This window comes from Molossus molossus, unplaced genomic scaffold, assembly GCF_014108415.1.
Source record: "Molossus molossus isolate mMolMol1 unplaced genomic scaffold, mMolMol1.p scaffold_m16_p_9, whole genome shotgun sequence".
NCBI lineage: Eukaryota > Metazoa > Chordata > Mammalia > Chiroptera > Molossidae > Molossus > Molossus molossus.
This window is the reverse complement of record NW_023425403.1, coordinates 99,100,889-99,172,977: the sequence shown is the minus strand read 5'-3', so window position 1 is coordinate 99,172,977 and position 72,089 is coordinate 99,100,889. Positions and strand designations below refer to the sequence as shown.

The 72,089-nt window shown below is 38.9% G+C and overlaps 1 pseudogene; it reads left to right on the top strand.

Moving 5' to 3' along the window:
• The first annotated feature begins 21,909 nt into the window (after nucleotides 1-21,909).
• Nucleotides 21,910-29,553, top strand: LOC118622468 (annotated as a pseudogene).
• Nucleotides 29,554-72,089: the final 42,536 nt, after the last annotated feature.

Below are 72,089 nucleotides of genomic sequence, written 5' to 3'. Positions count from 1 at the left end.
CAAGGATATACTTATTGATTTTAGAGAGATAGGAAGGGAGGGAGGGAGGGAGGGAGAGAGAGAGAGAGAGAGAGAGAGAGAGAGAGAGAGGAGCATCAATGTGAGAGAGAAATATAAATCTGTTGACTCCTGTATGCTCCCCAACCCAGGAGCATCTAGGTATGTGCCCTGATTGGGACTCATACTCACTACACTTTGGCCCACAGGATGATGCTCCACCAATGAAACCACCCAGCTGGGACTGTATTATTATTTATGAATTATTGTATTATTTATTTGTATTATAACCGTAAGCCTACTTTTGCCCACCTCTGTGAACCTTTTTTTTCCCAAGCCCTCTCAAAGATGCCTTCAAAGAGATAAAGAAAATCAGCTGTCATATGAAAATTTCAGAGGTCTTGGAAAAGGATAGGAGGTTTTAAAAGTTTAGAAACTTTAGTGCCGGGAAAAACTAGTTGCTGAACCCTTACTTCCAATTCCACTCAGCATTAAGCTGGTTTTTATCATGGTAAACAGTCAGGCAAGATTTGTGGCCAAGAAATAAAACCAATAAACCTCTTTGTCTATGCAAAAAAATTATTCGATGATCACTTTATTTAGGGAAAACAACAAATACTGTTGCTAACAGAGTGGATGTGTATTTAGAACAGGTTATAAAAGTTTGGCCGGGGTGGCTCAATAGCTGAGTGTTGATCCATGCACCAAGAGGTTGCTGGTTCGATTCCTGGTCAGGACACATGCCCATGTTGTGGACCTGATCTCTAGTGGAGGGCATGCAGGAGTTGGCCAATCAGTGTTCTCTCTCATCAATGTTTCTATCTCTCTCTCCTTCTCACTTCCTCTCTCTCTAAAATCAGTAAAGAAAAAAAATTTAAAAAACAGCTTACAAAAAATTTCTGTTGAAAATCTTTCTCACATCAAGAATCCAGTGTAGATGTAAAGTAATATAAAAAATTCAGCCCTGGCTTGTTTGGCTCAGCAGATAGAGTGTCAGCCCAAGGACCAAAGGGTCTCAGGTTTGATTCTGGTCAAGGGCATGTACCTCAGTTGCAGTTCAATCCCCAGCCCTGGTTGTGGTCGTGTGGGAGACAACCAATTGATGTGTGTCTCTCACATCAATGTCTCTTTCTCTCTCCCTCCCTCCCACTCTATCTGAAAATCAATGGAAAAGTCTCCTCAGGTAAGGATTAAAGAAAAAAAATTCAATCTCAAGGCTGAGAGCTAAGATGGACCATGCCAGTCTGCCTCTTCTTACAGCACCTCTCCACTTGTAAGTTGGCAGGAAATAGCAGTATCCACTGAGCAGTGAGTGCACTCAGGATCTCAAGGCCTAGGTCCATGACCACCTCATCACCTGACATTGCTGTCTACATTGGCAAAGTGAAGTGAAGAGGGTAGAAACCAACTGCTTAATGCTGGCTCCCTCAAATCTGCTCTCAAGAAATGAGCATTCTCTCACCCCACTCACCCTCCTTACGTATGTTCACTGAGTTGGCTGATTTTTGTGTTTAAGTACTCAGCATAAAAAAATTGTCTAGTTGTCAGTGTTTTTTTCCTTTTCAAACAACTCAAGTGATGTCATTTTGTGCAGCTGTGTGTGAACAACATGGGCATTGCTGAATCTTCATAAAAGTCTGAAGTGGTGGACTGCCTCATTTAAACCAGTAAGATCGCAAACCACTTGTAGGCAGAGACTGCTTTTAAACTTCTTTGTATTCTTCACCACACCATGAATATAGGGACTAAGTAAACATGGGTTGAGAAATACAGTTTGATTTGTGGTTTTCCCATTGCATAAGGGCTGTGGCTCTCAAAACAGGCTCCCACACAGTCACTTCTCAGAATGGCTTTTGGTATTCGTTAGGCCTGCTCAGGACAGTAAAACGGCTTCCAAAAAATTGAAGCTTTTTGAATCTAACCTTAATACTAATTTCAGACGAATTCCTTGCAATGACTTGCAGCTGTGATTGTCATTTTGCCATAGGGAAAGTGTCAGCAAGACCAAGAATAGTAACAGTCTGCCAGCTCCCTGTTTTTGACATTCTCATCTGAAATGTTAATTAAGAAGTTGCTGTGCAGAGAAAGAAAATGAAAGTCAAGAGAAGTAGCAAAGGCAAAGGTCCAATTATGGTAGTATTAAAACACAAAATGTGTTCTCTTGCGTGGCACATGAGCTCCATTCTATTCATTTCAGCTGTAAACATATAAATAGCAAACAAATAAATAGTGATGCCTACCAAGTGACAGAAAAATGCAGTGCATGATTTTTGTTTCTGTTTAAAATCTATTAACAAAGTTAGTTAAATTGATTCTGCTTTGATTAATTCATTAGTAACTGAAACTGCTTTTATATCACACATTTGTTTGAGTTTCCTATGTTTTGCATTTCACAGTAGAGAGGCCAACTCAACAATACTTCCATAAGTCAGTATCTAGGTGAATCCACAAGATCTTAATTTTTTAAAATTAACTTTTTGAATGAAATTGTGATTAGGTGACTCTAACTCTTAATTAGTGTGGTTGGACACATAGAAATACTTTTATAATAATGTCAGGATTTAAAATCTGAAGACTATTATTCCTAAGCCTAGTTTAATACAAATTTATGTTTATTTGAGGGTTTGTATGGTGTTTATAGTTTATGTTTTAGGTTAATTCTTTCCAGAATAATGAAGCTCCCAGAAAGTATTCAAAAATGTACATATTTATTAAACAAACAATGGTCTCATTTATTGTCAGAGATTTCTCTGCCTGGAAAGAAGATCATGTCACAAACAGCAAAGTCTGAATAGAATTGAAGTTTGCCCTTTAACCTTTGCTGAAATGATGAAATTTCAATTATCTTAGGAATGTGTCAGATAACGGAAGTGAGTATAACATAATAGAGATAGAAAGGAAATTATACTGAACCAGAGAAACCAATGAGTCAACGGTATTTGTTGATCAACTATTATATACATAGGTGCTAATAACATAAAAAATAAAGATTAAGAAAATAAACATTAAAAAATGGCTGCTTATTCTCAAAATCTAGTTGGAGATCTAGGAATAATACAGTGAACTAACAGCAACCAATTCAAGAGAATCTTAGATTATATCTTACATATTTTAAGCATTATAGAAATCCAGAAAAGACAATGGTTGATAAAGGCTTGAATAGATAGAGAAATGAAATACGAAGTGGACATATTGAAGGATTTGGGTAGAAAAAAAGAAATAGCAGGTTTTGTTTGTTTTGCACAGAAATGACCTCTGAGAAGAGCAGTGAGGACCTTGTGTTTGGAATGTCGAAGTGGGCTGGTCTCATTTGACGACTGGGTTGTTACTGATTAGTCAGGAAATGAAGCCAGAAGAGGTGGAGTCATATGGGACAAGGCCTTAGCAGTCATTTTATAAGTTGTATAAATGTCTAACCACCATGCTGTACACCTGAAACTAATATAACATTGAATGTCTACTGTAATTAAAAATCTTTATAATTTTTTTATTCAGTCTGATTCTATATGTAGAATAAGGGAATAGCATTGAGGAAAGATCCATCTGCTGATGGTCCCCAGGATGCATGGATGCTCTAGGGCTTTCGGGGCACACCGAGCAGCTGTATCAGAGACACCAGGAGCAAACTGCTGCAGAAATCCACATGTGCCATAATATGGGCCTGGATGAGGGTAGAGGGGCTTGCCCATTTGGTGGAATTATCTGTTAACTCCACTCAGGTCAGATGGTGAGTTGCATACATTTTCTTGGCAAATTTAGTCTAGAAAAGCAATGATAAACACTCTTGTAAATGTTCTCTTCTTATCCTCCACCTTTAAACAACCATTAAGTACTGACTATCCTCTTCTCTGCTGCACCTCTAAGAATTTAAATCTATACTGGAATAAATTTCTCATCTGTACCTGAGCGCAACTCATGGCAACATGATAATGACTGTGGCCTGAGGCCTACTCAACTCCCCCAGGTTTGTATGGGCATCTAAGGCTCCCTCACTCCAGGTATCTGTGTGTCCATAAAGACCAGTGTGAGGACAGAAAAAACTACTTTTATTAATATCAATATTAGTTGTTTTGAAGAGGCTACAGTAGGTTTTCTAAGCATGTTGATTATAAATTTATTGGGTATCACTATTGTTTAAATATATGGTACTAAAACTTTTTCATTTTACATTCTACCAATAAAATACTTTAGCATCCTCCTTGATATAGGCATGTTTATTTATAATTATGTATTTTCATATGTTAATAGTCACATTTTATTGAGAATAAAAAGGATAAATACGCTTTATAATTCATAAAACCTTGGTTTTCATCCTGTAATACAACAATATGAAGTTAAAGATATAAATTAGATGTTTTACATAAGTGATTTAAATCTGTCATAGCTGGCAAAGATACTCCAAAGTGTGAGTGTCCTAGGTGGAGGGCATGCATCTTAAGTGGCTTCTACTAAATTACAACATGCTTTCTGTCCATCCTCTCCAGTAATTATATAAAAGTTTGAATGTGGCTAGTAATTTTCCATGTTCCCTGAAGTCAAATAGATGTTCTTTCAACTAATCAGAACCTGTTACCTTTTAACATTTTTAATAAATGGGTTTATAAACTACTGAAACTCTTCTTTTGGAGGATTTTTAAACATGCTAGAAAAAGTTTCCAAGTTTCTTAAATGTATAAGTTACAAGTTTTTAAGGCAAAACACATGGCTTCTGGCCTTAAAATAATAAAACAATAGAAACATTTCCAGATATTTGTTTTCACAGTGTTCTCTCTATAGACAGCATTTATTTTCTTCTAATTGTCTAATTACAGCTTGCATTCAATATTATTCTGTATTAGTTTCTGATGTACAAAAGTGGTTTGAAAATCATGAACTTCACAGAGTGATCCTCCCGATGCTTCAAATACCCACCTAGCCCCATACATAGATGTGATATTATTGACGATTTCCCCATGCCATAATCTACATCTCAGTGACTGTTCTGTAATTACCAATTTATACTGGTTACTCCCTTCACTTTTCTCACCCAGCCCCCCTAGCTCCCTCCCCTTTGACAACTGTCAGTCTGTTCTCTGTATCTAAGAGTCTGTTTCTATGTTTGTTTATTTTGTTCTTTAGATTCCACATATAAGTTAAATCATATGGTACTTGTCTTTCTCTGTCTGACTTATTTCACTTAGGATAATACCCTCTAGGTCCATCCATGCTGTTGTAAAAGGTAAGACTTCATTCTTTTTACAGCCAAGTAGTATTCCATTGTGTAAATGTTCCACAGCTTTTTTATCCACTCATCTACTGGTGAGCACCTGGGTTGCTTCCATGTCTTGGCTATTGAAAATAGCACTACAATAAATATAGTGTTGCATATATCCTTTTGAATTAGTGTTTTGGATTTCTTTGTATATAGTTCCAAAGTGGAATTGCTAGATCATAAAGCAGTTCTGTTTTTAATTTTTTTAGAAATCTCCATACTGTTTTCCACAGTGGTTGCACTAATCTAAAGCATGGTGGTTTTTTTTTTCTTTTTTTTTCTTTTAAAGTCATTGTTGTAATGTCATCTTTACATAAAGGGAATGTTTACATTTATGTCTAATAAAATTTTTTATTAGAAAGAGAAGCTCTACAATTTTCTTACTGATAATTTCCTCTTCATTGTTAGAACTACATTAAATGTTATCGATATTTAATTTGTAAAATCTTTAAAAAAACTTCTTGTATATTTGGGTATATTAATTTAGTTAGAATTAAATGGTACAATCCACTTAACTATAGCACATATCACCTGCAACACATTGCAATTCACAGAACTCAGACAGGTTAGTGACTTACTCCTCACCTGCCATTGGTGAGCTGGGACCCCCAGATATATAGACTGAGTGAAGAAGTTGGTATTAAACCTTATATTATATATTGGTATCTTTCATTTCATTTATATTTCTATATATAATAATAAATAAAAATATAAGTTTAAATATTTTTTCAATATTCCAGTAGATTATCCTTTGTTATATAGACTTTATATTTTAGAGTTGTTTTAAGTTTATCTTATCATCTTTGTATCTATCTTGACAACCACTATAGTAAATGAATGGTAGGATGATAGCACAAATATAATAATGACTTCTTATAGTTGTATATTGGAATTAACTATATACAACAAATAAGGAGAGACCTTAAAAGAAAGACCATTAACAGTGACATTTTAAGTTTCATTAATTTTGAATTTGCCTGTATATTGCAAGACATCCAATTTCCCCTAAAGCACCATTAAGTAATTGATGGCTCTTCTGGAAGGATCTTACATGTATTTATAAATCACCTTTTCAAGCTCTCCTCTATACCCTCCTGTTGGGCTTGCTACCCAGGCAGTCACTCAAAGGAGACACTTTGCCATTGTCTCATAGCTACTGTCCTTAGTGAAGATGTTGATTCTTGCCCAGACCTCTACATCCTGGGGCTCCCTTAAGAAGCAACATTTGAAAAGTGTTTTGGAGGAAAACAAGTAACTTAAGACAATAATTTGGTTGAAATGATAACAGATCCAAATGAAATATTATCAATTGTTATTTATGTCTCTTAAGATTTTTTTCTACTTTTATAATTATTAATTCCAAAATTGTTTCAGACAAATGTTCTTGCTCAGTACTATTTGTAATATTGAAGAGTTGGAAACATTTAAATTACTGCCACATTTATTTTTTTATTATGAACTCCACAGAGTAAAATAATTTTATTGGCAGAAAATATATTGGAAGGAAGAAAACCAGGAAAAAAGAGAAATATATGTATTCACTAATAAATTCTTTTAAAAAACAAAATAATTAACATTTGCATAAATAGTTATAAAACTGGCTGATGATGAAACCAAATTATCAATCAGGAAAAATACAGAATTTTATAAATATTTATTTTGTTTTTAAGAAATCATCTACTCGAACCAAATGGTCACCCTAAGGCAAGTTGCTAATTTTCATCATTACCATCTTGTTTTGAATTAAATTGCTCATGATCAAATTATTTTTAGCTAAATTAACTGGAAGAAACATCCTTTTCTCTAGTCCTGAGTCACTTTCTGTCACTCAAGTTGTGAAGGTACACTCTTTGGGTCCTTACAGAGCATTCTATGGAACCAGTCTTTACTTCAGGATGCCAGGAAGTATTGACCAACCACTGCAACCTATTGGATGCTGTTAGCCTTTCCTTCAGGAAGTTCTTCACAACTATTCTTCCTCCTCCCTCAAGACAACTCAGAGGACCTGGCAGTTCGACTGAGTTGTATACTAGGTCAGCATTGGAAACCTCTTGGTTTAATGGCATTTTGTAATTTGAGAAACTACAATTTAAGATGCCTATTATAAAATAGCATTTTATAATTAAAAAAAACACATTTATATCAATTATTGGTTATTTAATTCTGTCAACATGCCTTAAGGTAGTCAGAGAAAAATTAGTTTCACCATTTTACAGATGAGAAAAATGAGTGTTAGAGCTGAAAGAAAATTTCAATGTAATTTAAAAATCAAATTCTCCCATTTTTATGGTACATAAGGTAGTTCAGACAATTTAGTACATTTAAAACACAAACACACACACACACACATACACACACACACAGATATTTTATCCTCTCACTTTGACCCAACAAACTCTTCCCTGAAAGCACAATATGTACATACGTATAAAGAGATATTTTATAAATATGAATCTATTGGTATCTATTGGTATATACTGAAATATATTATTAATTGAGCCAATGAAAACAAAGGAGCTAGCCTACTGAATACAAAAACTTTAAATTAGGAATGATAATAACTCTTACCCTCAGCATCAAGTCATTTCTCAATCTTGTTTTGTTTTCACAATGTTTGAAATATACTGGTCCACCAGGTGTGGTCAGCTGATGTCTAAGATAGTCCCCAAAGATCCTTCCTTCCTGGTATCTCTGTCTTTGTGTAATTTCCTTCTTAAATATAAGCTGGTCCTAGTGACTTGCTTCTAATGAATAGAACATGGCAAAGGCAAGAAGATGTTTCTTCTCAGATAAGGTTATAAAAAGTCTGCCTTCTTTCATTTTCTCATGTTCTTCTTACTTGCTTGCTCTGGGGAAGCCAGCTGCCATGCTGTGAGTTTCCCATTGGAGAGATTCACATGGCAAGAAACTCAGAGAGGCATCCAGTCAATAGTCTGAGAAAATGAGTCCTGCCAACAGTAAGGTGAGTGAACTTGGAAGCTTTAGATGACTACGGCCCTGGCCAGCCCCTTGCTTGCAGCCTGGGAAAGATCCAGAGAACCAGTTAAGCTGTGCAGGGATTCATGACCTATTGAAACTGTGAGATAACAACTGTTGTTATTTTAAGCTATTAAATTTTGGGAACCTGTTATGAAGCAACTAGTTACTAATACACCGGGCAAGCAGCTATAAAGGACAATGGTTTTCTAACACCTCCCATTGAAATCTCTGCATTCTTCTGAATTAGACAGAGAAGGCAAGGCAGGCAGGGGAAGTATTAGTGCATTTTCCCCATCAGTCAAGAAACCCAACAGCATAAAGTGATGATTATAATGTCTTTAGTGTTGTAGCCTGTGTAATCAAACACATTTGAACATGCTTCTTGCATTTGTTACAATATAAACAATAAAGACGAACTTTCCAAAGGAGAATGATATGTAAATTGTTCATGGACATCGTGGAAGGTGACACCTGTAGAAAAAAGAGCCCAGGTTCTACAATTGGACTGACTTGTGACTCCTTGGCTTAGTGGAGTCTGTAATGCACTAGGAACAAAGGCTTACAAAGATAGATGGAAGAAGGGTGCTATTTTCTTTAGATGAATCCACATTTAAAATACCATCTTCCCAAACAAAGTCTTTCTTCCACCCTCTAGCTTTGATTTTGACATTGATGGAGAAGCTTTCAAGAGAGCAGCATAGCTCATTTAGATAAAGCAACTAATTTAAAGGAACAGTACATAATGAATGGCACTGACATGTGGTGAATGTAACAGCAAATGTCTACTGCCATTTTTCTCATGAAAGATTTTCTCTTTTTTGTCCCTCCTCCCCCTTATGTATTGCAAGTGTGTGTGAGAGTGAAAGAAAGTGGAATGAAGAAAGAGGGTGAAAAAAATAAAGGGAGTAGAAGAACATTCCTAGAAGTATAAAGGTACAGAAAAAGATGAACCTGATGATGGTGTATATGGAGGAAGTAGGAGCACCCAGAGGGCACTCGGTCTTTCCCCCATGTACTCAAGTCTAGGTGTCCTGGTCCACAGGGGAAAGGACACTGCCCTTCAAACTTCCTGGAGTGCTTTGAATTAGCACAGGAAACTGCCTTGCTTCTTCTGCTCCTTTACTTCTCATTCTGTGAAGTCCGGTGCAGGGACTGGCAAGGTCACCAACCCAACCTTCTGTCCTCTGTTCAGCACATAGCTGACATCCTTTTGGGCAATAAAAAAAGAAATATTTGAGCTGACTAATAACTTATTGCAAATTCTTATATAACAAAGCATCTGGGCAAATATGTTTCAAATAAAAACTATGAATAAATAAATGATAAGAAGGAAAATACAAAACTGAACATATTTACTTTTTCCTCTCCTCATTTTACTTGTAATATCCATTGTCACCAATGTGTTGTAATTCTTGACAGCATTTCAAATCAAAGGCATTTGAGAGCAAAAATGAATTTACCTAAACTCCATAGATCTTTTTAATTTTCAGAATTTGTATTAAATAGTGGAAAAAGTAATGGCATGAACTGAGAAGATCTGGTTTCTAGTTTTGGCTCTGGCAATAGTTAGCCAGCTGGGTCATAAACATCAGTGTGATTTTTGCAAGGCTCTCTCCTTCCTACCATGTCTAGGGCAAACTCTGCAACTTCTCACCATCTCCATAGCCATTATCTTGTATGAGTCCTGTTCACCACTCACCTGTACCACCGAAATAGCCACCTGACTAGTCTGAGTGCTCATCCTCACCCCTTCCAATCCTTCTTTCAACACAGCTGTCAGAATGTACTCACAGAAATAAATTAAGACATGTCACTCCCCCCTTAAATCTCCCATAGTTTCCACTGCTCACCTTTCCCACTTCATCTCTCACTATTCCATATCTGTCTACCACGTGCTTGACAGTCTGGACTTTTATCAGTTCTAAGGCCAAGTTGTTCTTACCTCAGGACATTTCCTTTCTTCTTCTCTCTGCCTAGAATGTGCTTCACTCAGTCCCTCTCCCAAGTCACTCCAAAGTTGGAATGTAATAAATATTAGTTGAATTCAATCAATAAACCCATATTCTAAATCAATAAACTCACACTCTAAATCACTCCTTGTCATACTTTAACTGAAATATCAGGTCCTAAGAGAAGCTTTCCCAATCATTTTAACTAAATGGGCAACTCTCACATGATTCTCACATAGATATCTTTATTTTCTGTTTTAGCTCTTACCACAGTTATGATGATTTTTTCTTTTGTTCTTGTTTTCTTGTTGATTGTGTCTCTTCCATCAGAATTTAAGCTTCCCAAGAACAGGTACCATTTCTGTTTTCTTCAGTATTATATTTTCAAGGCTCAGCATGACACAGTGCCTAGGACATAGTTGGTTTATAAAAAATATTTGTTGAAGAAAATGAATAAAGAATAAACCAAATCCTACTATATTTATCTCTTTCAAAGGTTGTCATTGCCTATTAGAGAAATACTAGACTCTGCATATTATCTTAATGTGGCTCTTCTTTTCTTTTCCAGCATGAAAAAATTACTTGCATTTCAAATTAAATCATATTCATCTTAGATTCTATTTCTTGCACACAAGGTGTTTGCCTAGAATGTAAAGCACTACCTCTACAATCCTCTTGACAAATTTCTATTTCTTCATCAAATAGAAATTCCTCTGGGAAGTCCTCTTTGATTACTTTCTCCTCTCTGCCTATCCTCTGCACCAGTTGGTATGCCATGTTTCCTTCTGTTGTAGCACATATCACACTCAGGTGGGATGTTTCCCGTACCAGCAGGTTTGTTTCTTGAGGGCCAAGAATCACTCTATTTTGTTGCCTATTGTGCAGTACATGTTCAATAAAAGCCTGTGAATAAATATTAGTGAATGGCTGATGCACTCTTTCTGATGGTATAGGAGTATAAGGGGTACCATTGCTAAGGGCACAGACTATAGAACTCACTCACACTTAGGTAATCACTAAAGTGCCATTTAGTATTAAACTAAAAAATCCTGTTACCATGGCTTAAATTAATATTTTAACCTGCCAAAACTTTTGGCTTTGTAAACCAGTGTCACTTGAGGTCATCCTCTCTAAAACTATTCTATATACCTTTGGTCCTGGTTCTTACAAAAAAAAAAAAAAAAAAAAAATGTAAACCATGACTTGTCTTTAGAGATCTGATTAAGAAATCTTTAGTGTTGAGAGTATTATAGAGGTCCCTCCCCTTTTTTCTCCATTGCCCCTCTCCACCTTGTACCAGCCTAGAGATCTGATTTTTACAATACAATTGGCCACTTAAAATGCATAAGTGTTTGATGTGGTCAAGCTGGAGGCTGGGTATCATGTGATGTCTTAAGTAAAAGAGCCTGGGACCTTTAGAACTGCCAGGCATTGTTTGTCAGGTGGAGCTAATGTCCCATTTGCATCAGAACTACCAGGGCCTCAAGAGACACTGCATGACTGAGCATGCCTCTGGAGTGGGGACTGTGGAGCTACAGTTTACCTCAAGCCCAAAGTAACCTTGCCTGAAATATCTCCCTGTCTTTGCAAAAGTCTTGGAGTTCCCTTCCTTTCTTTTTTTTATTTAAATTTAATTAATTAATTTATTTTTGTTACAGATGTTTCTCCTTTTGCCCCCACTGATTCCCCCATCCACCTCCCTCTCTGCCCTGTCCCCAGTCTTGTTGTCCATGTCCATTGTTCATGCACACATGCATATAAGTTCTGTGGTTTATCTCTACCCACCACCCACTCTTGTGGGGATTGTCAGTCTGTACCCCACTTCCACGTCTCTATTCCTCAGACTGTTATGTTCATTATATTCCACAAATAAGTAAGATCATATAATACTATCTTTCTCTGTTTGGCTTGTTTTGCTTGAGATGATACTTTCCAGGTCCCTCCATGTCGACTCAAAGGATAAGAGTTCTTTCTCTCTTACAGCTGCATAGTACTCCATTGTGTATATGTACCACTGCTTTTTTATCCATTCGTCTACTGATGGGCATTTGGGCTGATTCCAGATCTTACCTATTGTGAATAGTGCTGTTACAAACATGGGGGGTACATATATTTTTTTCTGATTGGTGTTTCAGGCTTCTTAGGGTATATTCCTAGAAGTGGGGTCACTGGGTCAAATGGCAATTCAATTTTTAATTTTTTGAGGTAACATAATATTGTTTTCAATAGTGGCTTTACCACTCTGCATTCCCACCTGCAGTGTACTAGAGTCCCCATTTCTCCACACCCTCACCAATACTTGTTGTTTGATGATTTGTTGATGGCGGCCATTCTGACAGGTGTGAGGTGATACCTCACTGTTGTTTTAATTTGCATCTCTCTGATAATGATGTTGAGCATTTCTTCATATGTTTCTTAGCCATTTGTATGTCCTGTTTGGAGAGGTGTCTATTTAGTTCCTCTGCCCATTTTATAATTTGGTTCTTGCCTTCCTTTTGTTGAGTTGTATGAGCACTCTATATATATTGGAAATTAACCCCTTATCTGATATATCATTGGCAATTAGGCTCTCCCATACAGTGGGTAGCCTTTCTATTTGGATGATTGTATCTTTTGCTGCGCAAAAGCTTTTGAGTTTCATGTAGTTCCATAGGTTCATTTTTTCCTTTGTTTCTGTTGCCTTAGGTATTGTATCAGTGAAAATTCTGCTGTGTATGATGTTTGAAATTTTGTTGCCTACATTTTATTCTAGGAATTTTATGGATTCATGAGTCACATTTAAGTGTTTTATTCATTTTGAGTTTATTCTTGTGCATGGGGTAAGTTCATGGTCTAGTTTCATTGTTTTGCATGTAGCTGTCCAATTTTTCCAACACTATTTATTAGAGAAGCTGTCTTTACTACACTGTATGCTCTTGCAAACTTTGTCAAATATTAATTGAGCATATTGTCTTGGGTTCATTTCTGGGTTTTCTATTATGTTCCACTGGTGTATATGCCTGTTCTTGTCCTGGTACCAGGCTGTTTTGATTACAGTGGCTTTGTAGTATAACCTGAAATCTAGTAATGTGATCCCTCCTACATTGTTCTTCTATTTCAAGATTGCTATGGCTATTCAAGGTATTTTTTGGTTCCATATGAACTTTTGAAGTATTTGTTCTTGTTCTGTGAGGTATGTCGTTGGTATTTTGATGGGGATTGCATTGAATCTATGGATTACTTGGGGTAGTATGGACATTTTAATGATGTTAATTCTTCCAATCCATGAACGAGGTATGTGCTTCCACTTTTTTATATCTTCCTCTTTTTCTTTTTTCAATGACCTGTAGTTTTCTGCGAATAGGTCTTTATTTCTTTGGTTAAGTTCATTTCTAGGTATCTTAATTTTTTTTGCCGCAATGGTAAGTGGGATTGTTTTCTTAGTTTCCCTTTCTGTGAGTTCATCATTGATGTATAAGAATGCCATTGATTTCTTGATGTTAATTTTGTATCCTGCTACTTTGAAAATTCATTTTTTAAGTATAGTTAATTTTTGATGGAGTCTTTGGGGTTTTCTGCTTATAGTATCATGTCATCAGCAAATATTGACAGTTTTACAACCTTCTTTCCAATATGGATCCCTTTTATTTTTCTTCCTGTCTGATTGCTGTGGCTAAGACTTCCAATAACATGTTAAATAAGAGTGGCAAAAGTGGGCATCCTTGTCTTGTTCCTGTCCTTAAGGGAAATGCTTTTAGTTTTTTTCCATTGAATATGATGTTGGCTGTATGTCTTTCATATATGGCCTGTATTATGTTGAGATATGATCCCTCTATTCCCACATTGCTGAGAGTTTTTATCAGAAATGGATGCTGGATTTTGTCGAAGTCTTTTTTGGCATCTATTGATATGATCACGTGGTTTTTATTCTTCATTTTATTTATGTGGTTTATCACATTTATTGATTTGTGAATATTGTACCAGCCTTGCATCCCTGGGATGAATTTCACTTGGTCTTGGTAAATAATTTTTTTGATGTATTGCTGGATCCGATTTGCTAGTATTTTGTTCAGGATTTGCCATCTATGTTCATCATGGATATTGGCCTGTAGTTTTCTTTCTTGATAGTGTCTTTTTCTGGTTTTGGAATTAGAATTATGCTGGCTTCATAGAACGAGTTTGGAAGACTTACTTCTTCTTGAATTTTTTTTTATATAGTTTGAGGAGAATGGGTGTTAGCTCTTTTTTGAATGTTCAGTAAAACTCCCCTGTGAAGCCATCCGGGTTGGGCTTTTGTTTGCTGGGAGACTCTTGATTACATCTTCAATTTCTGTGTTGTTATTGGTCTGTTCAAGTTTTCTATCTCTTCCTGGTCCAGTTTCGGGAGACTATGTGTCTCTAGAAATTTCTTCATTTCGCTTAGATTGTCAATTTTGTTGCCATATAATTGTTCACAGTAGTTGGTAATGATCTTTTGTATTTCTGTGGTTTCAGTTGTTACTTCTCTTCCATTTCTCATTTTGTGTATTTGGGTTCTTTCTCTTTGTTTCTTGGTGAGTTTAGCTAAGGGTCCCTCAATCTTTAAAAAAAAACAAAACAAAACAGCTTTTTGTTTTATTGATCCTTTGAATTGTTTTTTTTTTTTTTTGGACTCTATGCCATTTATTACTGCTCTGATCTTTACTATTTTCATCCTTCTACTTGCTCTGGGGTTTTCTTTTTATTTGCTTTTCAGTTAAGTTGTGAGTTTAGATAGTCTATTAGAGATTTTTCTTGTTTCTTGAGGTAGGCGTGTAGTGCTATGAACTTCCCTCTCAGAACTGCTTTCGCTGCATCCCATAGATTTTGTGGTGTTGTGTCTTCATTTTCATTGGTTTCCAGGAAGTTTTTAATTTCTTCCTTGATCTCCTTGGTAACCTATTTGTTGTTTAATAACATGCTATTTAGCCTCCATGTGTTCAAATGTCTTTACATGTTCTTGTTGCAATTAATTTCTAGTTGCATACCATTGTGATCTGAGAAGATGCTTAATATGATTTCAATCTTCTTGAACTTGTAGAGACTTAGTTTGTGCCCTAGCATGTGGTCTATCTTTAAGAATGTCCCCTGTGCACTTGAGAAGAATGTGATTTTGTAGTTTTGGGGTGTAATTCTCTGTAGATATCTATTAAATCTATTTGGTCTAGTGCTTCATTTAGAGTCTGTGTTTCCTTGCTAATTATTTGTCTAGAGGATCTATCCAGTGATGTTACCGTGGTGTTGAATTCTCCTGCTATGATTGTATTGCTATCGATTTTTCCTTTGAAGTCCTCCAGAAGATTTTAAATATATTTTGGTGTTCCTATATTGGGTGCATATATGTTTACCAAGGTTATATCTTCCTGAGAGAAACTCCCTCAGGTGTTCAGCATAAGAGGATTTCCTGAGGGTTGGGCAGATGCCTATTGTTAATGGGCCTCAATTTGCATTTCAATGGCCGCTGGGTGGGTTTGAATCTCTGAGGGAGGGGCCACCACCTTTCCCCAGATCCCTGGGAAAGAGTAAGATGACCACTGTCCTTCATGGGCGCAACTCAGCAAAAGCTCTGAGTGCCCTCCAAATCCCGAGTGTCCCCACACAGTTCCAGTGCAATCTGCCCTCCCTCTGTCCCTTCCTCTCTTCTTAAAGCAAGAAAAGAATCAGGTTGCTTTGAGGTGGAGCCACATTTATCTTAGAAAAGTATTAAAAATAATACCTCATATTTGTTTACTGTCCGATAGCCTGGGAACTGGCGCCAGGCAAACTACTCAGTCATCACCTCACTTACCCAACCTAGACTCCCACCTGTTTCAGGAACTGTTTGCCCCGAACTCACAGATCAACTCCTGGCCCATTCTCCTGTCCTAGTCCAGGAACTGTTTGCCCCGGTACAATAGACTCATATTTCAGGGGCTCCCATGCGTAGCCCCTCAGGACCTAACCCTAACAACAAGTTCCCACTGCCATAGGTGCAGATATAAAAATCACAAACCCCAGCATCAGGCGCGGCTTCTAGGACTCGACCCCCAGAGTCTGTGAACCTGCCCGGAGTGTACCCAAAAAAGCCTGATTTCTGCTTATTCAGCTGTTTGGCTCTTCGGTTTCCTCCCACCTCCCACTGGCGGCACCTGGCTACCTTACATCTGGTGCCGAAACCCGGGAGAGGGGTTTTATGACCCGCCTCGGTCTCTGCAGGCTGGGGCGAGAGTCCCCCCCCCCTCCCTGCCTCGTGCCCCCCTCCACCGCTTTGAATTCGGAGCTCCCTGCAGATACGGCTTGCAACCGTAAGTAATTCGATCCCTTTCCCTTCGTGCCAGATCCCTGTGTCCCCACCGGGGTCTCTCGTCCTAGACGAGAGCCCTCCCCTCATGACTCCTGGAGTCTATATAGGGGGACTGATTGAAAGGGACGCCTTTCACTCACCCCTCTATCACTGTCCGGAGACGGGTATCTGGAAGGGACGCCTCCCTCATACCCTTTCTCCTCCGACACTTAGGGGTCTGGAAGGCCACTAAATTATGGGGAACTCTGAATCCAAAATATACCCTAAGACTCCTTTGGGATGTCTTCTTATAAATTTCTCCAAATTGGGATACTCTCAGACCCTCCACAAGAAGAAACTCATCTTCTTGTCCCAGGTCGCTTGGCCTCAATACACCCCAGACAACCAGTCTCACTGGCCGCCTATGGGTACTTTGGACTTCAACGTCCTCCGGGACCTGGCCAATTTTTGCCGGTGGACCGCAAAGGACTCTGAGATCCCATACATTCAGGCTTTTTGGGACCTTCACTCCCGCCCTGACCTTTGCTCACACTGCTCCACTCTCCAGATTCTCCTAGCCCAGACTTCCCCTCCTCCAAAGGCAACTCCTATAGACCCCCCTCCTTACTCTCTGCCTGATGACCTCCCTGATCACCTATTGCCTCCCTCAACCCTCCTCAGAGAAGACCCCCCCAGTCCTGACCCGGCTCCGGCTGCCCCACCTCCCGCTGACCCCCTCGACTCTTCGGTAGCAGCCCATACCCGATCTCGCACTCCCCAACCCCCGCCTGCTGTCCTGGCCCCTGTCCGCGAGGTGGCTGGGGCAGAAGGACTGGTGCGGGTACATGTCCCCTTCTCCCTCCAGGACCTCTCTCAGATCGAAAAGCGGTTAGGATCCTTCTCAGCTGACCCTTCAACCTACATCAGAGAGTTCTGATACCTGTCGTCCCAGACTTATGACCTGACCTGGCATGACATCACAGTAATCTGCACCTCCACTCTCACCCCTGAGGAACATGAGCGTATCCTCGCTGCCACCAGGCAGCAGGCAGACAGAGCCCACCTGGTAGACAATACTGTCCCCCTCGGCAATGAAGCAGCTCCCCAGGACGATCCTGCATGGAACTATCAGGCCGGCCCTGGATCTAATATTCCGTGCTGGAACCTCATGCTCCGATACCTCCTTTGGGGTATGGACGCAGTCTCCAATAAGGTAGTTAACTATGACAAATTGAGAGAAATTACCCAGCTCCCTGAAGAGAACCCGGCCCTTTTTCTCAACTGCCTGCAGGAGGCCCTAGTTTGCTATACCCGCCTAGTCCCAGGGTCCTGCAATGGGGCCACAATCCTAGCATCTCACTTTATCTCTCAGTCCGCCCCGATATCAGAAAAAAACTAAAAAAGGCTGAAGAGGGCCCTGAGACTCCCATCCAAGACCTGGTAAAAATGGCTTTTAACGCCTGAGAGGAGATGGTTGAAGCGGCCTGGCAGACACGGATGCAACAGAAGGTTAGTCTCCAGACCCAAGCCTTGGTAGCGGCCCTCTGGCCTGCAGGGGAACCGGCAAAAAGACTGACCGCCAAAGGAGGACAGTGCACACCCCCGGGCGCCTGTTTCAAATGTGGAAAAGAAGGCCACTGGGCGAAGGCCTGTCCGCAGCCTCGGCCCCCCACCAAGCCTCGCCCTCAATGCAAACAAATGGGCCAATGGAAGTCAGACTGCCCGACCCTGGCTCAGCCCTCGGCACCTCAATGCAGGGGGACTGAGAACCAGACGTTCCCGGCCCTAGAACTGCTGGGGCTAATGGACGACTGAGGGGGCCCTGGCTCTTCGACTCCGGTTACCTTCGCTGAGCCCAGGGTCACGCTCCACGTAGCGGGTAAGTCTGTCTCCTTTTTGGTAGACACGGGGACTACCTACTCTGTCCTTCCCTCTCATTCGGGCCTTACGGTTCCTTCCCAGGTCTCGGTCATGGGAATTGACGGACCACCCTCGACTCCACGGCGGATGACCCTCCTTAACTGCCTATTTGAGGGTCATCCGTTCTCCCACTCCTTCCTAGTCATGCCCTCATGTCCAGTCCCCCTCCTAGGGAGAGACATTCTGTCCAAACTCCAGGCAAGCATCTCATTCTCCCCGAAACAGACCTTCTTGCTGGCACTGCTGCCAGGTCCTGACCTTGAGCCTGACCCAGACCCCAACGTCCAGCTCCTACCTGGAGTCCACCCCGAGGTCTGGGACACGGATACCCCCACCATTGCTTCCCACCACACTCCTGTTTTAATTAAACTCAAAGACCCATCTTCTTTTCCTAACTGCCCGCAATTCCCCATCTCACACGCTCGTAGGATGGGACTCCTGCCCATCATCGCCAGGCTTAGGATACAAGGCCTCCTGATCCCCACCAATTCACCTTGTAATACTCCCATTCCCCCCGTTAAAAAGGCCTCAGGACAGTACCGCCTTGTTCAGGATCTCCGCATCATCAACTCGGCGGTTGTCCCCATTTCCCCAGTAGTCCTTAATCCCTGCACCCTTCTCTCTCACATTCCCCCTACCACCACCCATTTTTTAGTCCTTGACCTCAAGGATGCCTTCTTCACTATACCCCTCCACCCGGATTCCCACTTCCTATTTGCCTTTACCTGGGAGGACCCTGTTTCCAATGCCGCTCAACAACTGATCTGGACAGTCCTCCCCCAAGGATTCCGAGACAGCCCTCAACTATTTGGGCAAGCATTAGCTGCAGACCTACTCGCTTGCAATTTAACTCCCTCCACCCTTTTACAATATGTAGACGATCTTCTGATCTGCTCGCCAACCAAGGCCGATTGCCTCACGGCCACCACCCTCCTACTGAATTTCCTTTGCAGCAAGGAATATCGGGTATCCGCCAAGAAGGCACAAATAGCCACCTCGTCTGTCAATTGCCTTGGCCTCCTAGTCACCCCGACCCATCGAGCCATTACCACCGACAGGCTACAGGCTCTTCGGGGCCTGCAGCCCCCTAACTCAGTGGGTGAAATCCAGTCATTTCTGGGACTGGTAGGCTTCTTTCGCCACTGGGTCCCAGGCTTTGCCCTTCTAGCTAAACCCCTCTATCTGGTGGCCAAAGAAACACCTGGGGAGCCCTTGACATCCCCCGAAGGTGTTCGCCAGGCCTTCTTGGCCCTCCTGAAGGCCCTCTGCTCAGCCTCGGCCCTGGCCTTACCTAATCCCTCAGCAACTCTGGTCCCGGTAGCCTATCTCTCCAGACAGTTGGACCCCACGGTTTGCAGATGGCAGCCCATCTTGGGCCCTCCCGACTCCAGCTGTACCACCTCCTCTTTATAGAAAACCCCTCTATCACCCTCTCCAACTGTAGCCCTCTCAATCCAGCTACCCTCCTTCCCGTCTCTGACCTGCCCATCTCTACACACTCCTGCCTCGAAATCTTAGAGCAATCTAAATCTCCCCGACCCGACCTAATGGCCCATCCCCTGCTAGAAGCCCAACATACCCTTTACATAGATGGCAGCTCAATCTCTGAACCGCCGGGGCCCCGGCGGCCCACCTATGCCATCGTCTCTGACACCCAGGTCATAGAAGCTAACAGCCTCCCCTTAGGGACCACCTCACAACAGGCTGAACTAGTCGCCCTGACTCAGACCCTCATCTGGGCCAAAAATAAGACAGTCAACATATACACAGACTCCAAATATGCCTTTCTCATCACACACTCCCACTGTATGATTTGGAAGGAACGAGGCTTCCTCAAGACCAAGGGAAGGCCTGTTCTCAATGGCACACTCGTTTCTAGGCTCATTCGGGCCATCCAACTCCCTTCGCGGGTGGCCATTATGCATTGCAAGGGCCACCAGACCTCCAATTCCCCTGTTGCTAAGGGAAACGCCTTCGCCGATGAGACAGCTCGCTTCATAGTGCGTGCACATCCCACCTCTGCTATATGCTTTCTCTCAAAAACATTCAGACCACAATATTCCTCCACAGAGCAAGACCTTTTTCAATCTTCCCCAGAGATCCAGCTCAAGGATGGATGGGCATTCAAGGACAACCTCCTCATCCTCCCAGATTCTCAAAGATACCAGATAATCTCGAACATCCACAGGTTCCTACATATTGGGCCTAAGGCTCTTTACCATTTCCTCTCTCCCCTCTTCCACCCAACCGCCTCCAGCAAACCATTCAAGCTGTCCATTCCTCCTGCTCTACCTGTTCCAGGACAAACAGCCAGGGGCCTGCCACATCCGTCGCCCACTTCACCAGATGTGGGGCCATCTCCCTGGACAGGACTGGCAGGTCGATTTTACCCACATGCCCAGACACAAAAAGCTTAAATATCTTTTAACTATGGTTGATACCTTTTCAGGATGGATTGAGGCCTTTCCCACCACCTCAGAAACTGCGGGGACTATAGCTGACCACCTGGTCCAGGACATCATCCCTCGCTTCGGCCTGCCTACCTCCGTCCAGTCAGACAACGGGCCCGCCTTCATCTCCAAGGTCACAGAGGCTGTCTCCACCTCCCTCGACATAGAGTAGAAGCTGCATGCGGCCTACCACCCTCAGTCGTCTGGTAAAGTTGAAAGGGCCAACAGGCTCAAGGAACATCTGACCAGGCTCAGCCTAGAGCTCCATCAGTTTTGGCCCACTCTTCTCCCCTTGGCTCTGACCCGCCTAAGGGCTGCCCCCAGGGGCCTTTCCAACTGAGCCCCTTTGAACTCCTCTACGGCCGACCTTTCCTCCTGTCGGCCCATCCCCATCGCACCCGCCTCCTCTGGCTTCACACCTACCCTACCTCTCCCTTCTCCGCTCCCTCCTTCGGGAACACGCTAACTCCACCCTTCCTGAGCCCAGCCCGGGGGCAGGAACGATGGAGTGGGTCACCCCAGGGGACCAGGTTTTTTTAAAGACTCTTTCCCCAAAGCCCTTTGCTCCTAAGTGGGAAGGACCCTACATGATTGTCCTAACCACCCCATCAGCAGTAAAGGTCCTGGGCATCTCTATGTGGGTTCACCTCTCCAGAATAAAAAAGGCCATCCCTCAGGATGACCCCCCCTTGGACCGCTACTCCTATTGGTCCTCTGTCTCTCAGACTCAAACGCAGGACCCCAGACTAAGACCTTTGTCTGGAGATTTTATCTCACAGAAAATTCCACGACTGGATTTGTTAAAATCTGTCAAAATCCAGAGGGACACTATACCCAGGATGGCTACTCACTACCGCCGACTGCCCATCCACGGGATGCAAAAACCCTCTCTTCCTAAATTTCACTGATTTCAAAAACCCTTTCACACAGAACCAATGGGCTCCCGCAGTCTGCTTCCTTCAGGATCAGCCTACTCACTGCCAGTCCCCCTCCAGCCCCTGGCATCCCTGCATGGGATGTCAATGGAGCAGCTGCAACATTCATGCAGCCCAGAGGCCCAATACCCCCCGATCCCCATCAGGAATCTCCCTCTATCACCGCACCATGAACCGCACACAGTCCTTCTCCCTCATTATTTCTGATCCGACTGACTCCAAATGGACCACCCTTCAGAAGGGGGCCGTGTACTCCTCCAGGTACTCCCATATGCCATCTTCCCACATTTATGTCTGGAGAGCCCTGGTCCAACTTATTGGCGAAGTCCACGATGACATCCAGACCCAGGAATCCCTACTCACCAGACAATTAGCTGCCCAAACCTCCCCCTTTTCATGGCTCTCTCTCCTCCAGGAGGTCTAATGCTAGCCAATCTCACTGGGGCAGGCAACCTTTCATCTTGTTTAATGTGTGCAGCCTTAGGAAAACCTCCTCTGACTGCGATCCCTTATCCCACCACTCTCAACTGCTCCGGGACGTCCACCGCACCAAAACTTATGACTCCTCTTGCTGATGTAGCCCTATATATGCCTCCTGATCTCTCTCAAATTCCCTTTTGTTACAGTAACAGTTCATCCAACCTTTGCAATGTCACACAATCTCCCACTTTCAACTTAACTGCCCCTAAAGGCTATTTCTTCTGGTGTAATCATACCTTATTGAAAACCCTCTCAACTCCCTTGGATCCCACTCTTCTCTGCCTGCCTGTCACCCTAACCCCCCAACTCATGGTCTATACACCTGCTGAATTCCAACAAAAATACATATATTACAACCTGAAACAAAAGCGGGCAATCTTTTTACCCCTTTTAGTAGGACTCTCCCTCTCAGCCTCGGCTGTTGCCGCTGGACTGGGAGGGGGTGCCCTGGCACACTCCTTAGTCACCTCAAAACGCTTAGAATCTCAATTTCAGATTGCTATTGACAGCTCGGCTGAGTCCCTAGCTTCTCTCCAGAGGCAGATCACCTCCCTGGCCCAGCTGACGATGCAGAATCGAAGGGCCCTGGACCTCCTCACAGCGGAACACGGAGGAACCTGTCTCTTTCTTGGGGAAGAATGTTGCTATTATATCAACGAATCAGACTTGGTAGAAACCCGCATTGAAACCCTCCACCAGCTAAGTTCAGAACTAAAAAAACAAAAGTTCTCAGTAGACGCCTCCTCCTGGTGGAATTCCTCCATGTACTCCTTACTCCTCCCCCTCCTCGGCCCAACTATCATCATAATAATTATACTGTTAATTGCCCCCTGTTTTCTCCGCTTCATCCAGGACCGATTTTCACAGCTCACACGGGCAATAGAGGTCCACCAAATGATGCTACAACATTACCAGCCTTTGACCAGTCCCCTGGACTCGGCCCACACCGACTCGCACCCCCCCTCTGATACCGCCCCCGTCCAGCAGGAAGTAGTTAGAAAGACGACCTGGCCCCTATTCCTATATCACAGAGTCGGGAATGTCCAATAGCCTGGGAACTGGCACCAGGCAAACTGCTCAGCCATCACCTCGCTTACCCAACCTAGACACCCACCTGTTTCAGGAACTGTTTGCCCTGAACTCACAGATCAACTCCTGGCCCATTCTCCTGTCCTAGTCCAGGAACTGTTTGCTCTGGGACAATAGACTCATATTTTAGGGGCCCCCATGTGTAGCCCCTCAGGACCTAATCCTAACAACAAATTCCCGCTGCCATAGGTGCAGATATAAAAATCACAAACCCCAGCATCAGGCGCGGCTTCTAGGACTTGACCCCCAGAGTCTGTGAACCCGCCCGGAGTGTACCCAATAAAGCCTGATTTCTGCTTATTCGGCTATTTGGCTCTTCGGTTTCCTCCCATCTCCCACCAGCGGCGCCTGGCTACCTTACATTTACTTATCTAATGTTTGTTTTATCATTGTAAGATGTTGTCATTCATGTACAACAACAGTGATCATAATGGAAAATTTTAAACTGTGTTTTTGGAAATGAGAAATGAGACTTGTAAAGCAATGTTTCTCAAAAACTATCCAAAAACCACTTGGGATTTTTCATTTCAAATATAATTTCCTAGAACCCTGAAAGACATACAGAGGTGGAACCCCTCTGGGTGCAGCCTGGGAGTTGGCATTTTTTATTAGCTCCCTTGTTGAGTCTATGCACACTCAAGTTTGAGAAGCCACATTGAAAGCATGTGACTTTTTCATTAAAGGATAGCGAGGCTATGGAGGTACAATCAGGACAAGTGTCCCTGGGAGCATGTAACCAGAGGATTTTGGCAGAATTGAAAAGGTAGGTTATTTTAGGGGAAAAAATGAAAGAAACTCAAGATCCTGAATTGAAAGGGCTAAAGTTTATACAGTAAAAATAAGGCACTGACTACAAAGGGTGGCCTATTTTTTCCAGTGTAGAGATAGGGTGTGTGGGCACAATTACCATCATCAAAGAGTTGTTCCATGCGTCACTAAATAAAAAATGGCTCTGGGTCCACAATCGCCTATTATTAGAAATGCAATAGTCATATCTTATTTTAAAGCCTGTTTTTAATCTATTGCCACCTGTAAAACTAGACTAAACAGATCAAATGTTAAGGCTATCTAAAAATACTTTGAGCAGAAACATAATTAGGGTTCAAATTAGGATTATCATTTAATAGGCTCTGTATATAAGCTTGAAAAGATAAGCCCCTATCAGTGGCATTAAGTTCTAAGTGTTTATTAGACTTACGGTCTAAGCCATGTGTTTTTTGGATGATATAAAAAATTATGTTGAACATGTTTCAAAACCCAAGTAATGATTGCAATTTATTTTCATTTAGAGAATCTTTTAAGTGCAGTGATTTAAGCAGACTAAACAATGTGTTGTTTGCAGATTTCTAGCTTATGAGATATGTTAGCTATAGGTCTTATGCTCTCTGAGTTTTCAGATACCACTTCAGTAAGAACTCGGAGTATTTTTTATTCACTTTCTCAAGGTTATCGTATTTGTTATATGCTATAGGACAGTGTGGAATTTCTTGTTTGATTATATATCATAGAAACCACTCTGTGCAAAAGACAAAAATTAAATATGTTTCGATGTGGTTGATGCTTCACTTTTTTTTTTTTTTCACTAACAAGGGAACCCAGTAGTGCAGTTTAAATAAATATATGTGCCTTTTTAGTATTTATATATTAGATGACCATATTAAAGTGGTCATTGATGATTTCACTTATAGGTGGAATCTAAAAAACAAAACAAATGGACCAACAAAACAAAACAGAAACAAACTTGAGATAGAGAATGAATTGATGGTTACCAGAGGAAAGGCAATGGAAGAATGAATGAAAGAGGTGAAGGGAATTAAGAGATACAAAGTTCCAGTCATAAAATAAATTACAGGGATGCAAATTACAGCATAGGAAATATAATCAATAATATCATAATAATTTTGTATGGTGGCAGAAGGTTACTAAACACATTGTGGTGATCACTTAGTAAGTGTCAAATGACTGTGTGGTATGCCTGAAATTAATGTAATATTGTATGTTAAGAATAATTTTAAAATAAATTACTTAAAAAAAATAAAGTGACTATTTGAGGAAAACACGTATTCAAAATTAACAATCCAAAATAGCTGAAATAATGAGATTTCACAATAGAAACCCACCTTAAAATGTACTTAGATAAAAGAGCAAGCATACGAAAAATTATATTTTCTCTCTCCTTAAATTACCTGCCCAATTTATAGTTTCCTTGAGATTGGAAAAGAAAGAAAGAAAGAAAGAAAGAAAGAAAGAAAGAAAGAGAGAGAGAGAGAGAGAGAGAGAGAGAGAGAGAGAGAAAGAAAGAAAGAAAGAAAGAAAGAAAGAAAGAAAGAAAGAAAGAAAGAAAGAAAGAAACATTGTTATATAGTTCAGATGAAAACATGGAACACATCTAAGGGAGCCTTAACTCCAGCAGTCTGCAGGCCCAATTGGTGAGGTTACTGGCCAGATGGCCTCTGTGCTTTTGTGACAGGAATGTGTTATTTCTGGAAGCAGTGATTCTACCAAGTTTGTTATCACAAAATTGTGTCTCAGAGATCTCATGTCTTCCCCAACCCACAAACCAACTCTTTACTCATAAACTCATAAATGGTACTACAGTTCTTCGAACAGAAACTTGAGACATCTTGATTCTCTCACCTCATCATCCCTGCATACAATCCCATTGAGTAGATTTGTCACTTTTTCCTTCCAAATACACTTCAAATTCTTGTCCTCTCTGTCTTCAATGACATCTTTGTCCAAGTCACCTGACTAGTGCAAGTGCCTCATCTTTCTTTAAAAAAATTTTTTTTTCTTTATTGCTTTTAGAGAGAGGGGGAGAGAGATAGAAATATCGATGACAGAGAACATTGATCAGCCTCCTGCATGTCCCCCACTGAGGATTTGGCCCACAACATGGGCATGTGCCCTGACCATCAATCGAACTGGCAACCTCTCGGTGCATGGGTCAACACTCAACCACTGAGGCCAGGCAGTGCCCTTATCTTTATTCTGTGCATTCACCAATAAATTTCACACAGTGATTATAAAACTTAAGTTGTATCTTATGACTCCCCTACTAAGAAGCCTTTAATGCCTTTCCATTGCTCTTAGAATAAAATCTGAAATTCTTAACAATGCCTGAAAAATTCAGCAATAGCTGGTAACTGCCTATCTATCCAACATGACTTCTTGCCACTCTTTACCTTGCCCTTCTTTCTAGAGTTTAAGCCCAGACTGGCTCATCCTCACTCCAGCACAGCCTGTCCAACCAAACATACACATCCATCATCCCTCAACTCCAATATCATTTCCTCAGAGAGGACTTCTCCCATTCCTCTTCTGTCTAAATTGAATCCCTCTCTAATTATTTGATTGATTCAATCTTCTCCTTTGCATTAGAAGATCCACAAGGTCAGCGACTGTGTATATTTTGCTCGCCACTGTAAATCCAAACCTTGCATAGTTCAGGAATAAGCTACAGAACAAATAAATAATTGAAAGAACAATCTCCTTTAGTATCTTAACACAAAAATTTATAATGTAAAGAGACATAGAAACAAGTGGGTTTCCAGTTGCTTTTGTATCAGATTATAATTTTCCGTAGAAGAGCTACAATTGAGCAGGAGTAATGCCAGGGCCCTTCCAAAGCTCATGGTCTTTAACTCAAGAATGATTATTAAAACTACTTTTCCCTGAAAAATGTTAGTATTTATTTTTGAACTAATGAAGAAACAGATATTTTCTCATGGTGAAAAGTATTTTTGTTAACCAAGTTATCTCTACATCCTTTGAAGTATATCATCAGTGTCCTAAAAAAGAACAGGCTTCTTGAGGGAACTAAGCTCCCTGACATTTGTTTTAGCAATGATTTTTTTTTTTTTTGTATATGACATAAAAGCACAAGCAATAAAAGCAAAAATCAATAAATGGAACTACATAAAACTAAAAGCTTCTTCACATTAAAAAAAAAGAGAGAGAGAGAATAATAAAAAAATAAAAAGACAACTTACAAAATGAAAGAAAATGTTTGCAAATCATATGTTGATAGGGGGTTGATGTTTCAAAATATATAAAGAACTTATAGAGCTCAATAATGAAAAAAAAATATATGATTAAAAAATAGGAAAAGGAACTTAAACATTTTCCAAAGAAGACATCAAAATGGTCAAACAGGTACATGAAAAGATGTTCAACATCACTAAATAGTAAAATGCCAATCAAAACCACAATGAAATGTCACCTCATTCTTGTTAGAATGGTTATCATCAAGAAGACAAGAGAGAAGTATTGGTGAGGCTGTGAAAAAAGGGAACCTTTGTACACTGTTGGTGTAGCCACTATAGAAACAGTATAGAGTTTCCTCAAAAAAATTAACAATAGAACTACTATATGATCCAACAATAGCCAAGGTGTAGAAACAACCAAATTGGTATCTATCAACAGATGAATGGATAAAAACATGTCACACACACACACACACACACACTGAAATATTATTATTCAATCATGAGAAAGAAAAAAAATCCTGCTTTTGCTACAACATGGAAAGACATGGAGGGCATTGTTTAGTGAGGTATGTCAGACAGAGAAAGACAAATACTATATGATATCACCTACATGTAGAATCTAAAAAAGCCAAACCTGGAAAAACAGAGTGTAGAATGGTGGCTCCCAGGGACTGGGGGTTGGGGTGAGGGAAATGGGGAGATGTGGGTCAAAGGGTATAACCTAGTAGTTGGAAGATGGATAACGCCTGGAGATGTAATGCACCACATTGTGATTATAATCAGTAATACTGTATTATATATTTCAAAGTTGCTAAGAGACTAGACCTTAAACGTTTTCACCACAAAATGAAGTGATACTCATTTGCCATTTAAAATGCAGTTCCCTAAAACAGCTGGCTGCTGCCATAACCGGGAATGTGCACCAGCACCCTGATGACAGCTCCGCCACTGTGGAGGACTTGAAGGAGTATAGCAACAGAGGAATTCATGGGATGATCCACAATCACCACCAGCAAGAATCAGCAGATTACAGTAAAATGTTTATTGGAAGCTTTAGCTGGGATACCAGCAGGAAAGGTCTGACAATATTGGTCTCAATTTTGGGAAGTTGTAGACTACTCAAATGGAACAGACCTGGTCACCCGGTCCAAATCAAGAGGATTTGGAGTTGTGCATTTCAAAGATGCTGCTCGTGTTCATAAGGTTTTGTAATTGAGGGAACACAAACTGGATGACAGATTGATAAACCCTAAAAGTGCCAAATCTTTGAAAGGGAAGAGATTCTCCTCAAAAATGTTTTTGTGGGTAAATTGAGCCTAGATACTCCTGAAGAACAAATTAAAGAATATTTGAGACTTGGGAGAAATTGAACTTCTCATGGATAAAATAAAAAACAAATGAAGAGGTTTTTGTTTTACCACATATATAGATGAAGAACCATTAAAAATTTGTTAGGAAGCAGACATCATCAAATTGGTTCTGAGAAGTATGAAATTAAAGTTTCATAACCTGCCCTGGCTGGTGTGGCTCAGTTGGTTGGGTTTAGTTCTGTGCACTAAAAGGTTGCTGGTTCAATTCCCCAATCAGGGCATGTGCCCAGGTTGCAAATTCATCTCCAGGGGCATGCAAGAGGCAGTCAATCAATGTATCACTCTCATATCAATGTTTCTCTCTCTTCCTCTCCCATCTTCTTTCTCTCCAAAAATCAATGAAAATATACATTTTTAAAGTTGCATAGACCCGGAAGGCATATAGGCAGCAACAGCAAGAACATAAAGGGGAAGGTGCTACAGATGGTGGAGCAGTGGTACTAGGGGTCATGACTGAGGCCAGGACCAAAACTAGAACCAGGGATTAAGTAATTATTATGATTAAGGATATGGAGATTACAATAGTGCCTATGGTGGTGATCAAAACTATAGTGGCCATGGTAGTTATGATACTATTCAGTATAACTATGGGAACAATGGATATGAACAAGGACACACAAACTATAGTGATCCACAGAGCAGAGTACTATGGCATCTCGAGGGGGTAATCACCAAACAATGGTCAGCCATGCTAAAGACATACATTGGAGCAAACACTGGGAACTTCATTGCAGACCACATGTCACCCTGACCACCTCTATCTCTGGGGCTCACACATTGTGGGTAGAGCACAAGGCATATACCAGAAAACATTGCCCTGTGGTATGGTCTCTTCCAACTTCATGTACCAGTGTAAAGATTAAAGTGGTAAATGTCAAACAATGAAATGATAATTAAGTGACATGATGGAGATGTTATCTAACTCTGTGGTGGTAATTAAATGGTGCAGCCACTGTGGAAACCAGTGTGGAGTTACCTAAAAAATTAAAAGTGAGATATAGACAATAGTATGGGGAAGGGCTGGGACGGGGCAGAGGTTGGGTAGAGGGAGTCAAAGAGGGAGAAAATCGAAGACATCTGTAATACTGTCAACAATACAAAAATTTATAAATGGAACTGCCTTACAACTCAGCGATTCCACTTCTTGGAATTTATCTAAAGAAACCCAAAACATTAGTTAAAAAAAAAAAATCCACCCTTATGTTCATTGCAGCATTATTTATAATAGCAAAGATTTGGAAGCAGCCCAAGTACCCATCTGTAGATGAGTGAATAAAAAGTGGTGCTGTATTTACATAATGGAATACTACACAACCATAAAAAAGAAGGAACCCCTACCTTTTGCAATAGCATGGATGGACCTGGAGAATATTATGCTAAGTGTAATAAGCCAATTAGAAAAAGACAATTACCATATGATTTCACTCATATGTGAAATCTAGTAACAAAATAAACTAACAAACAAAATAGAAACAGACTCATAGATTCGGAAAACAGACTGATAGCTGTCAGAGAGGAAGGGCATTTTGGGGCTTTGTAAAAAAGGTAAAGGGATTAAGCAAAGAAAAACAAAACTCATAGACACAAACAACAAGGGAGTGGGAGGATGTGGAAGAGGGTAAAAAGGAGATAAATGGTAATGGAAGGAGAGTTGACTTGGGGTGGTGAAGATACAATACAATATACAGATAATGTATCATAGAATTGTATACTGAAACCTATGTAATTTTCTTAACCAATGTTACCCTAACAAATTCAATAGAAATAAAAAAAATAATAAAGTTGCATTGTACAAATGTGTTAAGTCAACACGTTGAACACCTTAAAATGACTTACAGTTATATGTCAATTATATCGCCCCAAAAATAAAAAGGACAAAGAAAGATGATGAAGAACTGCTGGTATTAGGCAGTGAATTATACACCAAACCACCTGGCTCACTGGGTTTCATTTGCTTGGTTAATACTGGATTGTTCATTTATTGAGGCTCTCAGTTTTCTTCATAGACTTCTATCTTTAAAATGGGTACAAGACTTGGTAATCATTTTTCTGACTCTGTTAATGTGAAACATACAGGAGTACCAGAGGGTATCAACTTGAGATATAAGACATTAAGTTAGCAGCCTGAGCTGAGTCTGCAAGGCTAGAGGGATGAACTCAGAACTTTTCTGAGGGCAATGATATCTGACCTCATTGTTGGGCTTTGATAAAATAAGAATGTGGTGTTTGCCCGGCCAGTGTGGCTCAGTGCATGAGCATCAACCCAGGCACAAAGAAGATGTTGGTTCCATTCCTAGTCAGGGCACATGCTCAAGTTGTGGGCCCAATCGCCAGCGGGGGACATGCAAGAGGCGGCCAATCGATGTTCGCCCTCATCAATGTTTCTATCTCTCTCTCCTTCTCCATTCCTCTCTCTCTAAAATCAATAAAGAAGTCCAACTGGTGTAGCTCACTGGTTGAGTGTCAGCCCATGCACCAAGAGGTTTCTGGTTCGATTCCTGATCAGGAAACATGCCCATGTTGTGGGCCTGATCCCCAGTGAGGGCATGAAGAGGTGGCCAATCGATGTTCACTCTCATCAATATTTCTATCTCGTTTTCCCTTTCACTTCTGCTATCTCTAAAATCAATAAAGAAAAAAAATTAATAAAAAAATAAAAATTAAATAAATAAGGAAAACAAAATTAAAAAAAAAAAAAAAGAATGTGGTGTTTGCCAACTAAGCATTTGCATTAAATACCCTAATATGAAATTTTGTTGCCTACATTTTATTCTAGAATTTTTATGGATTCATGAGTCACATTGAAATCTTTTATCCATTTTGAGTTTATTCTTGTGTATGGTGTAAGTTGATAGTCTAGTTTCATTTTTTTGCATGTAGCTGTCCAATTTTCCTAACACCATTTATTAAAGAGGCTGTCTTTTTTCCACTGTATGCTTTTTCCCCCTTTGTCAAATATTAATTGAGCATATTGTCTTGGGTCCATTTCTGGGTTCTCTATTCTGTTCCATTGATCTATATTCCTGTTCTTGTGCCAGGACCAGGCTGTTTTGATTACAGTGGCTTTGCAGTATAACTTTAAATCTGGTAATGTGATCCCTCCAAATTTGTTCTTCTTTTTCAAGATTGCTGTGGCTATTAGGGGTATTTTTTAGTTCCATATGAACTTTTAAAGTATTTGTTCTAGTTCTGTGACAAAAAATTTCAGACATCATATGCAGCAGAATTTTCACTGATACATCACCTAAGGCAACAGAAACAAAGAAGAAAATGAACACATGGGACTACATCAAACTCAGAAGCCTCTGCACAGCTGGTGGTTGGGTAGTGCCACTGCCCTGTGGGGCTCAACTCCTGCTCAACTTTTGGTGTAGTTTTTGGGGATGGGTCTCAGCTGCTGGTCTGTGCTTCTGTTGCCTGGGGATGGATGTCTGCTCCCCAGACTCTGTTGCTGGGGGTATATCTTGACTCTGATCAGGCTGCTACTGTGGGGGATGGTTCTGGGCTGTCTGTGGCTTCAGGGACCAGCACCTTGGGAACTCCACTACTGTGCTCTGGTCTGTGTTGACACGGAGTGTCCACTGGTCTGATGGTGCCAGGAGTGCTGGTGGGCTCAGGTTGCTGGGCTCTAGCCGCTCCCACTGCCTCCTCCCTGGGAAGACCTGGGATCTTCCAAAATGGTAGGACCTCCCCAAGGTGCAGGGAGAAGCACCCTGAAGGGCCACTTTCCATGGTAGCAGGCTTCTCCCAGCCACAGCACAGAAACTTTCTGCTCCTCATCTCTGCACTGCTTGGGTTTGGTTGTCCACCTTCACATCCACTCACACTCTCTCACACACTTGTTCACTCTCATATACTCACCCTCCCTCTGGTCCTGTCTGCTGCCATCTCATTCTAAAAATGTATCACATTTATTGATTTGCAAATATTATACCAGCCTTGCATCACTTGGATGAATCCCACTTGGTGATGGTGAATAACTGTTTTTTTATATATTGCTGGATCACATTTGCTAATATTTTATAATGGATTTTGGCATCTATGTCCATCAGGGATATTGGTCTGTAGTCTGCTTTCTTTGTACTAGGTTTAATAAATGAATTTGACAAAGTATCAGGATACAACATTAACATCAAGAAATCGACAGCATTTTCATACACCAATAATAAACTGACAGAAAGAGAAACTGAAGAAACAATTCAATTTACCATCGTGACAAAAAAAAAAAAAAAATTAAGATACTTAGAAATACACTTAACTGAAGAAGTAAAGGACATATTTGTAGAAAACTACAGGACATTGAAAAAAGAAATAGAGGAGGCTATAAAAAAAAGTGGAAGCATATACATTGTTCATGAATTGGAAGAATTAACATCATTAAAATGTCTATATTACTCAAACAAATCTGTAGATTCAATGCAATTCCCATTAAAATACCAATGACATATTTCACAGAACTAGAACAAATATTTCAAAAGTTTGTATGGAACCAAGAAAGACCCCAGATAGCCATAGCAATCTTGAAAAAGAAGAACAAAGTAGGAGAGACCACAGTACCGGATATCAGGCTATACTACAAAGCCATTGTAATCAAAACAGCCTGGTACTGGCACAATAACAGACATACAGATCAATAGAACAGAACAGAGAACCGAGAGATAGGCCCAAGACATTATGCTCAACTAATATTTGACAAAGTGGCAAGAGCATACAATGGAGTAAAGACAGCCTCTTTAATAAATGGTGTTAGGAAAATTGGACAGCCACATGCAAAAAAATGAAACTAGATTATCAACTTACACCATACATAAGAATAAACTCAAAATGGATAAAAGACTTAAATATGCCTCATAAATCCATAAAAATCATAGAAGAAAATGTAGGCAACAAAGTGTCATACATCAAACACAACAGAATATTCACTGATACAATGCCTAAGGCAACAGAAACAAAGGAAAAAATGAACACATGGGACTACATCAATCTAAAAAGATTCTGCACAGCAATAGAAACAACCATCGGAATGGAAAGGAAAGCCACTTTATGTGAAAGCATAATTGTCAATTGTACAACAGATAAGGGGTTAATTCCCAAAATACAGAGTACTCATAAAACTCAACAAAAGAAAAACAAAGAACCCAATTTAAAAATGGGCAGAGGACCTAAATAGACACCTCTCCAAAAATAACGTACAAATGGCCAAGAGACATATGAAAAAATGCTCAACATCACTAGTCATCAGAGAGATGTAAATTAAAACTATGAGGTATCACTTCACACCTGCCAGAATGGTAACCATCAACAAATCATCAAACAACAAGTGCTGGCAAGGGTGTGGAGAAAGGGGACTCTAATACACTGCTAGTGGGAATGCAGACTGGTGCATCCACTATGAAAAACATTATGGTGTTACCTCAAAAAATTAAAAATGGAACTGCCATTTGACCCAGTGACCCCTCTTCTAGGAATATACCCTAAGAAGCCTGAAACACCAACTAGAAATAATATATGTACCCCTATGCTCATAGCAGCACTATTTACAGTAGCTAAGATCTGGAAAGAACCCAAGTGTCCATCAGTAGATGAGTGGATTAAAAAGCCATGGTACATGTACACAATGGAATACTATGCAGCTGTAAGAAAGAAAGATCTCTTATCCTTTGAGATGACATGGAGGGACCTGGAGAGTATTATGTTAAGTGAAATAAGCCAATCAGAGAAAGACAAATACCACATGATCTCACTTATTTGTGGAATATAATGAACAAAATAAACTGATGAACAAAACAGACCCAGAGCCATAGAGAGGAGTACGGTTTAGACTGACAAACCCCAGAAAAGAGGTATGTCGGGGAGGGATGAGATAAATCAAAGAACTTATATGCATATATGTGTAACCAGTGGACATAGACAACAATGCTGGTGGGGGCGGGGAAGGGGGGGGAGCAGGTTTGGGATCGGGAAGAGCATGTCTAGGTAGGAAAAAGGAGAAACATCTAACAAAAATAAATTAATAAAAATTGCAAAAAATTATAAAAAATAAAACAAAGAATCTAATAGAGAAATAAAATATTTCAAAAATATTATTGAACTGAAACAAAAAGAACAATAATTGGAATTATGTCCTTAGTAGATGGGTTTAATTTTTAGACAGTAGAACAGAGGGTTATTGAAAAATATCTAACCCATGTGGAAAATGACAAGGAGCTATAAAAATACATGGGACATTACAAAAAGATCTGACAGTCATGTAATTGGAATTCCAGAAGGAGAGGAGAGAGGATGGGGTAGAAGTAGTGTTTTAAGAGATGATGGTCAAGAATATTTCAAGATGACGAGAAACATCAAGCTGAAAATTTGAGAAGCTCAATAAAGCCCAAGCAGGTTAATATAAGATCTGAGATGAAATATTGAAATATTATTGAAAGTTAAACAAGAAGTGTTGAACAAATTAAAAAATATAATTTGTTTTTACATAGAAAAATTAAACCTCATAAAGATGTTAATTCTCCCTAAGTTAATTTATAAACTTAATGTTATCTCAATTAAAAAAAAAAAAGCTTTTCTTTCTGAAGCTGGAATAAAGTAATTATACATTCATTGGAAAGGATGAAAAAACTGGTAATAGCAACAGAAAACCATAAAAAAGAATTATGAGGTGGGAATCTAATTCTATCCAATACTAAAACATATAAAGACTATACATAAAAGAACATGGTATTAGCATGAGAATTAATAGAGAAATAGGGCAAAATAGGAAATTTGAAAATAAATTCAATGCAATTAAAAATTTAGTAAATAGTAGATGTAGCATCTTGAATCTCTAGGGAAATAATGAACTTCTTAAACAGTGTTAAGACAACTGTATAAAAGAGAATGAAATTGGCTCCATGCCTCATACTATACATGAGAATTAATTTAAAATCAACCAAGGAGCTAAATGTAACCCCACTATGCAACTTCTGAAAGAAAATCTAAGTAAATTACTGTAAGTTGGGATGAGAAAAAATTTACAAATCGTAATTCAAAATCCAGAGACAAACTGGATTACTTTTTAAAAAGCTGTTATGTGACAAAAACACCAAAACAAAGTAAAACACTCAATTGCTATAAATGAAAACATTTGCGACTTACATTGCAAAGTGTAAATATTTCTAGAATATAAAAAACTTCTAAAGAAAAAATTTAAAAATAAAATAAAGTTTGATGAACTTCTAAAAATAAATAAAATGACCAATGACACTATAGTTTATTGATATGGTGCAAAATTATAAAGAAAAATTAAATTTATAAAGCGGTCTCTAAAACAAAATCAAAATTAACAAAACAATCCTATCTATTGAGTTGTTGATTTAATCACAGAAAACAACATTTCAAGTGACATTAAACAGTATAATTTGACAGTACATTTATAGTTGGAATATAGCTTAAGTTCAAGACTTACAAGGAAATTTAAAACTATTTTTAGCAATCATATCAAGAGTAAAATGTTACATTTGTTGTGAAACCATTCTATTTGGGAAACAAGATGTTCAGCATAAGAGAAGTAAGATACAAATATAAAATAAAAAAATTAACACAACAGAATCATAAATTTGATTTGGAAATTTTTTAATAAACTCATATTTTTTTTCCTAAATGTAAAATGCATTTTCTACTTCTGTTTTTTAGAAATGCCAAGGAACAACAATAAACCTGGTTGTACTGACCACCTCTAACATCCAGACAATGGTCTCTACATGTCATTTCCCAATAAAATAAAACAGAGCTGCTTGAAGACATGGCTGATTCCAGATCTGGGCCAGAAAATGTTCATGATCAATCAGGAACATTTTTGTTGTGTTGAGAAAACAAGGATGTTATTCAAGGTTACTGGGGTCATGTTAAAAGGATTTAATAGCCAACCTGTAGGCAGTTCCACTGGCCAAGAATTGATGTTAAATAGGAGAGTAACCATAATGAGTTGAAATATATTAAATATGTGAAAATTTATGCATTTGTAATTACATTAAGAAATAAAAACTGTATTAACATCATTGATCACCTTTGAAGACTATTAGGAAACAAACTTATTATTTTGAGAAGTGATAAAGTGAAACTTGTAAATATTTATATAGTCGTTCCTATTCCTGTTATACCTAAGAGTAATGGAATGCTTGATGATTACAAGTTTTTACTTATAAAAGAATTCCAGCCAATAAATTAAAAAAGAAACGATAGAATTAGAATGTTAGTGTATTGCAAACCTTAATGGAATAATAGGTCTAGAAGTAATGGCCAGTGGGTTTTAAAGTCATTAGATAAACTTTATGAGGAATGAATCAGGCTGACCATGTTCCAACTCCCACTCGTCAATTTCAATGTCACCAAAAAAGAAAAACATGGCCCTTGAAGATGCAGTGGAAAGAACACAGCAATATCTGTAAGGTATTCGTAACAAAACATTTAACCTGAATATAGTAAGTCTCTGGATCTAGCTACAAATTTATAGGAAATACATGAGGTAAAGGAAAGGTTAAAAACATGGGGATGTAAGTAGCCAAATCCAGAATGTAGAAAGCTCTACTGAACAGAGAACCCATTTTCTTTAACAGATATATTGCAATGGAGAGAGAGATTGAGAGAGAACCTATGGATGCAATATGAGAGACATGTAAACCAAATACGTACAGCCAGAACTCTTGGGAGTATAATCATGTTGCAGAGTTTTTAAGATAATTATGACTGAAGTAGGGCACAGACTGACATCCCTCAGAAGAGGGGATGGGGGGTGGGGGGGTGGGAAGAGATAAACCACAGAACTTATATGCATGTGTGCATGACCAATGGACATGGACAACTAAGCCGGGGACAGGGTGGAGGGGTGGTGGGGTGGGGGGTGCCAATGGGGTAAAAAGGTAAAATATCTGTAACAAAAAAATAAATAAAAATTCATAAAAAAAAATTAAATAAAAAAAAATTTTAAAAAGATAATTATGACTGAGGAAAGCCTGTGTGATCTGCAAGCAAGGGCTGTAGGAGCTCACCGCTGCATCAGAGGGAGTGGGAGGCCTCAGGGAGGAAAGCACACAGAGAGAGCATGCATGGAGGCCCTAATGCAACTTTCCCTCCTCCACTCCAGCTCAAAGCCTACCTGGCTTGAGAAATGGGTGTGCACATGTGGGGCATATACAGAATGTAGGGCTCAATGCATGTTACGCCTGTCTAGAGATTGCCTCTAACCCTAATGTAACCCAAGGTTAAGGTCCCACTCTTACAGACATTAAACTCTGTCTTTATTCACTTCAAATGTTATTGTCTACCCATATAAATCAGTACAGAAAGAAGCATTTTCACCTACATTACCTCATTTAATATCCACATCTCCCTAATTTAAGTATTATCTCTACAATACACATAAAAATAGACTCCTAGATATTAAAGATATATGCAAGATCACATTCATAATATGGGGAGAGAGCCTTAATCAAATGTCTAACTAAATTCCGAAGTTGCTTCCCTTAACATTTTTGTAAGTGGGGAGAAATTAACCACTTTTTTAAGCAGGCTTGACGAATTCTTTCTTAATGAATGATGGCGAATGCCACACCCTCTTTCCTACTCGGAAATTCTATGAATGGGGCAATCTTATAAGACTCAGCATCAAAAGATTTTTTGGGAAAACATTTTTCTCCTACTCAGATCATGTTTTATTTTGGAATTCAAGACAAAAAACTGTCTTCTTTCCAACCATTTTGAGAAATTCTGATTAAAATGAATCCCTTGTCAAAGTATTCTTTTATTTTTATTTAATTAATTTATTTATTTCTGTTACAGATGTTTCTCCTTTTTTCCCACTGATTGCCCCTCTCCTTCCCTCCTTGCCCTGTCCACAGCTTTGTTGTCCATGTCCATTGTTCATGCAAACATGCCTATATGTTCTGTGGTTTATCTCTCCCCCACCTCCTCTTCTGGGGATTGTCAGCCTGTACCCTACTCCCACGTCTCTGGGACTACCCCATTCATCAGACTGTTATGTTCCTTATATTCCACAATTAAGTGAGGTCACTTGATACTTGTCTTTCTATGTTTGGCTTGTTTCGCTTAGGTTGACACTTTCCATGCCCCTCCATGTCCTCTCAAAGGATAAGAGATTTTTCTTTCTTACAACTGCATAGTACTCCATTGTGTATATGTACCAATTCATTGTTATCCATTTGTCTACTGATGAACATTTGGGCTGTTTCCAGATCTTAGCTATTGTAAATAGTGCTGCTACAAACATGGGGGTACATATATTTTTTCAGATTAGTGTTTCAGGCTTCTTAGGGTATACTCCTAGAAGTGGGATCACTGGGTCAAATGAAAGTTCAATTTTTAATTTCTTAAGGTAACACCATATTGTTTTCCATAGGGCTGCACCAGTCTGCATTCCCACCAGCAGTGTACTAGAGTCCCCATTTCTTGACACCCTCCCCAACACTTGTTGTTTGATAATTTGTTGATGGTGGCCATTCTGACAGGTGTGAGGTGATACCTCATTGTTGTTTTAATTTGCATCTCTCTGATGATTAGTGATGTTGAGCATTTCTTCATATGTCTCTTAGCCATTGTATGTCCTGTTTGGAGAGGTGTCTATTTAGTTCCTCTGCCCATTTTTTCATTGGCTTCTTTGTCTTCCTTTCGCAGTGATGTATGAGCTCTCTATATATATATTGGAAATTAACCCCTTATCTGATATATCATTGGCAATTATGCTCTCCCATTCAGTGGGTTGCCTTTCCATTTTGATGATTGTATCTTTTGCTTTGCAGAAGCTTTTGAGTTTGATGTAGTCCCATGTGTTCATTTTCTCCTTTGTTTCTGTTGCCATAAGGGATGTATCAGTGAAAATTCTGCTGTGTATGTCTGAAATTTTGTTGCCTACAGTTTCTTCTAAAATTTGTATTGACTCATGAGTCACATTTAAATCTTTTATACATTTTGAGTTTATTCTTGAGTATGGTGTGAGCTGTTCAATTTTCCCAACACCATTTATTAAAGAGGTTGTCTTCACTCCACTGTATGTTCTTGCCACCTTTGTCAAATATTAATTGAGCATATTGCCTTGGGTCCATTTCTGGGTTCTCTGTTCTTTTCCACTGGTCTATATGCCTCTTCTTGCACCAGTACCAGGCTGTTTTGATTACAGTAGCTTTGTAGTATAATCTGAAATCTCGTAATGTGATCCCTCCTAGTTTGTTCCCTTTTTCAAGAGTGCTGTGGTATTCAAGTTCTTTTTTGGTTCCATATGAACTTTTGAAGTATTTGTTCTAGTTCTGTGAAGTATGTCATTGGTATTTTGATGGGGATTGCATTGAATCTATAGATTGTTTGGGTAGTATGGACATTTTAATGATGACAATTCTTCCAATCGCCGAACAGGGTATGAGCTTCCACTTTTCTATATCTTCCTCTATTTCTTTTTTCAATGACCTGTAGTTCTCTGCGAATAGGTACTTTATTTCTTTGGTTAAGTTTATTCCTTAATATCTTAATTTTTTTTTTTTTTTGCCACAATGGTAAATGGGATTGTTTTCTTAGTTTCTCTTTCTGTGAGTTCATCATTGGTGTATAAGAATGCCATTGATTTCTTGATGTTAATTTTTTATCCTGCTACTTTGCAAATCCATTTATTTAGTCTAGTAGATTTTTGATGGAGTCTTTGGAGTTTTCTACTTGTAGTATCATGTCATCAGCAAATATTGACAGTTTCACCACCTTCTTTCCAATTAGGATCCCTTTTATTTTTTTCTTCCTGTCTGATTGCTGTGGCTAAGACTTCCAGTACTATGTTAAATAAGAGTGGTGAAAGTAGGCATCCTTGTCTTGTTCCTGTTCTTAAGGGAAATGCTTTTAGTTTTTGCCCATTGAGTATTAGGTTGTCTGTAGGTCTTTCATATATGGCCTTTATTATGTTAAGATATGATCCCTCTATTCCCACATTGCTGAGCGTTTTTATCAGAAATGGGTGCTATATTTTGTCAAAAGCTTTTTCAGCATCTATTGATATGATCATGTGGGTTTTTTGTTGTTTTTTTAAATCCTCACACAGGACATTTTCCATTTTTTGTTCAGGTAGAGTGGGAGGGAGAGAGAGGAACATCGATGTGAAAGAAACACATTGAGTGGGTGCCACCCGCACAACCGACCAGCGCCGGGGACAAACTGCAACTGAGGTACGCGCCCTTACCGGGAACTGAACCCCGGTCTCTCAGGACCGCAGGCTGACGCTCCAACCGCTGAACCAAACAGGCCAGGGCGATCATGTGGTTTTTATTCTTCATTTTATTTATGTGGTGTATCACATTTATTGATTTGCAAATATCGTACCAGCCTAGCATCCCTGTAATGAATCCCCCTTGGTCATGTTGAACAATTTGTTTTTGATGTATTGCTGGATTCGATTTGCTAGTATTTTGTTCAGGACTTGGTGCCTATGTTGATCAAGGATATTGGCCTGTAGTTTTCTTTCTTCGTAGTGTCTTTTTCTGGTTTTGGAAACAGAATCATGTTGGTTTCATAAAACAAGTTTGGAAGTCGTCCTTCTTCTGAAATTTTTTGAAATAGTTTGAGGAGAATGGGCATTAGTTCTTTGAATGTTTGGTAAAACTCCCCGGTGAAGCCATCGGGGCCTGGGCTTTTGTTTGCTGGGAGAGTCTTGATTACATCTTCAATTTCCTTTGTTGTTATTGGTCTGTTCAAGTTTTCTATCTCTTCCTGGTCCAATTTTGGGAGACTATGTGTTTCTAGAATTTCCTCCATTTTGCTTAGATTGTCGAATTTGTTGCCATATAATTGTTCATAGTAGTTTTTAACAATCTTCTGTATTTCTGCGGTATCAGATGTTACTTCACCTCATTCATATCTGATTTTGTGTATTTGGGTCCTCTCTCTTTGTTTTTTGGAAGTCTAGCCAATGATCCATCAATCTTGTTTATCTTTTAGAAAAACCAGCACTTTATTTCATTGATGTTTTGAATTGTTTTTTTTTTTTTTTTTTGAATCTATGTCATTTATTACTGCTCTGATCTTTAATATTTTCTTCCTTCTACTTGCTCTGGGGTTTTCTTTTTGTTTGCTTTCTAGTTCTTTAAGTTGTGAGGCTAGATAGTCTATTAGAAATTTTTCTTGTTTCTTGTGGTAGGCCTGTAGCGCTATGAACTCCCTCTCAGAACTGCTTTTGCTGCATCCCATAGATTTTGTGTTGTTGTGTCTTCATTTTTATTGGTTTCCAGGAAGTTTTTAATTTCTTCCTTGATCTTCTCGGTAACCCATTTGTTGTTTAATAACATGCTATTTAACTTCCATGTGTTCAAATGTCTTTGCATGTTCTTGTTGCAATTGATTTATAGTTTCATGCCATTGTGATATGAGAAGATGCTTGATATGATTTCAATCTTTTGAACTTGTGGAGACTTAGTTTGTGTCCTAACATGAGGTCTATTTTTGAGAATGATCCATGTGCCCTTGAGAAGAATGTGAATTCTGCAGGTTTGAGGTGTAATTCTCTGTAGATATCTATTAAATCCATTTGGTCTAGTGCTTCATTTAGAGTCTGTGTTCCCTTGCTAAATTTTTGTCCAGGGGATCTATCCAGTGATGTCAGTGGGGTGTTGAAGTCCCCCGCTATGATTTGTATTGCTATCGATTTCTCCTTTGAAGTCTTCCACAAGATTTTTAATATATTTTGGTGCTCCTATATTGGGTGCATATATGATTATCAAGGTTATATCTTCCTGTTGGATAGATCCTTTCAATATTATGTAGTGGCCTTCTTTGTCTCTAGTTATGGCCTTCATTTTGAAATTTATTTTATCAATATGAGTATTGCTACCTCAGCTCTTTTTTCCTTTCATTTGCTTGGAAGATTTTTTTTCCATCCCTTCACTTTCAACCTATGTGAGTCTTTTGTTGTGAGGTGGGTCTCTTCTAAACAACATATAGATGAGTCACACTGTCTTATCCAATCAGCTATTCTGTGTCTTTTTATGGGAGCATTCAATCAATTTACATTTAAGGTGATTATTGATAGTTACTTATTTATTGCCATTTTTGTTTAGTGTGTTTCTATTTTTCTTTCTATTTGTCCTGCTAATTACAGCAGTCCTTTAACATTTCTTGCAGTGCTGGTTTGGTGCTAATGTGTTCCGTTAGCCTTTTTTTTTTTTTTTTTGTCTGGGAAGCTCTTTATTTGACCTTCTATTTTGAATGATAGCCTTATATGGTAGAGTAGTCTTGGATTCAGATCCTTGTTTTTCATGACCTTGATTACCTCTTGCCATTCCCTTCTGACCTGCAGTGTTTCTGTTGAGAAGTCAGCTGAGAGCCTTATGTGGTTTCCTTTGTAGGTAACCTGTTGTTTATCTCTTGCTGCTTTTAGGATTATCTCTTTGTGTTTAATTTTGTCATTTTGAGGACTCTGTGTCTTTGTGTCGGCCTGTTTGGTTTCTTCTCATTTTGGGCCTTCTGTGCTTCTTGAACTTGAATGCCTTCTTCCTTCACCAAATTAGGGAAATTTTCTGTCACTGTTTCTTCAAATATATTCTCTAACCCTTGCTCATTTTCTTCTTCTTCGGGTACTCCTATGATGAGAATATTGTTACATTTCCAGTTGTCCTACAGTTCTCTGAAGCTGTCTTTCTGTTTTTTAATTGTTTTTTCCTTTTGGTTTTCTTATTGTTTGATTTTTTTCTACTTTATCTTCTAATTCACTGATCTGGTCCTCAGCTTCCTCAACTCTCCTATTTAGACTTTCCAATGAGTTCTATATTTCTGATATGTCATTCTTTATTTCTTCTTGCTGGTTTTTAATGTCAACATTTCTATTTCTTTACTCAAGGTGCTCATGTCCTTACACATGCTGTTGAGCTTCCTCAAGATCATGGCTCTGAACTCTATTTCTGTTAACTTGCTTAACTTCACCTCATTTATCTTATCTTTGGTAGAGGTCTCTTGTTCTTTCATTTGGCTTTTGTTTCTTTGTTTCACCATGTTGGCTATCACAGTGGGCTTTGGAGCCTACCAATATTTCCCTTTCGGTGTTGTTGTTCTGCTGTTTGTGGCACCCTCTCCTGGGTTTGGATTAGCCAGGTAGGTCCCATGATAAACACCACTGTCAAGTCTTATTTTCCTGGATAGAGTTGCTAGCCCAGGAATGGTACAGTTATCTTCTAGATTTTGGCCTGGAGGCTATCAGTAGCAGTTATCTGAAGAGCCTTGGCTTCTCAGTTGAATGAAAAACTCCCTCAGGTGCTCAGTGTAAGGGGATTTCCCAAAGGTGGGGCAGATGGCTGTTGTTAATGGGCCTCAATTTTTATTTCAATGGCCATTGTGTGGGATTGAATCTCAGAGGGGTGGGGCACCGCCTCTCTCCAGAGCCCTGGGAAGGAGTAAGAAAACCATTGTCCTGAGTGACCACAACTCAGCTAAAGCTCTGCGTGCCCTCCAAATCCCGAGTGTCCCCACACAGTTCCAGTCTAGTCTGCCCTCCCTCTGCCGGAGACCAAAATAAGTGTCTGTGGCTATTTTAGCCTCTTTCCTGGCTCTGCACTATGGAGTTGCTTGGGAGTTTAACCCTAGGGCACTACTCCCACCTAAGGCCGCTGCTCCCACCTAAGGCCACTGTGTAGTTGCCGAGCTGTCCACCATTGGCTCCCAGCCCCCCTCTCACATCTCCGCAAGCCTTCCAGGATTGATTCAGTGTCCCTTGTTATGTGGTCTTCCAAGCTGCTTTTCTGTTGCTTTTTCCTGATGATTTGTTTTTATTTTCATTGTAATTCCAGTTTGGTCCTGGGAGATAGTCTGTATAGCTTCCATTTACTCTGCTGCCATTTTGGAGTCTTTAAAGTATTCTTAATGCTGTGCTCAGAGCTACATGGATGCAGACAGATGATAGAGGGGAGAGGGGGGGTAAAGAGGAAGTATCCTGAACTGACTAGAGATTGCTCAAAAGGAATCATGTACAACTAAATGATCTTCATTCTTTCCACTGTTTTTCATTTTAATGGAGCAGAATCTGGTGGGTAGTTGGAGACTAGGTTGCCAATTCACTCCACTATGTCTTGTCATTTGCAGGCACGAAGCCTCCTCAGAGGCAAGGGTGTGTATCTGTGTGGGGGTGGGACCGCTCAAAGGAGCTGACTGCTAGCATGGAATATAAACTGGCCAAAGTAAGAACTAAGGCTTCAAAAGAGGGACTTGGGCAAAAATTAATTGTTCCTCCACCTAACAATGATTAAAGAAGAAACTGAAAAAGAACATTAATAAAGATGCACAGAGATGTCCTGTGTCCAGAGCTTCCACTGCATTTTTATGAAATTAGAATTACAAGCCCATCTTTGCTGGAGCGCAGAATATTGAAGTGGACTGAAGTGAATAAATATTTCATAGAATCCCATTTCCTTTTCATACTCAGCTACTAAATGCATTAGGACAAGCAGTTGAACTCTGTTATTTAATCTATAGTATTCGCCGCATTACAAATTCTTCATAGAAAAACATCACACAAAAAAGCAAAGTGGTACTCTAAGTTCAGCCAGGATTCAGGCCCCTCATTTCCATTGTTCAGTTTTGTTTTGTTTTTCCTACCACGTTGCAACTCAAGGTTCCAGAATAGATAATGAAGATAATATTTTGTTTCCATAACTTATGACCACATCAGTTGACATATTTCTAAATGAAACAAACTTGTAAATGATATGAAAAATCAAAATCAGGCACTAAATTATGAATGTGTTATCTATAACCATAGCGACAATGCATGCGCAATACCATTCATTATTGAGTTCACAGTAATGGCACAATGTTGAGATCCCATGCTTTCAGTCATTTACACTTTGTTGGTTATTGTTTTCTTGATCTTCACCATGGAAACTATGAGTATATGAATCTGAATATAGAAGGAATTATGAGGTTTCAAAAGACAGCTCTTTAATACCATTCTGTGAGGAGTTAGGTAAAGATGCTTTAGGGGACTGCTTCAAGTTGTATAATAGAAATACTGGTAAAGATCAATTTAATAACATGAAGGCAGCATTTGCCAACTGGCTGGCTGAATGAAGTTCCTCAGGTTTCATGTCACTGAGTAGTAATCAAAATTCCTGTTCCAGCAAATTATTAACTGTTCAGTGTTAAGAAAAAACATGAGTGAATATGCATGATACTCAAATCTGTAGTTTCAATTTCATACTCACTGTTTGGGCCTGGTGACACTGACATAATCATTTTGTAACATTTAGTTTAAGGAGTATAGCTCCTTTTTAAGAAACCATCATGAGCTGAGATAATAATAAAAATAATAATAATAATGTTCTCATAATTTGTCCAAAAACTTGTTAGTTATGCTAACCCAATTTAAAAACTGAACCATGACACTCAGCATTCTTAGATTTTGCTTTAAATCTCCCAAGTTTTTTATTTGACAAAATACTTAGTAATTTTATTTCATGGAATGTGTTCGTTCAGACACTTTATGAAGACTTGCTATTTTAGAGAAAAAAAATTACCATTGCACTAATCTTGGAAAGGAAGATGGGAGAGAGGAAAAGGAAATAAGTAGAAAAGGCATTTTGTCCTTTATCAAGATGTAAATAGGAAGGAAAAAATAAACACATGGGACTACATCAAACTCAAAAGCTTCTGCACAGCAAAAGAAACAACCATAAAAATGGAAAGGAAACCCACTATATGGGAGACGATAATCTTCAATGATGCATCAGATAAGGGGTTAATTTCCAAAATATATAGAGTACTCATACAACTGAATAATAGGAAGACAAAGAACTCAATTAAAAAATGGGCAGAGGACTTAAATAAACACCTCTCCAAATAGGACATACAAATGGCCAAGAGACATATGAAGAAATGCTCAACATCACTAATCATCAGAGAAATGCAAATTAAAAAAACTGTGAAGTATCACCTCACACCTGTCAGAATGGCCCCATCAACAAATCATCAATCAACAAGGGTTTGTGAGGGTGTGGAGAAAAGGGGACTCTAGTACACTGCTGGTGGGAATGCAGATTGGTGCAGCCACTATGGAAAACAATATTGTGTTACCTCAAGAAATTAAAAATTGAACTTTCATTTAACCCCGTGATTCCACTTCTAGGAATATATACCCTAAGAAACATGAAATACCAATCAGAAAGAATATATGTACCCCTATGTTCTTAGCAGCACTATTTCCAATAGCTAAGATCTGGAAACAACTCAAGTGTCCATCAGTAGATGAGTGGATTAAAAATCTGTGGTACATGTACACAATGGAATACTATGCAGCTGTAAGAAAGAAAGATCTCTTATCCTTTGAGATGGCATGGAAGGACCTATAGAGTATTATGCTAAGCAAAACAAGCCAAGCAGAGAAAGACAAATATCACATGATCTCACTTATTTGTGGAAAATAATGAACTAAACAAACTGCTGAGCAAAATTAACCCAGAGACATAGAGGTGGAGTTCAGACTGACAAGCCTCAGAGGAGGGGGGTTTGTGGGGGAAGAGATAAGCCACAGAACTTACATGCATGTATGCATGACCAATGAACACAACAGAGCTGGGGATGAAGCAGGCAGGAAGGGGAGGAGGGTGTCAATGGGGGAAAAATGAGAAACATCTGTAACAAAAACAAATTAATAAATAAAAAAATTTTTAAAAGATGTAAATAGACAGACCATTTTCAAACACTCCATAAAGAGATCTCACTGTCATTCACTCTTAATTAAAAATAAAATCTTATGCCCTGAGTGGTTTTGCTCAATGATTAGAGCATCAGTCTGTGCACTGAAGGGTCACAGGTTTGATTCCCAGTCAGGTGCACATGCCTGGATTGCAGTGCAATTCCTGGCCCTGGTCAGTGTACATGTGGGAGGCAACCAATCAATGTGTCTCCCTCACATAGATTTTTGTCTCCCCCTCTCTCTCTTTTTCTCTCTTTTTCTCCGTCCCTCTCACTCTATAAAAATCAATAAAAAAAATTATCCATGGCTGAGGATTAGCAACAACAACAAAAATCAACTCTTTTGTGGGGAAAACTACCACAGGAATTTCATATGATAGTCAGCCACAGTACATGGGCAGAGTCTTCTCTTCGCATTTCATTTCTTAGCACAAATCCAGGTGTGCCATAGGTACTTGATAACCTTTGTTGTGTGGGTTAAGTAATTAACAAATAAACTAATTGTAAGATTTCAAATCACATGCCCTGGTTTAAAAGAATATCACAGAAAAGATAACAAACATCCATGAAACCTATACTATGAATTTAAACATTGTATATTTGCTTTAATTTTTTGTTAAATAAAAATTACCAAAATTGAAGTTGTTTATATTATCCTTTTCCATTTCAATCTTCTTCTGTATGTCCTAATCATTTTAGAGACAATACTGGATACTTGAAGAAAGTCAAAGAGGAAGTATGGTTGGAGGGCCTTCTGTTGACTATAATTATTTAAAATAATTGGTGCACTTCCTAAGATGTAGGGACAACCTAAGAGTAATCATGGAGATCATGGTTAAGTTCAAAATGTGAGGGTGTTGTATAGCTTTAAAAAAAATGGGTGTATGTGGCCCAGCTGGTGTGGCTCAGTAGATGTAGCATCATCCCATGGACTAAGAGGTCTCAGTTTGATTCCTCATCAGGGTTGTGGGCGCATTCCCCATTGGGAGCTATGCAGGAAGCAGCTGGTCAATGTTTTTCTCTCACATTGGTGTTTCTATCTCTCCCTTACTCTCTCTAAAAAATTAATAAAAATGTATTTTTAAAAGTGTGTGTGTGTGTGTGTGTGTGTGTGTGTGTGTGTGATCTCCACAGCTCCTTTCCAGGTGCAAAGAAAAAAAAATGTCTAAAACAAAAATGAAAACTATATACTGAGACCAATAAACATTTTCTCACTCTACTTCTTTTTATTTTTCTAATTCATTTATTTTTGTTACAGATGTTTCCCTTTTCCCCCCACTGATTAACGACTCCCATCCCTCCCTGCCCTATCACCTGCTTTGCTGTCCATGTCCATTGTTCATACATACATGTATATAAGCTCTGTGGTTTATCTCTCCCCCACACCTCCTTTTCTAAGGATTGTCAGTCTGTATTCCATTTCCACATTTCTGGGACTACCCCATTCCTCAGACTCTTAAGTTTATTATATTCTACAAATAAGTGAGATCATATAATACTTGTCTTTCTCTGTTTGGTTTGTTTTCTTAGGATAATATTTCCAGGTCTCTCCATGTCGTCTCAAAGGATAAGTGATCTTTCTTTCATACAGCTCCATAGTGCCCCATTATGTATATGTACCACAGCATTTTTTTTCCATTTGTCTAATGGTGGACATTTGGGCTCTTGCCAGATCTTAGCTATTGTAAATAGTGCTACTACGAACATGAGGGTACATATGTTCTTTCTGATTGGTGTTTCAGGCTTCTTGGGGTATATTCTAAGAAGTGGGATCACAGGGTCAAATGCAAGTTCAATTTTTAATCTTTTGAGGTAACACTATATTGTTTTCCATAGTGGCTGCACCAGTCTGCAGTCCCACCAGCAGTGTAGTAGAGTCCCCTTTTCTCTACACCCTCGCCAACACTTGTTTGATGATTTGTTGATGGCGGCCATTCTGAGGTGTGAGGTGATACTTCATAGTTTTTTAATTTGCATCTCTCTGATGATTAGTAATGTTGAGCATTTCTTCATATGTCTCTTGGCCATTTGTATGTCCTATTTGCAGAGGTGTCTATTTAGGGCCTCTGCCCATTTTTTAATTGGGTTCTTTGTCTTCCTATTGTTGAGTTGTATGAGCACTCTATATATTTTGGAAATTAACCCCTTATTAAATGTATCATTGTCAAATATGCTCTCCATAGAGCGGGTTGTCTTTCCATTTTGGTGCTTCTTTCTTTTGCTGTGCAGAAGCTTTTGAGTTTAATGTAGTCCCATGTGTTCATTTTCTCCTTTGTTTCTGTTGCCTTAGGTGATGTATCAGTGAAAATTCTACTGTGTATGATGTCTGAATTTTTGTTGCCTACATTTTCTTCTGGAATTTTTATGGATTTATGAGTCACATTTATGTCTTTTATCCATTTTGAGTTTATTCTTGTGTATGGAGTAAGTTGATGGTTTAGTTTCACTTTTTTGAGTGTAGCTGCCCAATTTTCCCAACACCATTTATTAAAGAGGCTGTCTTTATTCCACTGTATACCCTTGTCTACTTTGTCAAATATTAATTGAGAATATTGTCTTGGGTCCATTTCTGGGTTCTCTAATCTGTTCCATTGATCTATCTGCTTGTTCTTGTGCCAGTACCAGGCTGTTTTGATTACAGTGGCTTTGTAGTATAACCTTAAATCTGGTAATGTGATCCCTTCAACTTTGTTCTTCTTTTTCAAGACTGCTGTGGCTATTCAGGGTCTTTTTTGGTTCCATATGAACTTTTGAAGTATTTGCTCTAGTTCTGTTAAGTATGTCATTGGTATTTTGATAGGGGTTGCTTTAGGTAGTATGGACATTTTAATGATGTTGATTCTTCCAATACATGAACAAAGTATGTGCCTCCACTTTTTTATATCTTCCTCTATTTCTTTTTTTTAATGTCCTGTAGTTTTCTGTGAATAGGTCCTTTATTTCTTAGGTTAAGTCTATTCCTAGATATCTTAATTTTTTTTGCTGCGATGGTAAATGGGATTGTTCTTTAGTTTCTCTTTCTGTGAGTTCATCACTGGTGAATAAAAATGCTGTCGATTTTTTGATGTTAATTTTGTATCTGGCTAATTTGCTAAATTCATTTATTAAGTCTAGTAGATTTTTGATGGAGTCTTTGGGGTTTTCTACGTATAATATCATGTCATCAGCAAATAATGACAGTTTCACTTCCTCCTTTCCAATATAGATCCCTTTTATTTTTTCTTCCTGTCTATTCCTGTGACTCAGACTTCCAGTACTATGTTAAATAAAAATGGTGAAAGTGGGTATCCTTGTCCTGTTACTGTTCTTAAGGGAAATGCTTTTAGTTTTGCCCATTGAGTATGATGTTGGCTGTAGGTCTTTCATATATAGCCTTTATTATGTCAAGATATGATCCCTCTATTCCCAGATTGCTGAGAGTTTTTATCAGAAATGGGTGCTGGATTTTGTCGTATGCTTTCTCAGCGTCTATTGATATGATCATATGGTTTTTATCTTTCGTTTTGTTTATGTGGTGTAATTCATTTATTGATTTGCGAATATTGTACTAGCCTTGCATCCCTGGCATGAATCCCACTTGGTCATGGTGAATAAGTTTTAAAAATGTATTGCTGGATTTGATTTGCTAGTACTTTGTTCAGGATTATGGCATCTATGTTCATCAGAAATATGGCCTGTAGTTTTCTTTCTTTGTAGTGTTATTTTCTCGTTTTGTAATTCGAAGTACATTGGCCTCATAAAAGGAGTTTAGAAGTCTTCCTTCTTTTTGAATTTTTTCAAATAGTTTGAGGAGAATGGTTATTAGTTCTCTTTGGATGTTTGGTAAAATACCCCCGTGAAACTGTTCGGGCCTGAGCTTTTGTTTACTGGGAGAGTCTTGATAACATCTTCAATTTCCTTTGTTGTTATTGGTCTAGTAAAATTTTCTATCTCTTCCCGGTCCAGTTTTGGGAGACTATGTGTTTCTAGAAATTTGTCCATTTCACTTAGATTTTGAATTTGTTGCCATATAATTATTCATAATATTTGTTAACAATCCATTGTATTTCTGTGGTGTCAGTTATTATTTCTCCTCTTTCATTTCTGATTTTGTGTATTTGGGTTCTCTCTCTTTGTTTCTTGGTGAGTTTAGTTAAGGGTCCATCAATCTTGTTTATTTTCCAAAGAACCAGCTCTTTTTTTCATTGATTCTTTTGTTTCTTTGGTCTCCATGTTATATATTTCTACACTGATCTTTACTATTTCCTTCCTTCTACTTGCTCTGGGGTTTTCTTTTTGTTTTCTTTCTAGTTCTTTAAGTTGTGAGGTTAGATAGTCTATTAGAAATTTTTATTGTTTCTTGGGGTAGGCCTGTAGTGCTATAAACTTCCCTGTCAGATCAGATTTTGCTGCATCCCATGGAATTTGTGTTGTTGTGTGTTCATTTTCATTGTTTTCCAGGAAGTTTTTAATTTCTTCCTTGATCTCCTTGGTAACCTATTTGTTGTTTAATGACATGCTATTTAGCCTCCATGTTTTCAACTGTCTTTGCATATTCTTGTTGCAGTTGATTTATATTTTTATGCTATTGTGATCTGAGAAGATGCTTGATATGATTTCAATCTTTTGAACTTGTAAAGTCTTAGTTTGTATCCTAAGATAGACATGTGGTCTATCTTTGAAAATGTATCATGTGCATTTGAGAAGAATGTGAATTCTGCTATTTTAGAGTGTAATTCTCTGTAGATATCTATTAAATTCATGTGGTCTGATGCTTCATTTAAAGTCTGAGTTTCCTAGTTAATTTTTTATCTAGAGTATCTATCCAGTGATGTTAGCGGGGTGTTGAAGTCCCTTGCTGTGATTGTATTGCTGTTGAGTTTTTTTTTTTAAGTCCCCCAGAAGATCTTTAATATACTTTGGTGCTCCTATATTGGGTGTATATATGTTTACCAAGTTATATCTTCCTGTTGCATAGATCTTTTCAATATTATGTAGTGTCCTACTTTGTCTCTATTTATGGTATTTCTTTTGAAATCTATTTGATCAGATGTGAGTATTGCCACCGCAGCTTTTTTCCTTTCCGTTTGCTTGAAAGATTTTTTTCCATTCCTTCACTTTCAACCTATGTGAGTCTTTTGTTGTGGGTCTCTTGTGAACAACATATATGTGAGTCATGCTTTCTTATCCCGTCAGCTATTCTGTGTCTTTTTATTGGAGCATTTATAACATTCACAATTAATGTGATAATTAATGTGTACTTATTTATTGCCATTTTTGTTTAGTGTGGTTATATTTTCTTCATATTTCTTCTACTAATTACAGCAGTCTTCTTAGCATATTTTGCAGTGCTGCTTTGGTGTTAATGTATTCCATTAGCTTTTTATTTTTTTTGTCTGGAAAGCTCTTTATTTGACCTTCTATTTTGAATGATAGCCTTGCTGAGTGGAGTAGTCTTGGATTCAGATCCTTGTTTATTATGACCTTGATTACTTCATGCCACTTCCTTCTGGCCTGTAGTATTCCTGTTGAGAAGTCAGCTGAGAGCCTTATGGGGTTTCCTTTGAAGGTAACCTCTTGCTTTTCTCTTGCTGCCTTTAGGATTCTCTTTTTGTCTTTGATTTTTGGTATTCCAATTACCAAGTGTCTTGGTGTGGGCCTGTTTGGGTTCTTCTTACTTGAGGCTCTCTGTGCTTCTTTAACTTGAATGCGTTCTTCCTTCACCAAGTTAGGAACATTTTCTGTCACTATTTCTTCAAATATATTCTCTAACCCTTGCCCATTTTCATCCTCTTTGAGGTCTCCTATGATGCGAATCTTATTATATTTCCAGTTGTCCCACAGTTCTCTTATGCTATCTTTCTGTTTTTTATTTGTTTTGTGTTTTTTTTTCTTTCAGTTTTCTGATTGTTTGACTTTTTTCTACCCTGTCTTCTAATTCACTGATCTGGTCCTCAGCTTCCTCTACTGTACTGGTTAGTCCTTCCAATGTGTTCTTTATTTCCGCTATGCCATTCTTCATTTTCACTTGGTGGTTTTCAATGTCTCTATATCTTTACTCATGGTGCTCATGTCCTTACTCATGCTGTTGAGCTTTCTCATAATCATGGCTCTGAACTCTACCTCTGATAATTTGCTTAACTGCATTTCATTTTTCTTATCTTCAGTAGAGGTCTCTTGTTCTTTCATTTGGGATCTTTTTCTTCATTTCACCATTTTGGATATCTCGGTGTGTTTTGGAGCCTGCCAAATTTTCCCCTGTGGGTGTTGGTATTCTACTGTTTATGGCTCCCTTACTGGGTTTGCATTAGCCTGCATGGGCCATGTTAAACATTTGCAAGCCCAGAAAAGGTCCAGTTATTCTCTAGCTTTTTGCCTGGATGGTAGTAGTCTCAGTTACTCCGTGCCTTGGAATGCAGCCCTGGTGTTCTGCATAAGAGGATTTCCAGAAGGTGGGATAGATGCTGGTTGTTAATGAACCTCAATTTGCATTTCCTTGACTCACCTGGAAAAGGCTGAATCTCTGAGGTTTGAGGGCTGCTGCTTTTCTCCCCAGCTCTAGAAAGGAGCAAACTGGCCACAGTCCTTTGTGGTTGTGACTCAGCCAAAATATGAGTGCCCTTCCAAATCTTGGGTATCCCCAGTGTTCCTGTCCAGTGTGCCCTCCTTCTGCTGGAGCCTCAGGTGAGTGGCTGTAGCCAATGCAATGCTCTGTTCCAATCCTCTAAACTTGGAGCAAGCTTAGTATTTTATCCCCGAGGGCACTGCTCACAGTAAGACTTTTGCTATCCATGGCTCTTAGCATGCCATCCTTTCATGCCTCCCCAGATCTTACTGGTGTCCCTGGTTATATGCCTCTGTCCCGTTGCTTTTCTGTTGCTTTTTTCTGAAGATTTGTCTTAGTATTTTATCCCCAAGGGCACTGCTCACAGTAAGACTGTTGCTGTCCATGGCTCTTAGCATGCCACCCTCTCATGACTCCCCAGATCTTACCAGTGTCCCTGGTTATATGCCTCTGTCCTGTTGCTGTTCTGTTGCTTTCTTCTGAAGATTTGTCTTTAGTTGTAATTCCCGTTTGGTCCTGGGAGATCATCAGTGTAGCCTCTATTCGCTCCATTACCATTTTCCTCTCTACTTATTCATTTTTTTTAAATATAACCATTTACGTTCATTATGTGTTATGTTTGGAAGGCACTGAGGGATATAATGCAGATGAATGACATGGTATTTTTTACTTTGTAATATGAAACATAACTTTGTTTTTTCCCAGCACTGCATTCAAATGTGTTTTGCCATATCTTTCCCCCTCAACTTTTGACAACATGACAAGATCCTATAGGATTCCAGTCAGTTCAGCTGTAAGAACAGTCTTGCTTTGAAAATGGACTCATTTACAGATATTTATAATTCCAGTAAAGTCTAAATCAAAGTACCAATCTCACATTCAATCCATTGCTACTTCTGTTCCCTCAGTTTAGTCCTGATCTTGGGCTTGGAGCCTGTAGTAGGGTATACTCTGTCATTCCTGTTTCTGGCTCCTCTAGGACAAGATTTGAAAAGAGGAAGAATTACAGGAAAAGGGGAAAGTTTCTTTTGTGGGTGCATTTTCAGATTTCTTTGGAAGACTTTGTAAGATCTTTGTACTGTGTATCTCGCTTACATGTGTGATGTATTTTAAAGATTACCTCTTGTGATACTTCCTCAGCTTCTGCCTCAAAAGTATACCCCACCAGTCTCTTACTCCTGGTAGTTTGGAATACCTTAAAGATGGCTGCATCCCAGCTTCCTTATATGGCATGTATTTTTCCATAAACATTTGTGTATCCTTGCTGGGATCTCAGGCTGATCCATTGTTTCTTCTTTTCCCTGATATGAATTATCTTCATTACTCCAAGAGAAAGACATTCACCTGCCTCTCTCTTCATACACATTGGGAAACTCCAAGGCATGCAAGTCAGCTCCTCTCAGGAACTCTTTATTGTGCTCTACTTTGAGTTTCATTCAATAAACATCAAGCTGGGGAGGAAGGTCCCAACATCCTACTTTGCAGGCATCTTGACTTTTCATGAAAATATTCTTATATCCTACATCTTGGCCTGAAGGACAGTGCTTCCACTTCTTTCTATGAGAAAAAAACAACAACAAAGCATTATTCCCCTTCACCCCAGACCTCAACGATCCCATCTTCTCTAATGACATAATGAACTTCAGTCTTCTGTATATATATATGTTGAATTCAGTGGTGGAAGTGAGAGATTTTCATCTCATTTGACCACTTGTCTGTGTTCCTGGAAGGGCATGGCTGGTGGCCCTATGGCTTTTCAGAGTAACCTACTGTTCTCAGTAATGGGACTCCAGACAAATTTCTAAGACAAGAGCGACCCCCTCCCCCCACCACTCAACATGTCTCATCTTATATAAATAGTAACATGATAATACTGTGCAGAACTGACTAGAAAGACATGAGAGCAGAAAGGAGGTTTCAGATAGCAATCCAGGTGTGAAATGAATGAAGCTTGAACTGAAGTAGTGGTAATGGGAATGGAGATAAGGAGTTGGATTTGTAGGATATTAATTTAGGTTTTTGATGTGGGTGAGTGATCATGCTGTTTGCAAAGACATGACATAGAGAAAGAAAAGTCGGCTTTTAGAACAAGCCTAGACAAAGCTAATGAGTGAACTTGACCATGTTGAGTTTGATGTCTCTGTAGTAGCTCAGGCAGAGAAGCCCAGAAGGCAGTTAGATGTATAGTATGAGGTTCAAGGGAAGGGTCTCACTTTGGGCTATAGTTAGAAGAGTCCTCAGAATTCAAGTAGCTATTGATATCATAGGAGTACTTGGGGTTTCCCAGGGAGAGTTTATAACATGAGAAGGAAGGGGGCCCAGTAGAGCACCAAGAAACATCTAATGAAACCCCCAAAATGTAGGATGTTGCATAGAAGACTGAGGAGGGACCAGAAATGTGGGAGTAAAAGGTTCTAGGAAGGATACTGGCAAGAGGATGCAACGTTCCTCACTTAAACCCTTTAATAGATCACCAATCACTCTAAATTATGCCACCACATCCTTCTTTTTCTTGTCCTGATCTCTTTTTCAGCTCCCCACAAAAGCTGACTTCTTCCTTGATTAGCTATTGTGTGGGTACTGAAAATGAAAGCATCACTTTATTCTGGGACTTCAACCACCACCTCAAACCACAGTCTTCTTAACTAAGGCTTCTAAGATGATTGATAACTAATCGGAGGAATGTTTCTATTTTTAGGTACACTGCCACTTCTGATGATGGGCAGGGTGCTGGGACTCTGTGGTGGTTCCCTGCACTTCTTTTTCTCACAGTTGGCAGCTGTCCCTTCCTAGTGAGAGCTTGTGCTTTCTCTTCCTTAGCATACTAAACACTCAAAGGTTCCAAAAGCCTATGCCTTCGGTGTCCCTTTGGTTTGACAAGCAAGTGGAATAAAATGGGCCTGGTAAATTCTTCACATTGCTAGAAAACATCTCAATGTTACTGGAAGAATAGGAAGACAATCATCAAATATTATAAGTGATTCTTTGTCATTGGGTGCCTTATGCTCCTCTTTAGAGAAGATTATTACAAGGCCTTTATAAATCTTCAAATAGAAAGACTTCTATTCTCACCAATGGTTGCAATGGAGAAATTCAAATGTAAATCAGAAGAATAACAAAAAAAGAATAATGTCTTTCAAGACACCCTCAAGCCAAATAAAAAATATTTGGGAGGAAAGAATCCAGTATATAAATTTTCATTCACTTACAAAATCATCTGTTGAGTAAACCACCTACTTTCGGTAGTTGTGTACTTTGCTTGCTTAAAAAAAAAAAAAAAAAAGAGTATTTCCCCTTTTCCTGCATGCTTGCCTTCCTCAGCTCCCAGAGTGTATGTTAAAACTCACATCTTCTTCTGTTTTCCAGTCCTTTTGAAGTAGCATGCCAAATTGCAACACCCACTGTTATGCCAGGATAACCATGCTAGCATGTGGGCAAGATTTTGGTACTACACCCTGTGTAGCTTTTCCAAAATCATAGAGGCAGCTAGAGGGGGAGCCAGGAAGAACACATATAGCTTTAGACTTTCAGGCCCTTTCAGTAAGCTAGAAGCACACTACTCTTCTTTCTTCTTTCTCTACTAGGGTTCCCTGGCTCTGCTGGGGAGTAATTTTTCTCCTTAAAATGAAACATGTAGAATATCCCTTAAATACACATTGCAAATATTTGTCCAAAGGACATCTGCATATATTCAGGGGTATTATATGCCAATTTCTAATAGCTCTCACAAAATAGGAGCCTGTGCTATTTTCATACATATCCATGCAATTCAGGTAATAGAGAAAAAGGTGACAATTCATGACAAAGATTTATGATAAAGATTATGAAGTGATGAGAATTTTTTAGGCAGGAAAGTGTTTTTCATATGTGAGTTGAGTACTCTGCAAAAGTCAGTTTACAACACAAGCTATATGATCATAATTATATGGTAAATGAAACAGACAACGTGTAAACTGCTGTTGTGTCCCTGTAAAAGTTCCTTTGGGCAATGGTATTGGAACAATAGCAAATATTTACTTTATTTATTAAATATGAGCACTTGCTGTGTGTCACACACTCTGAATTTTCTCACTTAATTATCTACTTTCTTTGAGCTATGGCTCTTCTTTAAATGTATTTTTATTTTTAATTACAGGTGGCATTCATTATTATTTTATACAGCATACACAGGTTTACAGCATAGTGGTTAGATATTCATATATTTATGAAGTGATTTTTCCAATAAGTGTAGTGCCCACCTGACACCATATAGAGTTATTATAATATTATTGTTGACTATATTTATCATGCTGTACTTTAAATATTATGACTATTTTGCAACTACCAATTTATACCTCTTTATTTCTTCATCTTTTTCATCCAGTCTCCCAATGCCCTTCTTATCTGGAAACCACCAATTTCTATTTGCCTGTATGAGTCTGTTTCTATTGTGTTTGTACTTTTATTTTGTTCCTCAGATTCCACATATCAATGAATTCATAGGTATTTGTCTTCCTCTGTAAAACTTATTTTACTTAGCATAAAACCCTCTAGGTCCACCCATGTTTATGCAAGGGTAAGATTTCATCCCTTTTTATGACCAAGTAATATTCCACTGTGAATATGTAACACTTTATCCACTCATCTATTGATGGACACTTAGGCTGCTCCCATATCTTGACTATTGTAAATAATGCTGCAATGAATACAGGTATGAATATGTCTTTTCAAATTAGTGTTTTAGATTTCTTTGGATAGATACCCAGAAGTGGAATTCCTGGGTCATAAGTAGTTCTATTTTTAAGTTTTTGGGAACACCCATACTCTTTTCCATAGTAGCTTAACCAATTTGTAGCCCCATCAACACTGCACAAGGGTTCCCTTTTCTCTACATTCTTGCCAACACTTGTTTATTGATTTATTGATGATAGTCATTCTGACAGGTGTGAGGTGATAGCTCATTGTGTGTGGTTTTTACTTGCATTTCTCTGATGATTAGTGATGTTGAGCAACTCTTCAAATATCTGTTGGGCATCCATATGTCCTCTTTGGAAAAGTGTCTATTCAGGTCCTCTGCCCATTTTTTAATTCGATTTCTTTTGGTGTAAAGTTGTATGAATTCTTTATAAAATTTGGATATTAAACCCTGATCAGATGTATCATTGGTGAATATTTTTTCCCAATCAGTAGGGTTGTCTTTTAGTTCTGTTGATGGTTTCCTTTGCTAAGGAAAAATTTTTTACTTGGATGTTGTCTCATTTATTCATTTTTCTTCAGTGTCTCTTGCCTAAGGAGATATATTAACAAAAATATTACCAAAAGCAATGTCAGAGGATTTACTGCTCATGTTTTTTTTTCTAGAATTTTTATGGTTTTGAGTGTTACATTTTAGTCTTCAATCCATTTTGAGTTTATTCTTGTGCATAGTGTGAGAAGGTGGTATGGTTATTATTTTTTTAAATGTATTTGTCTGATTTTTCCAGCACCATTTATTGAATTTACTGTCTTTGCCCCATTGTATGTTATTGTCTCTTTTGTCAAATATTAATTGGCCATACAAGCATGGGTTTATTTCTGGGCTTTCTATTCTGTTCCATTGATCTATGTGCATGTTTTTATGATTACTATAGACTTGTAGTGTAGTTTGATATCAGGTAGCATGATTCCTTTAACTTTTTTGTTTTTCCAAAGATTGTTACTATTTGTGGTATTTTGCGGTTCCATATAAATTTTTGGATTAATTCTAGTTCTGTGAACAATGCCATTGGTATTTTGATAGTGAGTACATTGAATCTACAGATTACTTTGGATAGTATGGACATTTTAAGAATGTTAATTCTTCTTATCTATAAGCATGGTATATGATTCCATTTATTTGTATCTTTTTCCATTTCTTTCTTCAATGTCTCTTAATTTTCTGAGTACAGGTTTTCTATCTCCTTGGTTACATTTATTCCTATGTATAATTTTGTTATGCAATTGTAAATTAGATTGCCTTCTTAATTTCTCTTTGTGATAGTTTGATACTGATGTATAAAAATGCAACCAATTTCTGAATATTAATTTTGTATTCTGCTACTTTACTGAATTCATTGATCAGCTCTAATAGTTTTTTGTTTGTTTGTTTTGGTATAATCTTTATGGCTTTCTTTATATAGTGTCAAATCATCTGCAAAAAATGACAGTTTTACTTCCTTCTTTCCAATTTGGATGCCTTTCATTTCTTTTACTTGTCTGATTGTTGTGGCTAGGACTCATAAAATGAACTTGAAGCCTTTCCTTCTCGAGTATTTTGGAAATAGTTGAAAAGGATTGGTGTTAATTCTTCTTTCAATGTGTAGTAAAATACACCTGTGAAGCCATCCAGTTAAGGACCTTTGTTTCTTGAAAGTTTTGTGATTGCTGACTTGATTTCATGAGTAATTATTGATTTGTTCTGATTTACTCATTCTTCTTGACTCAGTCTTTAAAGATTGTATGTTTCTGGGAATTTATCCAAATTGTACAGTTTGTTGGCATATAATATTTTCTTATAACCCATTGTATTTCATTGGTATCGGTTGTTTTGTTTGTTTGTTTGTTTTTTGTTTTTTACATTTATCTTCAGATAGAGCAAGAGGGAGAAAGGAGAGAAGAGAGAAAGAGAAAAATCCATGTGAGAGAGACACATCAGTGGTTGCCACCCACACAACCCCAACTAGGGTGAGTTCAAACTGCAACTGAGGGACATGCCCATAGCTGGAACCAAACCCAGGACACTCTGGTCTGCAGACCGATGCCCTAACCACCGAGCAAAACTGGCCAGGGCTATGGTATCAGTTGTTATGTTCACTCTGATCTTTATTATTTTCTTTCTTCTTCTCACTTTTGGGCTTTGTTTATTGTTCTTTTTCTAGTTCCTTTATATGTGAGGTTATATTCCTATTTGAGATTTTTCTTGAGGTAGGCCTGCATTGCCATAAATTTTCCCCTTAGAACTGTTTAGGTTGTGTCCCATAGAGTTGGGGTTGTTGTGTTCTCATTTTTATTTGTTTCAAGGTATCTTTTGATATTTTCCTTAATCTCATTGTTAACCCATTTATTGTTTAGTAGCATGTTATTTAGTCTCTATGTGTTTTTCAGTTTTCTTTTTGTAATTGATTTCTAGTTTCATACCATTGTGGTCAGAGAAGATGCTTGACTTGACTTCAGTCTTTTTAAATTTATTGAGACTTGTTTTGTGGCCCAACATGTGATCTATCCTGGAAATTTTTCAATGTGCACTTGCAAAGAAGCTATATTCTGCTGCTTTAGGGTGATTGCTCTAAAAATATTCGATAATCCATATGGTTAAGGCTACTGTTTTCTTATTGATTTTCTCTCTGGATGAGCAATCTATTGATTTCAGTGGGGTATTAAATTCCCCTGCTCTGACTGTATTACTGTCAGTCTCTCCCCTTATATCTGTCAATATTTGCATTGAAAATTTAGGTGCTACTAATTTGAGTGCATAAATGTTTGCAAGGGTTTTATTCTCTTGTTGTACTGATTCCTTTAGCATTATGTAATGTCCTGTGCCTCCTCTCATACCTTTGTTTTAAAGTCTATTTTGTTTGAAAGAAGTGTTGCTACCCCAGCTATTTTGTGTATGTTTCCATTTACATGAAACATATATTTCTATCTCTTTACTTTCAATCTGTGTGTGTTTCTTTTGATCCCATGTCTTTTGAGTGAAGCATTTAATCCTTATATATCTAAAGTGATTATTGATAGGCATGTATTTATTGTTATTTTATTATTCATATTTATGTTTTCTTCTCTTCCTCTTAAAGAGGTCCCTTGACATTTCTTGTAATACTGATTTGATGGTGATAAACTCTTTAAGCTTTTTCTTATCTGAGAAGCTCTTTCTCTTTCCTTCAGTTTTAAATGATAGACTTGCTGAATATAGTAATCTTAGTCATAGGTCCTTGCTTTTCAACACTTTGAATATTTTGTACCAGTCCATTCTCGGCTGTAAACTTTCTGTTAAGAAATCAACTGAGGATTAGAAAAATGGTGGCGGAGTGAATGGAAGCTACACAGATCGTCGTCTCCCAGAACCAAACTGGAATTACAACTATAACACAGACAAATTGACGGGAAAAAGCAACAGAAAAGCAGCTTGCGAGGACAATATAACTAGGGACACTGGCTCGATCCTGGTAGGCTTGCGAAGGCGCGAGACGGGGGCTGGGAGCCCACGGTCGGCAGCTCAGCAGTGGCCTTAGCTGGGAGCCGCACCCTCGGGTTATACTCCAAAGCGGCTCCACAGCACAGAGCCGGAACAGAGGCTAAAAAAGCCACAGCCACTCACCTTGGGCTCTGGCAGAGGGAGGGCAGACTGGACTGGAACTGTGTCGGGACACTCGGGATTTGGAGGGCGCTCAGAGCTTTTGCTGAGTGGCAGCCACACAGGACAGTGGCCATATTGCTCCTTCCCAGGGCTCTGAGGAGAGGCAGCAGCCCCTCCCTCGGAGATCCAACCCCACCCTGTGGGCCTTTGAAGTGCTAATTGAAGCTCATTAACAACCTGCATCTGCCCCACCCTCCTGAAATCCCCTTGGGCTGAGCACCTGAGGGAGTTTTTCAATCAATTGACAACCCAAAACTCATCAAGTAACCTCGACTGCTAGCCTCCAGGCAAAAAGCTAGAGGATAACAGTACCTTTCCTAGGCTAGCAACTTTAACCAGGAAAGTAAGACTTGACAGTGGTGTTTAACGTGGGTCCTCCCTTGCTCATCTAAACACAGGAGAGGGAGCCACAAACAGCAGAACACCAACACCCACAGGGAAAACTTGACAGGCTCCAAAGCCCACAGTGATAGCCAAAATGGTGAAACAAAGAAACAGAAGGCAAATGAAAGAGCAAGAGACCTCCACCGAAGATGAGATCAATGTGGAGCAATTAGGCATGTTAACAGAGCTAGAATTCAGAGCCATGATCTTGAGGAAGCTGAACAGCATGAGTAAGGACATAGAGACACTGAAAATAAGCCAATTGGAAATTAAAAACCATCAAGAAGAGATAAAAAAAGACATATCAGACATGAAAAACACATTGGAAGGTTTAAAAAGCAGAGTAGAGGAAGCTGAGGATTGGATCAGTGAATTAGAAGACAGGGTGGAAAAAATCAACCAATCAGAAAAACAAAGGAAAAAAAACTATTTAAAAACAGGAAGACAGGTTAAGAGAACTGTGGGACAACTGGAAACGTAATAATATTTGCATCATAGGAGTCCCGAAGAAGAAGAAAATGAGCAAGGGATAGAGAATATATTCAAAAAAATAGTGACAGAAAACTTCCCTAATTTGGTGAAGGAAGAAGGCATTCAAGTTCAAGAAGCACAGAGAGTCCCAAGTAAGAAGAACCCAAACAGGCCCACACCAAGACACACAGTAATCAAACTGCCAAAAATTAAAGACAGAGAGAATCCTAAAAGCAGCAAGAAATAAGCAACAGGTTACCTACAAAGGAAACCCCATAAGGCTCTCAGCTGACTTCTCACAAAAAACACTACAGGCCAGAAGGGAATGGCATGAAGTAATCAAAGTCATAAAAAACAAGAATCTGAATCCAAGACTACTCTACCCAGCAAGGCTATCATTCAAAATAGAAGGTCAAATAAAGAGCTTCCTAGACAAAAAAAGGCTAAGGGAATACATTACCACCAAATCAGCACTGCAAGAAATGTTAAAAGGACTGCTGTAATTAGCAGTAGAAATGGGAAGAAAAATCGACCACACTAAAAAAAATGGCAATAAATAAGTACATATCAATAATCACCTTAAACGTAAATGGATTGAATGCTCCCATAAAAAGACACAGAGTGGCTGATTGGATAAGAAAGCATGACTCATCTATATGTTCTTTACAAGAGACCCACCTCACAACAAAAGACTCACATAGGTTGAAAGTGAAGGGATGGAAAAAAATCTTCCAAGCAAATGGAAAGCAACAAAAAGCTGGGGTAGCAATTCTCATATCTGATAAAATAGATTTCAAAATGAAGACCATAACTAGAGACAAAGAAGGCCACTACATAATATTGAAAGGATCTATCCAACAGGAAGACATATCTTGATAAACATATATGCACCCAATATAGGAGCACCAAAATATATTAAAAATCTTCTGGAGGTCTTCCAAGGACAAATCGACAACAATACAATCATAGCAGGGGACTTCAACACCCCGTTGACAGCATTGGATAGATCCTCTAGGCAAAAAATTAACAAGGAAAAATAGACTCTAAATGAAGCACTAGACCAAGTGGATTTAATAGATATCTACAAAGAATTACACCCCAAAACTACAGAATACACATTCTTCTCAAGTGCACATGGGACATTCTCAAAGATAGACCACATGATAGGACAAAAACTAAATCTCTACAAGTTCAAGAAGATTGCAATAATCTCAAGCATCTTCTCAGATCACAATGGCACGAAACTAGAAATCAATTGCAACAAGAACATGCAAAGACATTTCAACACGTGGAGGCTAAATAGCATGTTATGAAACAATGAATGGGTCACCCAAGAGATCAAGGAAGAAATTAAAAACTTCCATGAAAATGAACACACAACAACACAAAATCTATGGGATGCAGTGAAAGCAGTTCTGAGAGGGAAGTTCATAGCACTACAGGCCTACATCAAAAAACAAGAAAAATTTCTATTTGACTGTCTAACCTCACAACTTAAAGAATTAGAAATCAAACAAAAAGAAAACCCCAGAGCAAGTAGAAGGAAGGAAATAGTAAAGATCAGAGAAGAAATAAATGACATAGATTCCAAAAAAACAATTCAAAGGTTCAATGAAACAAAGAGCTGGTTTCTCAAAAAGATAAACAAGATTGATAAACCCTTAACTAGACTCACCAAGAAACAAAGAGAGAGAACCCAAATGCACAAAATCAGAAATGAAAGAGGAGAAGTAACAACCAACACCACGGAAATACAAAAGATCATTTACAACTACTATGAACAACTATGTGGCAATAAATTCGACAATCTCAGCGAAATGGACAAATTTCTAGAAACACACAGTCTCCCAACTCTGGACCCAGAAGAGATAGAAAACTTGAACAGACCAATAACAACTAAGGAAATTGAAGAGGTAATCAAGACTCTCCCAACAAACAAAAGCCCAGGCCCTGATGGCTTCACGGGGGAGTTTTACCGAACATTCAAAAAAGAACTAACACCTATTCTCCTCAAACTATTTCAAAAAATTCAAGAAGAAGGAAGACTTCCAAACACATTCTATGAGGCCAGATAATTCTAATTCCAAAACCAGAAAAAGACACTACGAAGAAAGAAAACTACAGGCCAATATCCCTGATAAACATAGACGCCAAATTCCTGAACAAAATATTAGCAAATCGGATCCAGAAATACATCAAAAAATTATTCACCATGACCAAGTGGGATTCATTCCAGGGATGCAAGGCTGGTACAATATTCGCAAATCAATAAATGTGATACACCACATAAACAAAATGAAGAATAAAAAGCACATATCATATCAATAGATGCTGAAAAAGCCTTCGACAAAATCCAGCATCCATGTCTGATAAAAATGCTCAGCAATGTGGGAATAGAGGGATCATATCTTGACATAATAAAGACCATATATGAAAGACCTACAGCCAACATCATACTCAACGGACAGAAACTAAAAACATTTCCATTAAGAGCTGGAACAAGACAGGGATGTCCACTTTCGCCACTCTTATTTAACATTGTACTGGAAGTCTTAGCCACAACAATCAGACATGAAGAAAAAATAAAAGGGATCCAAATTGGAAAGAAGGAAGTGAAACTGTCATTATTTGCAGATGACATGATATTATACATAGAAAATCCTAAAAACTCCATCAAAAATCTACTACACTTAATGAATGAATTTGGCAAAGTAGCAGGATACAAAATTAACGTCAAGAAATCAACAGCGGCCCTGGCCAATTTGGCTCAGTGGTTAGAGCGTCGGCCTGCGGTCTGGAGACACCTGTGTTCGGTTCCCGCTAAGGGCACGTACTTCGGTTGCAGTTTGACCCCGGCCCTGGTTGGTCGTTCGAGTGGCAGCCACTCGATATGTTCCTTCACATCGATGCTTCTCTCTCTCTCTCTCCCTCTCTCTCCCTCCCACTCTATCTGTACAAAAAATGGAAAAATATCCTCGGGTGAGGATAAAAAAAAAAAAAAGAAGAAGAAAATGATGGCATTCTTGTACACCAATGATGAACTCACAGAAAGAGAAACTGAAAAAGCAATCCCATTTACCATCGTGCCAAAAAAATTAAGATACCTAGGAATAAACTTAACCAAAGAAGTAAAGGACCTATTTGCAGAAAACTACAGGTCATTGAAAAAAGAAATAGAGGAAGATATAAAAAAAGTGGAAGCACATACCCTGTTCATGGATTGGAAGAATTAACATCATTAAAATGTCCATACTACCCCAAGCAATCTATAGATTCAATGCAATCCCCATCAAAATACCGACGACATATTTCATAGAACTAGAACAAATACTTCAAAAGTTCATATGGAACCAAAAAAGACCCCGAATAGCCACAGCAATCTTGAAAAAGAAGGACAAAGTAAGTGGGATCACAATACCAGATATCAGGTTATACTACAAAGTGACTGTAACCAAAACAGACTGGTACTGGTACAAGAACAGTACCAGGTATATAGACCAGTGGAACAGAACTGAAAACCCAGAAATGGACCCAAGGCAATACGCTCAATTAATTTTTGACAAAGGTGGCAAGAGCATATAGTGGAGTAAAGACAGCCTCTTTAATAAATGGTGTTGGGAAAATTGGACAGCTACATACAAAAAAATAAAACTAGACCACCAACTTACACCATACACAAAAATAAACTCAAAATGGATAAAAGACTTAAATGTGACCCGTGAATCCATATAAATCCTAGAAGAAACTGTAGGCATCAAAATTTCGGACCACATACGGAGCAGAATTTTCACTGATACATCACCTAAGGCAACAGAAACAATGGAAAAAATGAACACATGGGACTACATCAAACTAAAAAGCTTCTGCACAGCAAAAGAAACAATCATCAAAATGGAAAGGCAACCCACTGTATGGGAGAACATCATTGCCAATGATATATCAGATTAGGGGTTAATTTCCAATATATAGAGAGGGCTCATACAACTCAACAAAAGGAAGACAAAGAACCCAATTAAAAAATGGGCAGAGGAGCTGAATAGACACCTCTCCAAACAGGACATACAAATGCCAAGAGACATATGAAGAAATGCTCAACATCACTAATCATTACAGAGATGCAAATTAAAACAACAATGAGGTATCACCTCACACCTGTCAGAATGGCCGCCATCAACAAATCATCAAAGAGCAAGTGTTGGCAAGGGTGTGGAGAAAAGGGGACTCTAATACACTGCTGGTGGGAATGCAGACTGGTGCAGCCACTGTGGAAAACAATATAGTGTTACCTCAAAAAATTAAAAATTGAACTTCCATTTGACCCAGTGTTCCCACTTCTAGGAATATACCCTACAAAGCCTGAAACACCAATCAGGAAGAATATATGTACCCCCATGTTCATAGCAGCACTATTTACAATAGCTAAGATCTGGAAACAGCCCAAGTGTCCATCAGTAGACGAATGGATAAAAAAGCTGTGGTACATATACACAGTGGAGTACTATGCAGCGGTAAGAAAGAAAGATCTCTTATCCTTTGTGACGACATGGAGGGACCTGGAAAGTATTATCCTAAGTGAAATAAGCCAAGCAGAAAAAGACAAATACCACATGATCTCACTTATATATGGTATATAATGAACACAACAGTCTGAGGAATACGGTAGACCCAGAAACATGGAAGTGGGGCACAGACTGACATCCCTGAGAAGAGGGGATGGGGGGGTGGGAAGAGATAAACCACAGAACTTATATGCATGTAAGCCAATGGACATGGACAACTAAGCTGGGGACGGGGCGGGGGTGTGGTGGGGAGCGGGGTGCCAATGGGGTCAAAAAGGTGAAATATCTATAACAAAAAACAAAATTAAAAATTAAAAAAAATAAAAATAAATAAAAATAAAAAAAGAAATCAACTCACATTCTTAAGGGAACTCCTTTGTAAGTAAATAACTCTCCCTTGCTGAAGATTCTCTCTTTGTCTTTTGGCATTCTAATTATTATGTGTCTTGGTGTAGTCTTCTTTGAATTAAATTTGTTTGGGGCTCTCTGCACTTCCTTGACTTGTGTGTCTATTTCTGTCACCAGGTTAAGGAAGTTTTCAGTCATTATTTCTTCAAATAGGTTCTCAATCTCTGCTCTCTCTCTCTTCTCCTTCTGGTAACTCTGTGATGTAAATATTAGTGTTCTTGTTGTCCCAGATGTTTTTAAAACTATCTTTCTTAATTTACTTACTTATTTAATTTTTTTTTTTTTTCTGATTGGGTGTTTTCAACTATCTTGTCTTCCAAATTGCTGATTTGATCCTTGGGTTCATCTAATCTACTCTTGATTTATTTTAATGTATTCTTTATTTCGGGCTTTTTTTTTTTTTTTTATCCAGTTTCTCTGTTCTTATTTTATGCTTACTTTCTCTTTGTTGAAGTTCTTATTGAATTTACCTGTGTTTTTCCTTAAGTTCCTTGAGCTTCCTTATAATCAGTGTTTTGAACTCTGTATGTAGTATATTGCTTGCCTCCATTTTGCTTGGTTCTTTTTCTAGAATGTTGTCCCTTTTTATTCATTTGGAAGATGATTTTTTGCCTCTCATTTTGGATCCTTCTCTATTTGTTTCTATGTATTAGGTAGATCTGCTCCATCTCCCAGTCTTGGCAGAGTAGACTTATGTAGTAGGTGTCTTATGAGGAGGCTCTGTGATGTAGTCTCCCTGATCAACTGAATCAAGTGCTTCTGGAGTGTTCTTTGTATGCTATCTTATTGTATTTGAACCTCAATTTGCTGTTGGTACATCAGTGGATGGGGTTGACCCTCAGGCTGGCTGGCTGTGAGCACTAACCAAGACCACAGTAATGGTTGACCTCACAAAGAAGACTCTAGTATCTGCCTAGACCACCCTTTGGGTGTGCCAATAGTGGAGCTAATAAGGTCATACTCTATTATGGTCTGAAGCATGCCACTCGGTGGATTGGTTCTGGGCCTCTTGGGAGGGTCTCCTATTGGAGCTATTAAGCAGTTCATGATTGGTAGCTACCTGTGCTGGGCCCTGAAGCATGTGGGACAGGCTACTTTGAGACCCACAGCCAGTTTTCAGCAGTTCCAGGCCTAAGGCCACTACATAAGTGGCACAGGGACACCAAAGCCAGTTGTAATCGGCCTGGGGCCTGAGGACCTTGGAGACTTTTTAGGAAAGTTTGCAGAGTGAGATGAGGATGGCTGCCCACAGGCACAACCACTGAAAGAGGCAATGGTAGTATGTGATTTGGGGAAGGTGGGTCTCATGGAGCCACGAGAGTAAGGTGAGAAGTGTTCACCAGATTAATGCAAATTCAGAGTTGGTGCCTGCCTATGCCTACGGGCTGTGTGGGAGAGGCCTCAACACAAGGACAATGACTGCTCTTACCCTGAAGCCACACATTTCAGATTCTTCCTATAAGTCTCTGGTGCTTTATGAGCTGCTATCCCTTTGCTAGAACTTAAGGTGAATGTTTGTGAGTGAGTGAGTGAGTCTGTGTGTGAGTCCTTTAAGAGGATGCCTGAGTTTCCAGAAGTTCTACATTTCACTGGGACAGAATGCCCAGTGATTATCACAGCCAGCTCTTGTAGGGACTCCTCTTCTCACCACTGGAGCCCAGGGGTGGGGAGCTGTTGTGGGGCTGGGATTCCTCAATTCTCGGGGGGATCACTGCCACGGAGATTTCTTCCAGATTCTCAAACACCACAGGTGAATATGAGACCAGCCTCTTTTGCATCTCTGTTCTTCCTACCAGTCTTGACATGGCTTCATTTTTATATCTTTAGTGATGTAAGTTTTGTTCAGCTAGTATTCAGATTGTTCTCCAGGTTGGTTGTTCTATAATTTAGTTGTAATTTTGATGCGGTCATGGGAGGAGACAAGCATAGTATTTAGCTACTCTGCCATCTTGACTGGAAGCCAAGTGTTTCAAGTGTTTAGCAGTGTTTCAAGTAATTTTTCTAAACACAGAATTGCTGGAACACATACTAAAAATATTAAGCTCTCATTGTTTTTTTATTTTTATTTTTTTTATTAATTAGTTTTTGTTACAGATGTTTCTCCTTTTTCCCCCACTGATTGCCCCCTCCTCCTCCCTCTTGCCCTTTCCCCAGTTTGCTGTCCATTTCCACTGTTCATACATACATGCATATAAGTTCTGTGGTTTATCTCTTCCCCACCACGCCCCTATTTAAGGATTGTCAGTCTGTATCCCACTTCTGTGTCTCTGGGACTACCCCCTTCCTCAGACTGTTATGTTCATTATATTCCACAAATAAGTGAGATCATATGAAACATGTCTTTCTCTGCTTGGCTTGTTTCACTTAGGATGATACTTTCCAGGTCCCTCCATGTAGTCTCAAAGGATAAGAGGTCTTTCTTTCTCATAGCTGCGTAGTACTCCATTGTGTATATGTGCCACTGCTTTTTTATCCATTCATCTACTGATGGACACTTGGGCTGTTTCCAGATCTTAGCTATTGTAAACAGTGCTGCTACAAACATGGGGGTACATATATTCTTTCTGATTGGTGTTTTAGGCTTCTTAGGGTATATTCCTAGAAGTGGGATCACTGGGTCAAATGGAAGTTCAATTTTTAATTTTTTGAGGTAACACCATATTGTTTTCCATAGTGGCTGCACCAGTCTGCATTCCCACCAGCAGTGTACTAGAGTCCCCTTTTCTCCACACCCTCGCCAACACTTGTTGTTTGATGATTTGTTGATGGTGGCCATTCTGACAGGTGTGAGGTGATACCTCATTGTTGTTTTAATTTGCATCTCTCTGATGATTAGTGATGATGAGCATTTCTTCAAATGTCTCTTGGCCATTTGTATGTCCTGTTTGGAGAGGTGTCTATTTAGTTCCTCTGCCCATTTTTTAGTTGGCTTCCTTTTGTTGAGTTGTATGAGCACTCTATATGTATTGGAAATTAACCCCTTATCTGATATATCATTGGCAATTATGCTCTCCCATACAGTGGGTAGCCTTTCCGTTTTGATGATTGTATCTTTCGTTGTGCAGAAGCTTTTTAGTTTGATGTAGTCCCACGTGTTCATTTTTTCCATTGTTTCTATTGCCTTAGGTGAGGTGTCAGTCAAAATTCTGCTGCATATGATGTCTGAAATTTTGTTGCCTACAATCTCTTCTAGGATTTTTATGGATTCATGCATTACATTTAAGTCTTTTATCCATTTTGAGTTTATTCTTGTGTAGGGTGTAAGTTGATGGTCTAGTTTCATTTTTCTCCAAGTAGCTGTCCAATTTTCCCAGCACCATTTATTAAAGAGGCTGTCCTTACTCCACTGTATGCTCTTGCCACCTTTGTCAAATATTAATTGAGCATATTGCTTTGGGTCCATTTCTGGGTTCTCTGTTCTGTTCCACTGGTCTATATGCCTGTTCTTGTGCCAGTTCCAGGGTGTTTTGATTACAGTGGCTTTGTGGTATAACCTAAAATCTGGTATTGTGATCCCTCCAACTTTGTTCTTCCTTTTCAAGATTGCTGTGGCTATTCGAGGCCTTTTTTAGTTCCATATGAACTTTTGAAATAATTGTTCTAATTCTCTGAAGTATGCCGTTGGTATTTTGATGGGGATTGCGTTGAATCTATAGATTGCTTTGGGTAATATGGACATTTTAATGATGTTAATTCTCCCAATCCATGAACAGGGTATGTGTTTCCACTTTTTTATATCTTCCTCTATTTCTTTTTCAATGACCTGTAGTTTTCTGTGAATAGGTCCATTATTTCTTTGGTTAAGTTTATTCCTAGGTATCTTAATTTTTTTGCCGCAATGGTAAATGGGATTTTTTGCTTAGTTTCTCTTTCTGTGAGTTTATCATTGGTGTATAAGAATGTCATTAATTTCTTGACATTAATTTTGTATGCTGCTACTTTGCCAAATTCATTTATTAAGTCTAGTAAACTTTTGATGGAGTCTTTGGGGTTTTCTATG